Source organism: Melozone crissalis, unplaced genomic scaffold, assembly GCF_028551555.1.
Source record: "Melozone crissalis strain CALT ecotype California unplaced genomic scaffold, PUWL_Pcris_2 ptg000036l_1, whole genome shotgun sequence".
NCBI classification, from domain to species: domain Eukaryota; kingdom Metazoa; phylum Chordata; class Aves; order Passeriformes; family Passerellidae; genus Melozone; species Melozone crissalis.
The window spans coordinates 456,830-528,918 of record NW_026535814.1 but is presented as its reverse complement, the minus strand read 5'-3'; the positions used below and the strand labels follow the sequence as shown (position 1 = coordinate 528,918).

General features: G+C 37.8%; 1 protein-coding gene across 2 annotated transcripts; it reads right to left on the bottom strand.

The window, feature by feature from the left end:
• Positions 1–16,200: 16,200 nt before the first annotated feature.
• Positions 16,201–70,643, bottom strand: CHD1 (chromodomain helicase DNA binding protein 1). Of its 2 annotated transcripts, XM_054283301.1 has the most exons (37): positions 70,604–70,643; positions 68,539–68,748; positions 54,270–54,474; positions 53,154–53,255; positions 51,811–51,878; positions 49,446–49,595; positions 48,870–49,144; positions 45,054–45,279; positions 44,060–44,160; positions 43,630–43,808; positions 42,477–42,604; positions 41,683–41,899; positions 40,954–41,043; positions 39,911–40,101; positions 38,690–38,878; positions 38,212–38,374; positions 37,663–37,815; positions 37,105–37,176; positions 35,304–35,453; positions 34,574–34,722; positions 34,242–34,338; positions 34,052–34,147; positions 32,944–33,120; positions 32,619–32,779; positions 31,244–31,285; positions 30,398–30,528; positions 29,870–30,008; positions 29,004–29,154; positions 27,969–28,091; positions 27,462–27,599; positions 24,991–25,254; positions 24,458–24,598; positions 21,095–21,273; positions 19,135–19,231; positions 18,842–18,899; positions 17,704–17,914; positions 16,201–17,498 (listed from the first exon to the last, which is right to left on the bottom strand). In XM_054283301.1, the coding sequence occupies exons 2-37, from the start codon at positions 68,589–68,591 to the stop codon at positions 17,135–17,137; spliced, it is 5,430 nt and encodes a 1,809-aa protein (XP_054139276.1). In that variant the 5' UTR covers positions 68,592–68,748; positions 70,604–70,643; the 3' UTR covers positions 16,201–17,134. The 2 variants fall into 2 exon arrangements, with proteins under 2 accessions (XP_054139276.1, XP_054139277.1); XM_054283302.1 differs by lacking the exon at positions 24,991–25,254.
• Positions 70,644–72,089: the final 1,446 nt, after the last annotated feature.

The following is a 72,089-nucleotide window of genomic DNA, read 5'->3' as shown; positions in this document are numbered from 1 at the left end:
CCAAAACTGTGACAATCATTCATTTAATATTTTCTTCCTGGGTCTTCTTTGGTTTTGCAATTATTCATGGTGATATAATTTTCTTTCCTTTAGCTATTTCTGGATCAGTAGGCACGGCTACTGTTATGAGTAAAAGTTATGTTAAATTAGCGTATAGTTCAATTATATTGTAATAATTAGATTATATTAATGGCATTATGTTAAGAGTGAGGGTGGTTATTAGAATGTTCTAGGAGAAGGATCCAGGGTTTGGTGGAAGGGTGGTCTGGCAGGACAAGGTGAGTTCAAAGGGGGATTTGATGGAAGATCTGACCAATCATTCGAAGCCCTGCAGAAACGATTGGTACAGAACGAACGGCATTAAAGACCAATGAGAACCCTGGAAATGGAGCAATTATCATGCAGATCCACAATGGACCAATCCTGGACTCGAAGAGGGCTATAAATGGGGAGACTTCAGATGGGTCAGGGTTCTTTTTAGAAACTTGTTTTCTGGGGAGAACCCAGTGCACTTGTGGGTAGCACACTGTTCTGTTTTTGGTTCACTGTGTGGGTGTTTGGGCTTATCCTAGGTACTTGGTTCCTTGCAGCTATTTTAATAAACGAGAGCTTCTTTGTCCAGAGAATGTTCGGCTTAGTTCATATTCATAACATCTTTTTGGGAGAACGTCCGAGATAGGCCACGCCCCAAAACAGTCCAGGGTAGCCCAGGACCTGGGAGATGCGTCCAGCCACCTTTTTGGCTGCCAGAGATTGGACTACATCAGACTGCGGAAGGGCTTGCGCCTAGACCCGAGGCTGCAGGGAACATAGCGACCCAAAAGGTGAGAGTCCTCCAAGAGGGAGCAAGGCTCATGTTGCCTCAGAGCAACGTGAGTGGGGTTAAAGGTAATAGGGAGTGCGAAGTGCGTGTGAGTGAATGAGATGGGGGCTGTGAGTACAGACTCCCGAAGCGAGCGCAGTCCTCCCAGTACCACAATTCTGGACTCCCACGGGGGGTAACGGAGGGAAGCGAGTACCCCTATTGACCCCCAGGAGTAGGGAAGATGGGGAGCGCCAACCTATAGCTGCCCTTACCCGCGCAGGCTCCCCTTCCTCCAGTGATTGGAGGCTCCTAGGAGTGGTTTGAGCTCTTGGCCTGAGTTGTACCCCTTGAACTAGGATCCCGTTGAGGGGTCATAGAGCGGGATACACTCAGTATCCTGAACTAGGATCCCACTGGGGAGTCATAGAGCGGGACACACTTGGTATCCTGAATTAGGATCCCATTGGGAGATCATAGGGGTACCCAAGGGGGGTTAGTGGGGCGGGCTTTCCCAGTGAGGAGTAGAGCTCCGACTGCTAGCTCAAACCACGTGGAGGGCTGTTCCTCAGGGATAGACTGGGGGAGTCTGCTCCCTGAGGAACTAGGACCTTGGGGGTGGGAGAAAATAGTCCTATACGGAGACCACTGAACAATGTGGCCACCGTGTAGGGGAGTGCCCCTTTTCTGAAGCCAGGGAAGGGGAGGGTGCTCAACCCAAGGGGAGTAGGGCCCCCTTGAACTAGGACCCCAGTGGGAAGGGGGTCATAGAGGGGAAGTAGGCTTATCCTGAGCTAGGATCCCAGCTAAAGAGGGTCGTAGGGGTGGCTGAAAATAGACTTCACAGGGATGGTGACGCACGGGGGGAGGTGGGCCACCGGCTGCGGAAGGGCCCTTTCAGTCACAAAGGTTGAAGGGGAGGTTAGAACCAGTTTACATTATGGAGAATTTTTCTCTTTTTTTGTATGTTAAGAGTCAGGGCCCCTAAGGAGTGAGGTTTGAAGGTGAGGGCAGGCCAAAATTCCTTTGACCACTCCTTAGGAATTTTGGAGTTTTCTGTGTGGCTGGCCAAGAAGCAGCCATTTGGGGTTTTCTGTGAGATTGGGCCAATAAGCAGCCATTTGGAGTTTTCTGTGAGGTGAGCTGACAAGCGGTCATTTTGAGTTTTCAGTGAGGCAGACCAAGAAGCAGCCATTTTGAGTTTTTGGTGAGGCGAGCTGAGAAGCGGCCATTTTGAGTTTTCTATGCAGTGGGCCAGGAAGCGGCCGTTTTGATTTTCATGTGCAGTGGGCCAGGAAGTGGCCATTCTGAGTTTCATGTGTGGTGTGCAGTGACCATTTTATGCAAGTGTCTTGCTGCATCTATTTTGTATTTGGTTGAGCAGGTAAGTTGTTTCATTTCTTGAAATAACCATCATTATTGTTTCGTTTTCCAGCTAAAAGGATAGATAATATATTTCTTTTTGAAATTAATTTCGACATTTCACTATTGTTAGGTTATAAATGTTCATTGGAATTGACATTATTATTCCGAAACCCTTGTTAAACCGCCATAGTTATTTTGTTTCCCACACTAAATATTTAAGTCGCCTTTTTTTTTGTTTTGTTTCCCACTAAAGCCATCATATTTATTTCATTTCTCACATTTATTTAAAGTTGCCATCTTTGTCTTGTCTCTTATGATAAGGAACTTTTTAAAGTAATCATTATTATTACATTTTCCACAATAATTAATATTTATTTTCTCTTCCTCATTTATAACTAATACATATACCTTATTAGAAAAAAAAATTGTATTTGGATACCAATTGCTACTTAAAGATGGTACAGTGTGCTGGCAAAAGTGTCAGCAGGAAGAAAAAAGGGAAGGAAGTTTTTAAGAAAATACCTCCTAGTAGTCCTTTAGGTGAACTTTTAAATAATTGGGATACTAATGAGGGAATGAAGAATCTAGATAAGATAAAAATGATAAGGTACTGTACAGAAATATGGCCTAAAGAGAGTACTGCTGAAGGACCTATTTTCTGGCCCTGGTACAGGACAAAAGAAAGATGGCTACGTATAGCATTAAATAGATATGTCAATATCCGAGTAGAACCTTGCGACAAAGATATTAGATATGCTAAATGTTGGTTAGAAAGGGAGAAACAGGAAGAGGAAATAAAATTATATAAAGTATCCAGAGAAGAAGAAAAAGAAGAAACTAAGCTACCAGAAAGGAGGTGGGATCCTTTAGACCATCTTCCTCTGCCTCCCCATCCTGATCCCTTAGATTACCTCCTGTTACCTCCTCCTCCAACTCCTCCTATAGATCACCTTCCTCCTCCCCCTCCAACCTGCACCCCTTGGTACCATCTCACAAGGTGGATGCAATTTCAATATCTACTCCCACAGGAGTTTTAAAATCACCTCAAGATTTTAATTCAAGTTGTTCTGCTCCTGGCATCCTGTCTTCTGTATCACCTCCCTTCCCAAATATACCAGAACCTGCCCATTCTAGTACTCCTTCAGTTTTGCAGATTCCCTCCAGTTCCTCAAGTACCCAGACACTGGTCTCTAGTACCAATCAGAGTGTCCATACCCCAATCTTGGCTCCCAAATCTTTCCAAAATACCCCTCTTTATTTTTCCCCCATACTTCAACCCATAACCCAAAGTACCTCTTCCCCTATTCTTATTCCTGGAACATCACAAAACATTCCTTTTTATTTATACCCCATACCCCAACATACTGAGAGTCAAAAGCAGGAGCAAAGTTTGTGAACAAAAGGTCAGGGAGTGAAAAAGGCCTGTTGTTATAAAGATATAGAGGAAAAGAAGTTAATTGAACTAGATGAGCATGTAGCAAGCTATCAATATAATACAAGGTTCCAAGCAAAGAAAATTCAAGATGAACGTGGGAGAACTGAAAAGTTATATCCTCTAAGGGAAGTGCCTATGGGGGGGCCAGAGGTGGTATTGGTTTTGTGAAAGCCCCATTAACCGCCTCTGAAGTTAGAAATTTTAAGAAAGAAATTAAGACTTTATTAGAAGACCCAATAGGCATCTCTCAACAATTAGACCAATTCTTAGGGCCTAACATCTTTATGTGGGAGGAATTAAATTCTATCCTAGAAATATTAAACAATATTAATTAAACAATGTCCAATTTCTGTAGAAGGGAATGAGGGATTAACACCTGTAAATAAAGACTTAATTAAAGAAGGAATTTTAGAACCATGCATGTCTCCACATAACACCCTAATATTACCCATAAAGAAACCCGATGGTACATACTGATTAGTCCAAGATTTACGAGAAGTAAATAAGCAAACTGTTACTCAATATCCAGTAGTAGCCAACCTGTATAATTCATTGAGTAAAGTACCATTGAGACATGCATGGTTTAGTGTTATAGATTTAAAAGATGCTTTTTTATAGATTTAAAAGATGCTTTTTTCTTTTTTTCAGAAAGAAAGCAGAAAATGGATTGTGTTTGAATGGGAAGATGAGGAAACTGGGACAAAACAACAATTAAAATGGACAAAGTTGCCTCAGGGATTCACGGAGTCACCAAACCCATTTGGCCAAACCCTAGAAGAACTAATGAAACAGTTCATACCTGAAGAAGGATCTCAAACCCTACAGTATGTAGATGATCTATTAATTTCTGGGGAACAGAAAGAAGACGTACAAACAGCAACTGATAATTTACTGAACTTCCTAGGGGAAAAGGGGTTAAAAGTATCTAAAAGAAAGTTACAATTTGTGGAATCAGAAGTAAAGTATCTAGGCCATATAACTGGGAAAGGATATAAGAGATTAGATGCTGACCGAATTCAGGGAATACTGTCATTGCCAGCACCAAAACCAAAAGCAGATGTGAGAAAATTAACAGGATTAATTAGGTATTGAAAATTATGGATAGATGGACACACAAAATTAGTTAAGTTTCTGTATGATAAATTAGTTAAAAATGAGCCCATATGTTGGGATGCAAATGATGAGAAAAAGTTAGAAGACCTAAAAGAAAAGTTGGCAAATGCTCCAGTACTAAGTTTATCAGATTTAAATAGACTGTTTGAACTACTCGTCAATGTAGAAGAAGGAATAGCTTATGGAGTTATTGTACAAGAATGGTGTAGGGTGTGAAAACCCACTGCTTATCTCTCCAAATTGCTGGATCCCGTAGTTAGAGGCTGGCCCACTTGTCTCCAGGCAGTGGCAGGAACTGTAACTCTTGTGGAGGAAGGTTACAAGTTGACATTAGGAAACAAGATCAAGGTCTTTACTCCGCATGATATAAAAGGTATACTAAGTAAGAAAGCCTGTCAATGGATTTCAGATACCAGACTTTTAAAATATGAGTTAATATTTTAATGAATATGAATTATTTAAAAAATATGAATATGAATTATTAAACAAAAGTGAAAATATAGAATTGACAACAACAAGGATCCAAAATCCTGCACAATTTTTATATGGAGAACCAAAAGAAGAATTGGAACATCACTGTCTTGAAACCATAGATTTGCAGATAAAAGTTAGAGAAGATTTATGAGAACTACCTTTACCTGAAGCAGATATACTGCTTATAGATGGTTCATCACGGATAGTAGATGGTAAGCGAGTTTCAGGGTATGCTATTGTAAATGGACATACGATGACAGTCATAGAAAAAGGAAAGCTTCCCAATAGTTGATCTGCACAATGCTGTGAGCTATATGCATTACTGAAAGGGCTAAAATGGCTTGATCAAAGGAGTGGGACCATATTCACTGACTCTAATATGCCTATGGGGTAGTATATACTTTTGGGAAGATCTGGGCAGAGAGATGATTTGTTAACTCAAAGGGAAAAACCCTAATTCATGGAGGCCTTATAAAGGCAGTGTTAGAAGCCTTGAAAAGACCAAAAGAAATTGCAGTGGTACATATAAAGGGACATCAAAAAGGCAATACTAGAGAAATAAAAGGGAGCAACTTGGCAGACGTAACTGCAAAAAAGGCCCCTCTAGAAGATTCTGAAAAGATCTTCAGGTTAAATTAGGTAGGAGATGGGAATGAGGAAGATCAAGAAAAGGAGATCCCTATATTTAATGAAAAAGAACAAGAGGAGTTACTAAAACATAGTGCAGTCCAAAAGAGAAAAGGAGAATGGAGGATGCCAGACGGTAGACAAGTATTAAACAAGGCATTAACCAGAAAGATATTACAGGACCTACATGCCTCAACCAATTGGGGTACTCAAGCTTTACATGATCAGTTTATGAGAACTTACATGTGTATCGGGGTGTGGGAAATTGCCAAGATAATAACTTGAGAATGCATGGTATGTCAGAAGATAAATAGAAAAAGTAATGAAAAAATTAAAGAATTAGCAAAAAGGCCATTTCAATGTGTACAGATAGACTTTACAGAATTACCACAAGTACAGAGATATAAGTATTTACTGGTGATAATAGATCATCTAACTCATTGGGTGGAGGCATACCCAACCACAAAAGCAACGGCCAAGACTGTAAATAAAATCTTATTAGAAGAAATCATACCCCAATATGGAATGATTAATACTATTGACTCTGATAGAGGTCCTCATTTTACCACCAAGATATTACAACAAATAACAGAGGCCTTAAATATCATCTGAAGATTTCATACCCCATGGAGACCTCAAAGTTCCAGAACAGTATAGAGAATGAACGAGACTCTTAAGATAACTCTCACAAAATTAACAGAAGAAACAAAAATGAATTGGTTAAGATGTCTCCCTCTGGCATTATTGAGAATAAGGACTAAACCAAGGGCGGATATTGGGATTTCTCCATATGAGATGATGTTTGGCTTACCTTTCTTAACTACTCCAGGTAATACAGGAACATATGAAGAAGGAGAATTTTGCATGAGAAAATATATAAAGACCATAACCTGCACTTTAGAGGAGTTAAGGAACAAGGGATACCTTCCTCAAACTACTCCTATTGATTTTAAAATCCACAAATTCCAGCCTGGTGACTGGGTGTTAATTAAGACCTGGAAAGAACAACCACTAACTCCAAAATGGGAAGATCCATTTCAAGTTTTACTCATCACGGAAATAGCCATTAGGATGAAAGAACGAGGATGGACACATGTCATCAGAGTAAAAGGGCCAGTTTCTGCTCCTGAGAGACGATCTCCCACTACAGATAAGTTAAAGAAGACATCAGGAACCCCATAAGAACCACACAAGCTATAAATTATAATAAGAACTCTGTTAGATTTGTTATATTTAATTGAAAAGTTTTTAACATTCTTTTAACTTAAGGAAATGGTATTTATATATGGGAGTAGGATTATATGAATTATCAAAAACGTGTGTTAATCTCTGGTATTCCCTGTTACAGATCCTGTGATCCGAGAAGCGATAGAGCATTCTCCCAGGCACCTAGCAATCTGGCCCTAAAAGAAAGGAAGAACAGGTTGATACAAAAGGGGAAGTAGACTCCTGCAACAGTAACCGGTAAGAACAGCACAGTAGCAAGGAAAGGGAAGGGGGGAGGGGGGCACGACCAGATCAGGATATAGTCTTGCTGAAAGGAGTCACTTATCCTCTGCGGAGGGGAGACATCAATGAGAGAGTAGCCTGTTCTATTGATCCTCCTACTTATCAGCATCAATAAGGGGGAGATACAACCATGCGAAAAATGCTATCATCCTCTGTATGCAGGAGAGTCTCGGACTGCTGTCCTCAGAACACACTCGAATCCAAGCCCCAGTTGTATCAACTTTTTATCATTAACCACTTCTATAGAGGATGGCAAAGTGTATTGGCTATTTGAAAATATAGGGAATTTTTAAACAGAAATTGTTGGGGGAATGCCCTATGAAAGAAAAATGGATCTATTCAGAAAGGAAACAGATTAAAAGGAGAAGTAAGACATGCAGCTTATGAACCAGATTTACCGGACATTGAGACAACTATACACAATTGAAGAGGAAACCTGTTAAAGCACTGATTAAAAGACTGGTTAAGAAACTAATTAAATAACTGTCAAGAGACTGTTAAGAGGTTGATGCGGGCTAAAGCCCAATCAGAGTTTTAGGGGGGAAGATGTTATAAGTAAATATTAAGTTATGTTAAATTAGGGTATAGTTCAATTATATTGCATTAATTATGTTATATCAATTGCATTATGTTAAGAGTGGGGGTGGTTATTAGCATGTTCTAGGAGAAGGATCCAGGGTTTGGTGGAAGGGCGGTCTGGTGGGGCAAGGCGAGGTCAAAGAGGGATTGGATGGAAGATCTGACCAATCATTCGAAGCCCTGCAGAAATGATTGGCACGGAATGACCGGCATTGAAGACCAGTGAGAAACCTGGAAATGGACCAATCATCATGCAGATCCACAATGGACCAATCCTGGACTTGAAGGGGGCTATAAATGGGGGGGGGGGGGGGGGGGGGGGGGGGAGGGGGGGAGGGGGGTGGGAGTTCTGATGGGTCAGGGTGTTTCTTTTTAGAAACTTGCTTTCTGGGGAGAACCCAGTGCACTTGGGGGTAGCGCACTGTTCTGTTTTTGGCTTGCTGTGTGGGTGTTTGGGCTTATCCTAGGTACTTGGTTCCTTGCAACTATTTTAATAAATGAGAACCTCTTTGTCCAGAGAAGGTTTGGCCTCGTTCATATTCACAACAGCTACCACCTGCATCCCCTTGATTACATGCTGAATGAGCTACACTAAGCAGGGTAAAAAAAGATTTAAGTTGCTATAGCACATAAAAGGAAAAATAGCATTTGTTTAACCCGTAGTCCACCAGGTAACCATGAAAAATGTCCCATTACCATCCTTTTCATGTTTGGGCTGGTACATGAGTTAATTGTCTTATTTCCTTTGCTATCTGCTTGACCACTTTTCTGTTGTCATCCATTTGAAAACAGTAGTTTGAGTCACTTATCTTTCCACAAATTCTTCCTTTTTCTGCTAATAATCTAACACCATCCGATGTTTAAATATTGCATTCCTCAACTGAGTGGATTTATCAGCAAGAAGATTCAGAGCTGTACTTGTCTGGTTGACTAGTCTTTAAAAGACAGCTTGTAACCTAATTATCTAATTCCAATTATAAATGGGTTCTCTGGTACCTAACTTGTTAGGATTCCAGGTGGCTGGTGTGCCGTGCTGTATAATCTGTTCTGGTGGCCATTCATCTTTTCCCTGCTTTGGGGCAATCCCTCCAGCCAGGGATGTGTCAATTGACTGCTTTTCTCTACTTAAATCATCATATGCTTTGATCCCTGATTTCCCTGAATTTGTGGTAGCAAAAATACTCCAGCAGTTTAATATAGGATATAAAACATATGCTTGACCAGTTTGGAGGTAGCTTGGGATAATGATGTTGGCCACAAATCCAATAATGTCCTTTCAAGTTCCATATTCTGTTGGCAAAGGGGCCTTCCCACTTTTCGTCAACAACTGGTGGGTCAAAATGTAGCTTATTTCCTGGGCCTAACGGTATTCCAACAGTACTTGCCCCACCATAAAAGCCACAATATTTCCATTTCCAAGCTCCTAAATGGAGTTTCCATTTACAATTGCATCCCAAGCTGCTTGTTGGATTTGGACCAGAATTCATTAAAAAGGGTTCAAGTTCTATTCTGATGTTACCACTTCCACTGATTATCATGGACATGTGTCTTACTTATAAAATAGGTAGTCAGAAAACTGTCCCTCCCTAGTGCTTTACAGCCTTCAAAATCCCTGAGATAAATGTGGTAGGATCACTTTACCCAGGTACCATTAGTGAGCTTAATGTGCATGTGATTCCATCTGCCTCAATATTTAGAACAATCATAAGGAAGGCAATTTGGGGTCCAACATTCATCCCAAAGACATCTATTTATCCCAAAGATAAAGTCCAGTCATTTACGATGTATTCATTTAATTAAAACAAAAATGAGGCAAGCCTGCACTGTCAAAGGTAATACATCAGATGGAAGCTGTATTTTAAAAACTTGTCCAGAACATGCTAGAAGATGATTTGTTGTGGTAGTTCACCTTTCTTCAGTCATTAGCAGAGGCATTTAAAAGAAAGAATAGTTTTAAAACATCAAACTAGAGAGTGTTGTGCTTCATGTGCTTTTTCTTTTTCATTAAAGCACATGGTGCATACTCCTGTGCATGTTTCCCTCCAGCATTATGGTTAATGCATAACTCCAACCTAACTCTTCAGATGTGTTTATTTGGAATTTGACATGACTTATTGAACACTTGGAAAGTAGTTCTCCAGCCCTGTTTTCTTACATGACAAGGAAAAAAAGAATGAGTTAGACCTTACCCTTCCAGATTTTATAGCTTTTATAGAGTTCTGTGAGGTAGAATTACAATTTTGTAGTCTAGGTATTTCAAAACCGACCTCCTGCTTATTGTATTCTGGATAGAGGTTTCACCTGCAGATTTCATTACAAAAGGAATATCATCAACCCTCCTATGAGAAATGAGTGCTCACTTTAAAAAAAATTAATGAAACTTTAACGAAAACTACAAGGAAAAGACTAAATAAGGGAAAATTACAGCTCTGGGAGCTGCTGCAACTACCAGCCACGTTCACCTCTTCAAAATGGATGCTCCTCCTTCTGTAACTTTAGCCCCTCCTAGAGTCTTGTCAGTCCAGTGGTGGAGATCACTTTCTTACATCTTGACTGGAGGTCAGGTGTCAGTATAGTAACAAGCCAACGCTCCCCAAGTGCCCCGACTACCAAGGCCATCCTGTGATAACAATGTGGGGAGGAGGACATATTGCAGGTAACATAACTACACATCTACAAAACTTCTCTTAACATACTCTGAACATTAACAATGTTTACCCGTTAATTGTGAGAGCTGAAATAAACACGGCCAGGAGACTTCTTCTCCTTTTTAATGCCTTTATTATAAGTGATCAGCTCAGGATTGGGCAGCTCTGACAGGTCTGCAGCTTCCCGTCGTCTCTCCCAGGGCGACTCAGAGGAGGAGGAGGATATGCGCAGCTTTGTCCACTAGGAACAGAGCTGGGGATCAGGTCCTCGTGGGAGCCTTTAAGGCGTGGTGATCCCTTCCGATGTTACTGCTGCTAGCTCTCTTACACGGCTCTCAGTGCTGGGGACGACTCCCATGGTCAGGGCGAGAGGGACTACGAAAATGTTCCGCATCTCTGCAGGCCCAGCACTCCGCTCCTCTCGTCCAGACATCACTCCAGTCTCTCAACTCTTAGGTGGCTCGTTGTTTTTGGGGTTTTCTCAGTACGTTTGGAGCAGGGGTCCCACACAGCATGCTGGTCCTTAGAGTTACTTGCACATCCCTCCTCTCCAAAGTCTCTTCTCACTGTTCGGGAGGTACCCCACCCTTCACTGTCTCAGAGAGGGGCCATTAACTCGCCCCAGCCAGGGCTTTTACTGATACAAAAACAACTATTAACAACAACGACCTGTAATTACCATAACACAAGCAGCAGCCCAGCAGCAACAGTGGTAACCTTTTTCTCACAGAAAAAATTGGCAGAATTCTTGTTCATAACAACAGCCAACCATCTCATTACTCATCTATAATAATCCCAAGTGAAATTTAGTTAAAATTTAAACTAGAAAGCTACCTCTATTATTAACAGCTTCTTTGCAAGCAATGCTAAAAAGAGATAGAACTGTAAGTTCCAGAAAAAAAGACTAAAGGACATTTAAGGTTGTGGACATGTAACAACTTTATTATGGATACTTGGTGCCACGGTAGTTTTATGCTGTTGGGGGTTGGGTTTCTTTCTTTTTCTTTCTTTTTTCTTTCTTTTTTCTTTTACTTACAGAATTTTTCCAATAAGTTGCTAGGAAACTAATTACTGAGTACTTATGGGTACTTAAAGACAAAAGAAGTAGCTGAAGTCAGGAGAAGATTGTGGCATCTGGCTACTTTTTTCTCAGGGAGTTTCTCTTGGAGAGACTCTTCGAGAATAGAGGCAGGTAAAAGAGAGGAGCTGGGCCAGCTGCTCCCTCTCATTCTTTAGCGTCCAGAGAAGGACGATCAGGCCGTCACTTACTGTGGGGAGAATTCACTGGCACTGCTAGAGTTCAGCCCTGAGGGACCAATTACCATCTGCTTGCATGTCCCAGGAATCCTGATCTTCGCCTCTCCCGGCCGTGCTCATAGCCGGCAGGCCGCTCCTCTGTCCCTGCTGTTTCTTCTGTACTGCTCTCGGTTTCCCTATGCTGTAATTCACACCCTTCTGCCCTGCCAGAACGTCCTGCAGTTCCAGCTACCGCCGCCGAGCTTCTGATGCATCCCATCCACCACTCTGGGATTTTTTTGCTCATTTCTGTTGTTTTCCAGCCTGGTGCACCTCAGAGTCCTGCAGGGGCACTGAGAATTGACTGCTGCAGGGTTTAGTGAAGCAGAGCTGCTCCTCCATCCCTTCCCGTCTTGGCCGAGAAGGCTTTCATGGGGTTCCTGGTTCTGTTTGTTGTTTGTTTGCCTTGTTACACATACTAGTAAAGAACTGTTATTCCTATTGTAATATATGTTATGAAATGCTTATAGAGAGAATGTATTTTATAAGATTGTGAAATCCAAACGAGTCTCTGACCACAAGCAGCCCAAAGACAGACGTCTACTTGAATTATGAGATTCCTGGAGGCAGCAGGAGAACAATACTCAGTTAACTTATGAATAAACGTACCCAGCGCGATGATCACCACTATCCCGAGTGAGATAGCAGGAGTTGCCACAAAGATATATCTGAATACATGACTTTCCCGGACATGATTAACACTGGCTATCAACCAGGAAACAGCGATTGTCCAGTTCTGCACAGTGAAAGAAACGGTCTTGAATATACAGAGTTACAAAAGAACTCCTCTGCCTCAGGCATAAAAACCGTATCAAACAGCCCTGCAAAAAGCAGTGCACATGAACGGGGGTAGATCTGATGCTGTAGAGGTTGGATCTAGGTTCACTCAGCACCAACCTCGGGCTCGACGCTGTCTCTTTGGCTGTGGTGGTTTTGAGGACAGTATTTTTGTCGCGTAAAAAGAAAAATAAAATCTTTCCACATTTTTGATAAATTGGCTTTTCAATTGATCATTTATAACATTATCTTCATATATTTGCCCGAGAGTCCCTTAATTTCAGTATTATAATAATTTGGAGGGAGACTGAAATAAACAGGAGACTTTTTCTCCTTTTAATGCCTTTATTAAAAGTAAACAGCTCAAGATTAGGAAGCCCAACGGGTCTGCAGTCTCCATCATCTCTCCCAGGGTGACTCGGAGGAGGAGGATATGCACAGCTTCGTCCACTAAAGGGCAGAGCTGGGGGTCCCGTCCTCGTGGGAGCCTTGGGCATAACCCCAATCTTGACTCTGCACTGACTCCCGGCTTGGGGTCTTGGTTTCAGATGATGTCGTGCTCAGGGTGAGGGACAAAGGTTTTCAGCATCTCTGCAGGCTCAGCACTCTGTTCTTCACGTCCAGGCATCACTCTAATTTCTTAATTCTGTATTGGCTCGTTGTTTTTGGGGTCTTTTCGGTAAGTTTGACATTTCCCATGGCATGCTGGTCCCAAAGTTATTTTGCATCTTCTGATGCCCCCTCCCACGTCTCGTCCCCTCCCCTCACAGTCTGGGTAGAAGAGCCATTAACTTAGCCCTAGCCAGGGCCTTTACTGATACAAAAGGAGCCATTAACTGCGACGACTTGTGATTATAACAAACAGGTGTAACTCTAGCAGCAACAACTGGCTTGACTGGTTTGCAACTCTTTTTTTTTTTTTTCCCCCAAAAATTTGGCAGATTTTTTATTTATAACAGACACCTGTCTTTCAAACTAAGACATTGCTCAGTCATTGAACACTTTTCACAGTTCCAAGACTGGAAAAGAATGATGAGCTAGTATGCTTATACAAATCAAAACTTTGAAGTTTGCTGTGCTTCTTAGTGATTAAAGAGAATGTCAAAGTGTCATTTGGTCTATACAATACAGGTAGCCACTTATCAATGCTAGATTAGGGAAACCCAAATCTGGTAGCTAATTTTAAGTGATGAATGAGATTACTTTCCAAATGCTTCAGTTACTGCAGCAAATACTAGTTCTGATGCAAATAAAACACAGTGGATGTCTAAGAGTACTGCAGTAATAAAAGCTCTCAGATTATTTTCTCTCATGGGATCAGTGTCACATGATTTTCTTCCATGATATCTGTGTGTTTATTTTCAGAGAAGACAGACTTGTCTGATGAAAAAAATGTGTGAAATAAATAATGTGTAATGTTCAAGTGTGTTATTCAGGCTTCGGTCTTAGTTCTTGAACTAGAATATAGATATAAAGTTTATATGTCAAAATGTCTCAGAAGTCTTGCAGCTGCAATTTCCAAAGTCTTCAAGAAACACTGAGGGTGAAGTAGTGGGGGGGGAATTTGGGGTATAAAAAGAATTTCACTCAGTATCAGGCTGGGTTTGGACACTTTGGACACACTGGAATAGCAGGCATCAGAGGGACTTGCAGCACCCTGGGGCACCATTTCTTTCACAGTCACCTATCTGGCCTACAAGAAACTTGCACTCACTTGACTCCCTCACAGGCATCCTAACACAGCTGAGACTGTCAGCCTTCCAGCAAAGCCCTTCTTTTTGTTACTGCAAAAATGGGATCAACTGTGGTAATGCCTCAATCTCAAGAGTAGTTTTTGAATAGGTTTATGAAGATGCTAAAAATAATTTACAAATCAGAATTATTTTGTTATGCAAGGTTCAGAAATAGTTATTTTCTTTTAATCAGGACAATTACACAGAAATTCTTACATTTTTATGCAAATTAACAATCATCACTAAATTTAATCTTTTATGACAACTTTTTCATTTTTAAAAGCTTAAAAAAAAAAAAAATTACCAATAAATTGGTAGGGCTATGGGCCTGGAAAATACATGCTAGAAATATTGGTTTTGTGTTGGCCATATCCAAATACACCATGGGCGTTTAAGGATAGGTGGACCAGAAGGTACTTACCATTACTCAGGTGTTCTCCACTTATATCTTAAGTAAATGGAATAGAGAGTTAAATAAAAGCTTAAGAAACAACTAATTCCAGTAACCTTCTCTTCATTATGCTCCTAACAGCATCTCACAAAATTGTGTTCCTTAGCTACTGCTTCTAGATTGTTTCACTGAATAAAAGATTCAGTGTAAAATTTTAAGAACAAAACTGAAATTTCAGCTGCAGCCACACTAGTTTGTTAGAAGAATAATGACATAAAGTGCCAGCACACACTTGTCTCAACACAGTTCACTAAAACAAACCTTGTTTGGTACAAATGGATAACTCATACCAGGTATTATTATTTTAACATTATTTACTACTCTCTAACAGAAACAAGAATTTTTCTACATTGATTTCTGTATAATTTCTAAGTAATGGTGAGGTAATTTCCTACCAAAAAGAGCTGTTGTCACTGAACACAACACTAGGTGCAACACTAGAGAGATGGAAACAGCTCCTTAAAACTGCTTTGCTACCAGAGTACTTCCCTGGGATCTTATATTGTTAAGTGGAGCCCTGCAGCTACCCAATTAGGGCTGTGAAACTCACAAGGTATGTCTGTGGATGACAAACTATCTCACAGGGACAAAACAAGAAATCACGCTTCAAAAGGGCATCAAAGGTACTTATCCTAGGGAGTCTCAAAGGGAGGTCAGGGCTCATGTTAACGCCGCAGGAACTGCCAATCCACCGCAGGAACTGCCAATCCTTCAGTGAGAGATGCTGGAGTCTTTTGCAAGTCCTGTTGATTGTGGTGAAAGACTCTCAGAAACCAGCAACTGTCTGAATGCTGATCAGACACCACGACATACGCATGAAGGATCAAAATAGGGGAAAACATAGAGGAGAAGAGAAAAACTGCAGCAGCAGATGCAGCTCCTGCCACCTGATGCCAGGCTAGGTACCTTCTCTATTTATCACCAGGAATAAAATTCAGTAAACCTGGGGAAGAGTAATGCAGTATAGAAAAACACAGCAGAAAACTACAAGACCCACATGTCCTTTTACTTTAAATTTAATCTGTCAGATAGAAGTTATCTATGTACAATCAGTGTGCATTGTAACAATTCTGTCAGTAAAGTCATAATTCAAATCTTCTATAATACTAACTACCTGCATAGCACATTTGACATTATTGCCCATGTTGAAGAGGGAACATATGAATTTACAATTAATTTTGATTGATTTGGATACTGAACTGTTCAGGTATTTGACACACCTCCTTTAAAACCAATGCACCTGAAAAGCTTTCCAGAGCACAGTTTAGCTAGAAATTTCTTACCATTTCATTACAAACAATCACAACATCAACAGCTTAATACAGAAAAAAGACCTCCCCCCCAAAAAAACCTCCAAACAACAAAAAAAAAACCCACAAAAACAAACCCACCCCAACAAAAAACCAAAACCAACAAAAACAAACAAACCACAACAAACAAAAAAAACCCCAAAACCACAAAACAAAACATGTATCTAAAGTATCAAAAAAAGGGAGCACTAAATGCAATAGTTTCCTTTCCCCATTTTTACATTCTGAACAGTGACTCCATCAAAATTTTTTATTGAAACATGTACGTACACTGATTTTGTTTCATAACTGTGACAAGAAGTCCTGAGTTGGTGAGGAAAGGAACAGTCAAAAAAAGCCTGAGGGGGGGAGGAAAGCTCATTTAATAAATTTACAACAATTTACAACCATTAGTTTGTGTTTTGCTTTTATTTTTATTTTTTTTGTTTGTTTTGTAAAAAGGCATTGTAACTGATCACAAACAGGAGAAATCCTGACTATTTTACAGTTATAGGTACAGAATTTAAATATTCAAGCTTGTGATGAAAAGCGGCAAGGTGGTCGCAGTGTACAATGTAAACAAGTAGCTTTGGAAAGTGAACAAAGTCCTTGAGAATTCTTTACTAAGAAAAAAAAATATTCTCCCCATTCCCTCCTGAAATATGAGCACAGGTCAGTGTTTAAAAGTTCATTTACAAACATAACTTAAAACATTATCAGCCTCAAGCCACTTTGACATGAAGAGTGTCATACTAAGATCCAGTCTGAAATGGGCAGTGTTGAGGTCCCTGTAAAAGTAAACATCTTCAATTTCTTAAAAAAAGTGCCACAGCATTTGCAGCACAGTGCAGCATAAACTTTAAATATAAAAATATTTTTCTTCTGTTGGGATAATAGACCTTGCATCCTGGAAAGAAGTGTAACAATACTGCTACTGATAGAATATCCCGTCTGTATCTTTCAAGTCATGTAAGGCAATTACTGTGTTAATTTACTGTATATGGCTAAAAGAAGGTCCAGAAAATATCAGTCTTTGTTATGTTTTCCGACTACTCCATGTATGTTCAGGTGTACTTTTGTGATCTGATGAATGTTCAAACGGAGATCTGTGACCGAGGGGAGATCTTGAACCATAAGGAGATCTCTGATCCAGGGGTGACCTTGGGGCACTACCTGAAGCTCTATGGTCCATTTGCCAGTCTGAGTGGTACCTATAATCTCTGGGAGATTTATGATGGCTGTACTCTGAAGAGGAACGGTGATCTGAATGTATCCTGTGGTCTGAATGGGAACGGTGATCCAAATGAACCCGGCTGTCTTTTAGACTCCCTTCCAGGCTTGATCTGTGGTCTCTGCTCCTGTAGTCATCTAACTTCCTATGTTTACTATCACTGTAGTACCTAAAAAACAGGAACTTATTTGTATTAGTTACTGGTAACACATCAAGAGCCACAATTATGTAAAAATGACAGAACTGCATTAGAGAAAGATCATTGTTGCAATTTTGTGTTACTCAGAAAAGACTGTTTGGCACTTCCTACAAGCATAACTACAAAAACACAAAGGGAATTCTGACCAGCTTTCAAAATTGCTAAAGAAACTCACCTGCTGTCTTGTTTGTAGTGATCCCAGTCTCTGTGATCTTTTCCATTGCTGAAGGCTGAATAAGGCCTTTTCCTGGAATCATTTTTCTTGTAAGCATCTCCCTGATGCCTGTCCTTATGATGATCATGGTATTGTGACAGATGTCTATCAGAGGAATAGCTGTCCCTGCTACTGTCATCATGGTTTGTATGCTCCTTCAATCTTTCCACATCTGTTTAATAAAGCAGAGGTTAAAAGGAAATACCATAACATTTTTACTTCACCTAATTCAAACAGCACTTCTATCTGTCAGCTGTAAACCAGTATGAAATGGACATAATTTAAAAGAAAGAAGACCTAAATAGCTGAAAATCAAATGCAATAATGCCAGTGAACACAAAAAATCTCAGATTTAAGAGGAAATCAAGTTAGAATGTAGATGCATAGGACTTGGAAATGTAGATGCATAGAACTTCTCAACCTCTCCAGTCTATGAAGCTGAGTGTCCAAATGGGCAGTGAGTAGAGAGTACCTTCAGTAGAGCAATTTTAGATAGAATGGCAGCAACTTCCTCTCTAAGAAGGCATAGACTTTAGTATAAGTAATAAAGAAACACCTTGTTAGCAAAAAAATTTCAGTGGTATTCCTAAAATTTGTGATTGTTGATTTTAAGTCCATGACAATATACTTGGAAGTTCAGTAACACAAGATTAAATAAAGCACTACATACAAAAAGGCAGGTGTGGAAACATATGGGGAAAAAAATGAGTGTTAATGACAACAATAAAAGACAGCCCCTGTAACTAACAACTGTGACAACCAGTCAGACTATGAGACTATAGTCTTTCATCACAGTGATACTGTGACAGCTACAGTCTCAGAATTTCTGATAAGTTTACAGGTTTTAAGTAGACCTCTTGCCCTCTCCAAAATTTAACACGAAAACAGTTTTTTTTTAAAGGATGCTCAAATAACCTGGTAAGTATCAGCTTCACTCTGCACTCTGCTGGATTTCAAGAGCAAATTAGTGAAGGTTTTCGAATTAGTCTATTACTGTGGTACTTAACCATGTGGAAAACAGAACCAGAAGACATGTGCAATGAAATAAACATGAATACTTAAGGTATTTAACACAAGAATATACTTGAAAGTTTCTTACCTGGATTTCTAATTACATGTGTATTCACATGACCGCTAATATTCTGATCGCTGTGTTGCTAAAAAAGACAAGTACACTTTTTACACTGGTAAAGTAAATGTACTTATTAGTAAATCCCAAAGTTCATTTGAATACATTAGAAAAATACTCTTATCAAAAGAGACTATTATACTGCAAACACAAATAGCAACTTGAAGTGTATTTCCATGTTCTTCATAATCCTCTAAATCTAATAAAAGTTATAATAATTAAAATATATATTTGTGTATTTCAAAACTATTTAAAAATATTACCTGAGACTCTTGACGTTTTTTGATTGCATGTTTATACAGTTTGTGCAGCTTTCTGGCATCGAATTCTGTAAACTTAGAGACAAAAATCCACAAATTTCTGAGGAAGAAGAAAAAAAGAAAAGTTGTAAGTCTTCTTTAAATTTCTTTGCCCTTTATTATGTAGCAGAACATAGATTTGACTGAAATTATTTGAACAGTACTTCAGTAAACTGGAAATGGTATATAAGCTACACAATATTGCAAATTTCCACAAGAAATGTTATGCGGTTGTAAATTAAATATTTGAAAGACTGATCCCTTTAAAAATTTTTCACTTTTTAATATTTATTGTAAGTACTTCAGAGTGTGAAGTGCAAGGACAATAGTACTAATAAGAATTGTTAAATTTTTGTAAAATTCTTATTTAAAACATAGCTATCAGTTGATATATATATCTTCTAAAAATTTGTTTGAATTGTGAGTATTTACCAGTCTGTAAATTAAAATTTTAAGTACCTAAAGGAAGTAAAAATTGTTTCAAATATGAAATTTCTTACAGGATAACACACTTGACGCAACAAACCTTATTGTATTAAACCATCAGCAAGAGAAATTTTCCACAGACTTTTGAAAGTCTAGTCAAGGCTTTTGGAAACCAAGTAAGAGATGTCAAAGAGGACAAAAGTCATAGGGTAATAAATCTGTGCCAAATCTGCGCTTGAAGGAACTGAAGAAGAGCAAAGACAGTTTGTCACTGTCAAGATGCCAAAATTCTGAAGAAAGCTTTTTCTTCCATGATCACAGGTGAAGTTTTTTTAACAGATACTTATTTTTTTAGTGAAATTTGCAGGTGGAATGCTTAGAAAAGTCTACAGAATACAGTGTTCAGAAATACTTGAAGTGTGGGGGTTCACAAAGCAGCAGGATTCTCCTTCACTGTGATTATTTAAACATGATAATTTCTGTCCACAAGTTTGACTAAGTATGCAGCCAGTCAATGCTGTGCCTAATGAGACCATTCTAACTTAATATAAACTACAATACTTCTTATCAAATGTAGCTAAAATAATTTTATTTATCTACACATAACATCATAACATTATTCTCAATAACAGCTCTATTACAAGTTTCCACTTAAAATAATAATTAAAAAAACCTACTAAAACCTAAGACACGGATCTTGCTTTTGTATTTCAGATCACCTTACTATTTTCAAGTAAAGGAAGTAAAATCAGCAGAAGCAAATTACACTAACAGAATTCTTCAAGAAAATGCAAGACTTAAGAATTTGATATATATATATATTATCAGAGGATGTATTTTCAAGCACAGAGACATTAACTGAACATTCTGACAAAAGTAAGTCAAATTGCATTAAGAATTTATCAATGAAATACAAGACCAGTATTTTTTTCTTAGTTCTTTTTATATTGTCATCTGATATAGATGTAAACTCTTCCCTCGTTTTTCAAGTGCATCTGAGTACATTATAATAAATACTTGTCATCAAGTAATAGTTAATACATAACACACAATTTCATTTTAGAGTACATTAAAAAACAAAAGAAAGAATCCTACAACTTGGAATCATACATTCAACACAATTTTAGAACTGTATTTTCAACATGAATTATTAAAAAACCAAAATGACCTGAAGTTGAAAAACCAGATTGTTAAAGGTAAGAATGGTATTCACTGAACACAGTGGCAGTGACCAGTCCCTAGCATTTGCTGTCAGTGTTAAAGACAGAGATGTCTCCACCTTCTGGACAAAATACAGTGCTATGCATCAATGCTTAAAGTCAATCCATTACAAGTCAGAACAATGTATAATCACCTTTTAATAGACTCCTATTTAAAACAGCAGAAAGATACAAGAAAAGGGGAAAAATAAACAGGAGAAATAACTAAAACCTGCTCTTCTCAAAGGAACCAATTGCAGACTTCCCTTTTTCAAGTAAAACCCAAGAAAATAACTTACTTTCTCCACTGTTTAATTTGTTCGGGACTTGTGTACTCCTTTAGACACTCAGTAATATGATCCCCAATTTTGATAAGACACTGTCTAGTATGCTCCAGCTGTTCTCTTTCAGAAAGGCCCTTCTCTGGTCGATCAAGCTGTTTCAATGCTGCCTTGACAGGTCTCATTCTTTCTTTGCACTGTAAAATGGAAAAAAGGAATGTATCGATCCAAAAGAAAAAAAATTAATTCTCAAGCATGACTCACCTTTTACTGTGATATATAACAGGTGAAGACAGGATTGTTAGAAGTCAAATGAAACACAAGGCTGTCTCAGAGGTCTAAAAAATGTTTTACATGTTCTCTTCGGAAGATTATCAATCCAATTGGAAATTCACTTCTCTATGAAAGCATCAGATTGTGTAAAATACGTGTATCCAGCTGTAGAAGGTGCCAATGTGTATATCTCAAACATCAGCAGTCGGATAGCTGTGAAGCCACATTTTTTTCTGTTCAAAACCCACTGCTGTGGGCTTATATGGCAGGTCAGGGACTAACATACTGATTTTCATTCAAAGTGTGTAATCTACTAATAAAACCTTCTAAGCTTTTGCAGACCTGCTCACTTTTGAAGTTCCTTTCTCTGTGGAGAGCTTGGTTCAAACATGGCTTAAAGAAAGAGGCCATGAAAATATACAGCTGATGGAAAAGTAAAAGGCAGCTGTAAGCAGCAGTTCCCAAGCCTGTTTCTGTAAATAACTAGGTTCTCAGGCACATTTTTATAAACAGCAGGGTTCTCAGGCAGTTTTCTCATAACAGGTAAACATTCTATCTTTGGCTGTTTTGGGAACAGACATGGAGGTTTTGAGAACCACTCGTATCAGGGTGAGAACACAAATCTTGGTTTCAATAAACAAACCACAGGTATTGAAAACAAAAGGAGGGGTTAGTGTTTAATCTGTAACCTATGATGAGCTCGGGTTTTGCAATATGTATGAACTTAATTAACATGGTTATAAAAAGTGACTAATTGAATCAATAAATCGGAGTTCGATGCTCATCAATCGGATGGTTGTCTCCCTTCACTTCGTTATTTCTCTTGCAAGCTTCCAGGAATCTAGGGTGATGTCTTTCCCTTAAGGGTAGGACACCACAAGGATATGAGAAAGCACTAATTTAATATATAGGATTTGTGAGGAAAAGGACTTACTACAACCGTCATTTGCAATTACAACTCTGAGCATAATCATGTAGGGCAAGACTTACCACCTAAAAAGCTATACAAACTCAATGTCAAAATTAAATATGAGTGTTCAGTACATTTCAAACAAATACTTTCTGCCACCATTACACTTGGCATTCATCAAAGGATCAAAATTGTTTCTCTGAGCATTTTTCAAACCTCACTCCTTTGCAGATATTAGCAGAAGTTAAGCTACCTAGAAGAAAGCTAGTTTGGGTATAGGACCATAAAGGGTGGAAACAACCTCCAAGATCATTAAATTCAAACTGTGACTGAACACCACCATCCCAACTGGACTATATCAAGTTCCACATCATTGTTCTTTTGAACACTTCCAGGCATACTGATTCTATCTCCTCCTTGAGCAGACTGTTCACTGTTCAACCACTCTGTCACTGAAGAAATCTTTCCTTACATCCAACATAAACCTTCCCTGAAATAGCTTGTGGCCGTTTCTTCTTGTCTTGTCACTGGTTCCTGGGAAAAGAACTGATCCTCACCTGGCTACAACCTGCTATCAGGCAGCTGTAGGGTGTGGTAAAGTCTCCCCTGATTCTCCTTTGGGCTCAAAAACTCCAGCTCTCTCAGCCACTCCTCATAAGACTTGTGCTCCAGACCCTTCCCCAGCTACATTCCCTTCTCTAGACTGGCTTCAGCATCAAAATGCCCTTTTTGAACTGAACACAGCACTTGAGATGTGGCCGCAGGGAATGCTTAGACTAGCCACAAATAAAGGTCATGCATTCTTGAATTTTCATATTCTGAATCCAGTGTTTTAATAATGAATCCAGACAAATCCAGTTGGCATGGTTTAAATTGCAGACACTTGCTTAATCATACATCAAACTCCAATAGCATGGTACCCATGACCAAAAGAATATCCTCCTTGTCATCAAGGTCACTGTCAGTTAAGCCGGAACATTTCCATTTGAAAGTGCACTTAACTAGTATGTTTAGACTGCACCTGACCATGGCATAATGATAAATACCAATCATCTCCTTCCCCCATTCTTCCCCACTATATGCTACCAAACCTAGAAAAACCAAACAAATACCTGGAATGGAATGAAATGGAATATCACCATTACCAGGTAAGCATCTAGGGACAACTCGGAAAAACTGGGGAAGCTGTTCCATTGCCATCTCATGCCACTAAGGAATCAAGCATTTGGTTTACATATTAAACTTGCCACAGATTAAGGTAGCTTTTTAAAAGACAGCTTATAGAGTGCAATTCTTAAATAGAGAAGTGATCAGAAATATATAACTGCATATGGAAATCAAATTATTTTCTGTCATTACCCACACTGACATATCCACTTGAATCACTCAAGGGCCATGCTGAAAATCACAGGTGAGTTAAGAATAAACCCATGGACAGTAACTGCCATAATCACAAGAATCCTACTGGTGTTCTCACGGCCAGTACCACAATACACCGAACAGACCTAGTTGGCAAAAACACAGCTGCTGAAATCTGAATGACAAAACAACCACAGCTGTGAAAGTAGCTCACTGATACTTTTCCACGGGCCTCAGCCAACCTATAAAACTTCATATAAATTGTGCATATACATTTTTCTCAAATGTTAATTATATTCTTGTAAGCAGTAGTGATTAAACAGAATTCTTTTGGTGTCAGAGACATTACCTCAGCAAGATATTTCTAAGTGCTTTAGCATTGTTTCTTCCTGTGTTTACTAACTAAAGTTTGCAATACTTCAGAAGAGAAGTGCTGAATCCTAGTTTTTCTTGCTATCTTACAAAGAAGAAAAGCATATATTATATGGTGAAGCCAAAGACTCCATGAATTCCATTAACATTCATTCACATCTGCTCTTAAGAAGCAGGATATACAGGTGATTCTCATGGATAAATCTTTAGTTAATATTCTCAACCTATTAATCCTACAAACTGTTGGGTTTTTCTATTATCTTGCATATATACAACAAAAATCCAAAATAAAACTGCTAGAACAGAGTCAAAAATCACTTTAGTACACTGCCAATAACATTCATTGATCCAAGACATTCCAAAAGATCACCTGTGTTACTGTGCCAAGTAACGGTATCAATAATATCAGTAATTGTCCTCATTTAGACTATTAAGTATACACAATAATTTATTAAAAAGTGACTTACCACACTGAAAGTTTTCTGATCTAGCTCTTCAGATTCTTCTGATATTGGAACTGGTTCACTAGATGCAGTAATATGAACTGGAGTATCCAGCAATGGAATTTTTTTAGTTTTTTCCTTATTTTCGGATTTTATTTCATTTACCTAAGAACAAGATACAAAAATATTTAACTACATTTTATTTTGGTTCTGCAATTATAACAGATGACAATACCCATAACCACTGCATTCTCTTCAATATATAAGAATAAAATCTATACTGGCATTCAATTACAGCACATTTTACTTTCTCTGTGAAATGGAAAAATAGAATTTTTTGCATACATTCAGTCCAATTAAGAGTTGTATCACTGAACTTCCCCATTTCAAATGCCTGTCCTAATGATTTCAGGTAGTAAAAGTAAAGCTTCAAATAACATAAAATACTTTACTGAAATGACAACTAATCAGATCCACAACAATTTTTCATCTCAAAATAATTTACAAAAACCTGGTGGCCTTCTCTAGCACTATGTAAGATAAGTAAACCTAGTTACCTTCTCTTCCTTTACTTCTTTTTCTTTCTGTGTGGATTCTTTTACTTTGTTTTCTCTCTTTTCTTTAATATCCTTTTCTTTTAATTCTTTCTTATCCTCTTTTTCTTTTTTGTCCCTTTTCAAATCCCTCTTATTTTCCTTTTCTTTTGTCTCTCTCTTTTCTTCAGCCTCCTTCTTTATACCAGTATCTGGCTCAGGCTTTTCTTCATTTTCTTTTTCTGCTTTAAATTTTTTATGCAGATGTTTCACTGAAACAATCTCATCCTGCAATATGCAAGCATATATGTCACATCAAATTGGGTTCCTATCTATACAAGTTTTGCATAGATTAAAACACTTTTTCTCTGTCAATTTTTTTATTTCTGGACATAGATTTATCATATCACCTCTAAACAGAACTGAATGCAGTTGGTCAAGAAATATGAGTGCTATGCACTCACTCCCTTGATGTGACAAAGCAAGTACTGATTGGTGGAGGCAGTGGGCATGAGAAATTGTATCCAGTTAACTTGGAATAAAATTTGAATTTGATCCCTTTAAAGGCTGTTAGACTGAAGACCTGAAATCTAAAAGGAAGTATGGTTTTGCAAAACTAGTAAAGCTAGTCAAGTGATGGGAGATTTAGAAGACCTCTGATCTAATTAGCTCTGTCCCAATCCCATATTAAACACTCACAGGAGAAGGTAACAGAATCCCAACTTTCTCTTTTCCAGAACTGTTAATTTCACTAGGCTTTAAAAAAATCTTTAATTACAGACTCTCTGTTATGTGCCCATTTAACCTGTTTGGAGGTGAACAAAGTATTACTCACTGCTCTTTATAATATTCACTGAAAAGGTCTAGGATAAAAACTAATATCCTTTCAGACACAGAAAAATACTATAAATAAAGTATTATTATAACACAGATGGAAGAATCATTATCATGTTTGAATTTATTTGAACATACCAGAAAGGCACATACAGAAACTGCTTATCTGTTGCATGAAAACAGATGAACGACTGTCTAGTACTTGAACTGAACCAGTTACTTAGAACATGTATGAAGTTATGAGCTCAATCAGGGCTAAGTTTTAGTGTTTAGGTATCATGGGAACTACTTTCTAGCAAAAATCCAATGATTTGATAACTTTTTTGTTAATTCTAGCAGTAAAATAGGTAAGTTTTAGATACTGCGCACAGTATGGAATCTAGGTAGCTAAAGCCAGTAGTTTAGAAAGGTTGTAGTATACAGTCCAGTATTCAGAAATGGAATTGTTATTCAGTGCCCAAAAGTACTGAAGCGATGAGTACCTGTTATTAACAGAGAGGACAGCATTCTAGGCAGTTTCTCAAAACACAGTTAAGTCCATCAGCTGATAGCAGTATCTTGTCTTTTGAGTGGAGATGAAGACTAACACTCATTTTTAAAGTAGTCTGAACAATTAATTTGCTTAGTTTTAGGGTCCAGTTGTCTCCATTAATGTACTGGCAACTGTGGCAACGTTTGCAGATCTTAGTCTTACATTGCAGGCAGATTATTCTAGCTACAAACACAAGGCAGTCTACATTGATTTTTTTTTTTTTATTGCTGGCTTCACATTTTATTCTTTATAGTACAATTTAAATACATACACTGAAAGAGTGATTAAAAATTACTATTTCTTCATAGATTTATAATGGCTTTTCTAATGCTAATTTTAACTATGTATTCCACAAGTAGTTTTTCTTTTAGAACAAGATGACAATTACAATAGCTTGTAACTGTTTGCTTTAAACAAAGTACAGTATTTTATGGATTATAGAATTGCAGTTACTTAGTTCAACTGCTTTCAAATCAGCTGTGACATGATCCTAAATTTTATCCAAATTTTTATGTCTAGTGATTTTGCTATGTGATGAAGAACAAAAATAAAAAGACACAACAAAAGCATAATACCAAGATTAATAATCATAAGTAAAAAAACCAACAAGGTTAGTTTTTCTGAAAAATGAGAGCCATGATGTACACATGAGCTTTCATATGCAAGCCTTGAAATACAATTTTTTATGCTGTGCATTCCAATGGAGCTTGGTGACATTTTTCTCAGCTTCAATGAAAAAGTCTTTACCTTAAGAATCATTACCAGCAGTAGTAACACATGAGCAACATCCAGTAGTTTTACAACTGTGATTTGCAATTCTTGCAAATACAGGGCTAATGCTTAAAAAAAAAAGTTGAAACTGAGCGATGTCACTATTATTTAGACTATAATATTTTAATAACTATTTGGAAAACTCATAATTCCTTATTTATTTATTTATGATTAAACTGAAATGGATAGTCTTCCATGTGCTTGTACTGATGCAACATCAGTTGTAGTGGCCATGGGAAAAGAATGACATTCAGGTGTTTTAATTTTATTAAACCAAGCAGAAGATGAAATACAAATTGATACTAACAGGAAGAACTGAATGTATGGTAAGTATCTTTACTGTGTGAAAGATACTCACCTTGTTATTCTCATCATCATCTTCATCAGATTTTTCTGACGGTTGTGGTGAAGAATCACTTTTTATTTCTTCTTTTAATTTTGCAGCCTTTAGCACCTTATTCTTCTTAGTTCTTGTTTTCCTCCTCTTTGAATTGCCCTGAATGTAAATTGATCTCTTTAATCATGTCAACTGACAGGCATCCTAGCACTATATTTGCAAAGTCAGATTTGGTTTTACATCAAAGAGAGAGTTCCTTTTATTTTATTTATTGCCACTAATGACCACCACTTTACTCAGGACTGCAGACAGAGCTTAGTGTAACAGTAGAGAATACACACAAATAATAAGAGACTAATACTATATGAAACTTGCAATTAATATCCTGAGTTTGTCTTATGTTCTAAAATTAGGAATAGAGTAATACTACACAAATAAAAAGTGTGGAACTGAAAAATTAAAAGGATCAGGTGACATGCCAATCAGCATATTGTTTTACCTTATTAATGAATGCCACATTTTACTTACTGCTCCAGCAAGCCTTTGTGCTTCCTTCCTCGCAAGGTCTTTATTCAGTAATTTAATGAGGTAGTCTGCACGGGTCTGTAACTGCTTTGCCTGGGGTTTCTTATCTGGATCATCAGGCAAAATCTGAGGAGAAAATGGTAGCATCACAGCTGTGAGTACAGATTATCAACTTCAGATGGTAGCCTGGAGCACATTCCAACTACACTCAGTAAATATATCAGAATGTTTAAAGTGAAGGAGAATTTCATGTAAGTTTTCATTTCTCTCCAATGAAACCAATGCAAGTGACCAATACAGTCTTGGAAATTGCATCAGAGTTTAAAACCAGCTCAAGAAACCAGCCTCATATTTCTATCTCCACTCTGATGTTTCATCTAAGAAATTACAGCCACCTGTACCAGTCAGTCACAGAACTCCAGCATCTGACTCATTCATCTTCTAAATGCAGCTGCCAAGAACACAAATACATGGTTTCAAAAGCCAGACAAATTAATGAAAAGCAGGTGTAGGAATCATGACTAAGCAAATTTGGACACAAACCTGTCTTCTCAAAGCCCAAAGCTATAGGTTGTTGTCTCTGTCACAAAGTTTACTTCACCCCAGGCTTTTCCTCAGTATCTGCTGCTCACTATTGCTAAGAAGTCACTATTGCACTAATTCTAGTATAGCTACTCTCAATTGGGAGTGGAAGACAGCTTCAACTGAAGAACCTGGGGATTAAGCAGGGATGGAGAAACAAAACCAGAACATCTGAAGTAAAGAAAGAAAAGACTGAAAAAAATCAAATTACACAGAACCAACCACGTGAGAATATGAAAACACACACTGACTGCAAGAAGGCATGCTTCAAAATAAATACTCAAGACCCCAAAATTTAGTACTATACTATGAGAAGGATATGAATTACATATGAAGTACAACTGATGTACATTTTTGCAATTTCATTTATCATAAAATAAGTTCTTTCAGTAACACTACTTAGCAGCATCAATACCTAAGCAAACAGTCCTTGATGAACTATTGTAGACGACATACCTTCTGTGTCAAACTGAGATCAGGATCCATTTTTATCATTTCCCAGCTGCCATAACCATATTCATAGATGCCTATCAACAAATTGGAGTCATCTTCCTTACCCCAGTCTATATCAAAATGAGCAGCCTTAGTGTGGCATGGGATGACATATCTAGAAGAAATGTATTAGAAAGAAAAATACATGATTTTTACATCTGAAACTTAGTGAGGGGAAAGAGAACATACTGAAAATAATGTAACTAGATTTATTTTCTCTGCTGAGATGCTGGTAAATTTAAGAAATTAATCCAAATATTTATAATAATATTTTCTTAGTATTTCTATAATACAGTTATTGAAATCAGCACTGGAATGTGTTTCAAAGCTTATTAAGACTAAAATATGAAGAACAGATATCTGTCTGTAGCCATGAGCTTTGTGATAGGATCGGCTAGCCACGAATAAAAGCAAAAATTAACATCCAAGAGTTCTAACGAAGTGGATAGCTTAGGAACTGCAATACACAAGGTGGCAAGTTTAGAGGGTAGGAACAACTACTGCTGCACTTTGATACTCCTCTCAAGCAGAGGTGACACAATTAGCTCCTCCTCAAGCCTGAATTCTAGTCCTAATTATTATTAGTAATTGAACACAGTTCATAGTGAATACAATTGACAAATTAAGGCTCTTACTGGCTTCTGTGGCAAAGTAAGAAAAAACAAAGTACAGCTGTGGAGCAGGTTACTGCCGCCAGTTCTTCAAGGGAACAGAGGAATAGAGGGACAATGCTTTTAACAAAATGTTTAAATCAAAGTTGCAAAAAAAAAAAACAAACTTGAGAAGTTTTCTGCATTACTACTCCCTTAAAAATATGCAAAAATCAGTACCTTTTTCTTTCTTCTGGATCTGAAGGAATGGATTTGTGCAATGGTGCCAACTCTTCTTCATGAGAGATGACTAACTTTGCATTTACTTGCACTCCTGAGATTCGGAATGTTGGGCCTTTAACCTTCCCAAGTCTACCTCCTTAAAATAAATGACAATGCTATTAAAATATTTACCTTTAAAATAACATGAGAAAAATGTACATACAGAAAACAATTATATCACATCACCTTTTCTTGACAAATGCTTGAATTAAATGCTTCAGAATTGAAAAGTCCCTGCTTAACAGGAGTACATCTAAATTTCATAGCAAATCAAAAATCTATTTCCTTTTTCAGTGGTAAGTCACACAGAAAGGGGAAAAAGTCACCTTACTATAACTCTGGGTTTATTTAAATTATCCAGTATGCACCCTAACAGTTTTGTTTGTATTTCCCAACAAAACTGTTTTCTGTTATAATCAGAGTGCAAGAGTGACTAATTTTTCTTGTCAATTTTCACTGTCCTCTCAAGCCCACTGAATATTGTACCTGCTCTTTCTTGTCCAGATGAATTGTCCTTTAAGGCTTTAATGCATCCATTATGTACAAGCTCTCCCAAACGTCTGAGGTCTGTCTCTGATTTATCAACTAGCTCAGCATCTCTAGCTATAGCATCTAACCTGTAATAAAAAAAAACAAACTAATTTTTGTAAGTCTGAAAATTTGGCACTTGTGAATGATTCCTTCAGACTTGAAAACAAAATATATGATCACGTAAGTTGGTAGTCAGCTGTGGTTCTGTTTGGTGTACAATTTTGATCCAAGAAAAAAACCTCTACATTACTGAGGTATGAGGACAATAAAACAAGAACTGTAAAGAACCATAACCCTAGTGTTAAATTATTTCACATTTCTTTAGAAAATGAATCATTAAATCATACACACATATATGTATCATATGATCATATGCACTATAAATATTTGTAAGGATTAACATTTTTGAGGATGGGAAGTTTTTCTTAAAATAGGAATAATGAAAGAAGCTCAAAAATGACAATTAGCAATATGTAAAATGCAAAACTAACTTTGACAGAGTGGATAAACTGATAGGCTTTCAACAGCCTTATCAAACATGAAAAGTGAATGATTATCACCAATGAAGAGTAAACAAGTCAGCAGATACATATAAAGGAAGTGCTCCTCCAAATGGCAAAGTCTGTTGTGTGGCTGTCTGCACACTTACCATATATGAAGAAAAGGAAGACACTACAGTAAAGTCACTCTATATTCAAGATTATGTATTTCCCCTACTGCCAAAAGTTTCATGGTACATTCTAATATCTATAAAAAAATAGATTCCAAGCTGCCACACAAATAATAATCAAACAACTTTACCTCTCAAGAGGGCCACCAAATTTCTTGTAACTCTTGATAAACCTAGTAACAGAAAATAATGTTACCATTTAAATACACGCTTAACAAATAACATTTGTTTTAAAGTTGCATTGATACAATTGTTAATCTTAGTATAATGCTATGTGGACAATAGAGGGGAAAAAAAGTAGAGCAGCCTCATATATTCAGATAAAAATCAGTTTTATGGGTTTAAGAACTGATACAAATAAAACAATAGAAGATATAATTTATTTCAGAAATCACTTTATTAATTTCACAAGACTGAGGATTCTGCAGCTGTACGTATCTAAAAATGAAAACTGAATGTGGATTTACAGTAAATGAAGATTTCAGACATCATGTTATGTATGGTTATTAAAAAGAGCAATAATTCCAACAGGTAACTGGAAGATTTAGGAAAATGACATGAAAGATACTCTCTGTTCAAATATATAAGCAATGGAAAAAAACTGGAGATATTTGGAGGAGAAAGGAAATTGAACAGAAATAATTTTTTAAAAAGTAAAAAAAAAAGAAGAAGAAGAAGAAGAAGAAAGAAAACTTCCTCAACAACTGTTTGTTCATGCACAAGAATAGCCTTAAAAAAAGTACCAATCTGCCTCACTGTTAGATGAGATAGAAAGCCAAAAATGATCTTTGAAGTTATTCCTTTAAAACAAATACTCTGAAGACTTTACAGCAATTTAGGGAAAAATTTCAGAAGCAAAGTAGCATTTCACAAACCCAAAAATGTTAACAAAAAGAATTCCTCCTCCTCCTACCAAAACAATACTTCAGCAAATATTTAGCATATACAGAAGGGATCAATGATAATACAAGTTTCAAATAGGATTTTATATTTTCTTAGTTTTAAAAAAGCAGGATGTAACAATTCAATTATAGTGCCAAGAAGTTTAAAATGAAAACAAAATCCAATCAAATTGTTTCACTTGTCACCAAAGAGATGTAACACAGTCTTTGAACACTGCAAGTTTTAAATAAATTGGTGGAAACCAGATTATTTTGCTTGTTAATTTTTAAAGGAAAGGACCCCTTGTAAAATCACTGTCAGTAACTATTCAGTGAAATGACTGTCTTCATAGGCTGCAGGAACTAAAAAATTTAAACCAATCATACATATTTTTAAAACCTAATTTTACACCTCATTAAAATGGGTTCAGATTCTTGCTATAACAGTTCACTATGTCAGCACCACAAGGTAAAAACAATAAATGTCTAGAATAAAAAGATGTCAAACAACTTCAGGAAAAACAGATTACCAGCTGTAGTTTCCAGACTGATAATAATATTATTATTAATAAAAATAATCGTAATTTCTTGTTCCTTTAAATATGCATGTCCTCCCATATCTTACCGCCTTATCTCTGCATCACTAAATCCTTTAATATTTTCTCGAGGAATAGTTCGTGGTCTTCCACGTTTTTTTGGCCTTTTTCTTTCTGAGATGGAGTCACTATCAGATCCAGAGTATCTTCTACTCCTATTGCGTCTCCCTTCGCTGCCATTGAAGCTAATCTGGAATTCCAGAGCAAGCTATGTAAGTAACAAATATAAGCAAGTTTTACCTGCTCTGTCAAAAAAAAGTGTTCAGAAAAAGAAAAAAAAACCCCAAACCCCAAAAGCAACAAACTACACCAAAAGCAACACAGAACTATAATTCAGTCAAAACCAAGAGATACCTGTTTTGCACAGTTTCTCATTCTTGGAAGCATGTATATTTCTTCAAGTTCTTTTTGTCTTTCCTCCTCTTCTATTCTTCGCCTCTGGACCTCCGGAATGATTTCTTCCCAATTTCTTGAATTTCTTTCTGGCTCCAACTCAATATCATCTTCATCCATATTGGAGAAGTTGGCCACCTTGTAACACCAAAATATATACATTCTCATCAAGTCAATACATGACACAATTTAAAAAAGCTGATCAACTACTATTTAAGGAAAACAAGGTTACAGATCCCATATTTTATGCATTTATACACATAACATATATTTTATCTATATATATGCTATTGTTTTAAAAGATATATATTAAATTTATAAATTCAGAATGTTTCATGAAACAGAGTCTAATGAAAGTAGTTTTAATCATTTAGGGAAGATAGATTCCTTTCAGCATGGTCTAAGAAGAGACACAAGGAGAATCACACCACTCATACCTGTATGATTGTGGTTTAACTTCCTTCAAAATAGGGTTAACAACATTTAAATGCCTGATCTAATGTGAAATTCTAATAATATAAAATTAATCAAACATTAATACAATGCTGATATAAAAATATGGTTTATTTCTATTTTTATATTTTATATGAGTGATTAGCAGGAGAGCTATTTAATAATCTCCTGAACTAAACAAACATATCATGCTCTGCATTTTTTTTTCTTGCACACATAATATGTTTAACTCATAACACTTAAAAACACGTGATATTCCAAGTTTACTTTGGGGCTAAAAGCAACTTGGAGAAATTATCAGCTAAGAAACACAAAGAACACATTGCATTTATTGGTACTATAGCTGCTTAATAACAAAGACAGTAAATAAAACACTAACTTAGATTCTAAGCATTAACACATTCATAAATACAAAATACATAATATATTTCTATTGTTTATAATGACGGTAAGATATCATGTAGAGGGAAAAAACCATTTTACTAGGAAGTGATACAGAGTTGACTTATTGAGGCATCTATTTCTGAAGAATCAAGAGTTAGATACATAGAAGAGAAATAATACTGTTTAAAAAGAAAAGTATAATTATGGCAGGAAGGAGGGAACAGAGCCGTACCTTGAACTGCGAAAGCAACTCATCTCCTACAGTTAATGGACCTGGCTCATTTTCCCGAGTTTCAGCCCTCTTCAATATTTCATCTATATCCATTTCCTGAGGGTAAAAAAAAAGAAGTTTCTCTTTACAGTTACATAATTTATACATATTTTGGGCTGATTTATCTACCCAGTCCAGAAGCACTACTTACTTGAGGCTCCTGTTCTTCCCCTTCAGGTTCTTTAAAAAGTTCCTCAGCACCAAACTTTAAAATTGCCGACAACTCCTCCTTATTAAAAGGTGTTGAGCTGAAATAAATGATGTTTTAGGAAAAACATTTTAACTTATAAACTTGCAGTTTTCTATAATCATGAGTCAATTAAGCATTCTTCTTATTGTTAAATATAAACTCTTCATATATTTGCAATATGTATTTATTATGCAAATAAAAATCTACAAAGACCTTGCATCTTCTGTTTTGCCTTTCATTTACAACTGAAATATTCTTAAGGTAAGTTGGTAGAGAAACAAACATAAAGGTACCTTGAAGGATTAGAGCCTGTATGTAACACAGTTTTCCCTGTAGTGTCCATTCTCTGAATTACTAAATGATCTAACACCATCTTTTTCTTGGCTCGTTCAAGAATATCTTCTTCTACTGATCCTTTTGTGACTAGTCGATAAATATTAACCTATGTGTATTTAAAAAATAAAAAAATTTAAAAGCAGAAATCTCAGTCTTCATTACATGATTTCTGAATTTTTTAATGGGTTTCAAATATGAAATACTAATTTAATCACATTACCACAGTCTTTACAGAAATGTTTTATATTAAGTCATTGTAGACCTTTCTTTATAAACTTCAGTGACTTGTCACAAGCTTTGCCAGAGGCAATAATGTCATATTTCTAACTGTTACTGTATGTCTTCAGTAAGAAGGAAAGAATAATCTTGAGAACTAGAATATTTAAGCATTGGGGATGTGCCTGATGTAGCAGTTATTTTGTAAAATGACATCACACCAACGAACATAAGACAGACAAGTTGACAACTCTTCTCCCTCTCCCACCCAAATACCGCAGCTGCCGTATTATTTCTTCCTGTATGGAGACTTAGGAAAAAAGAAATTAGCATTACTAACATTTCTGGAGATATGCAGAAAGTATTAGTTATTCTCAAAAATACATGAGAACTGAATGGTGCAGACAGAGGGTGGACAGCTAATGTACAGAATTGCCTTTCAGGTCTGGAGCTTAAACTGAGTGTGCTTACCTGTTTCTTCTGTCCAATTCTATGTGCTCTAGCCTGTGCTTGCAGATCGTTCTGTGGATTCCAGTCAGAATCAAATATAACCACTGTATCAGCAGATGCCAAGTTGATACCTAATCCTCCAGCTCTGGTAGACAGTAAAAAGCAGAAGTCCTGAAATGATAAGGTAGGAAATAGTTTCATATACAATACTAGTAATATTCCTAAAGGAGTATATATGTTATGCAGTATGTGGTGCTACCAAATCCATAATTGTTCTATGCTTAAAGCATCTTTAAATATAAAGCAAACGTTGATTGCCAATTTCTTTCATAAAGTTACTGACTTCTCAAGTCAGTTTAAAGGAAGCAGTGTCCTAGATGACGATCATTGAGCAAGACATCCCAACAAAACCAGACTGGCCAAAAAATTACCAAATCTTACTGTCAAAGCCTTTAGCGCTACAAAAACCCTCTCCCACCCTCCCTGCCCCAAGCCCTAGAAGACTAAACAGTCATGTCAGAGCAGGGAAAGCACTTGAGCCTACACATAACTGATTAAGAGACAGAAGCAAAAACCTTCTTTCAAGTTCAATGCTGTTCAGCATATTCACGAACAATATGAAAATGGTAAGCAGCAAGGAGAAAAAACCCTGTAGGCAATATAAACTTATTGAGAAGGATGATCCTGTAGAAGGATATTGAGACAGGCAAAACACAAGATATGAAATCCAAGCTAAAGTAAATCAGGTTAAAAAACTCCAACCAAACCAAATTTTCAGTACAGTTACAGGAAACAGCAACCATTACAATAAGGAAAGAGTCCTGAGAATTGTGTTAAAGATTTTCAGGTAGCCTGTAGCTCAGTAACACAAAAACTCTACAAAATCCACCCAAAAATATTATGAAATTTTAGAAAATAAAAAATAAAACTGAGAGCATTCTTCTTCTTGCTGCACAAATGCAGAATTTGCATCAATTTTAGAAATGCATAAATTCTTCTTCATCTCAAAAAATATACAGTGTTACTGCTAAGATTTCAGAAAATGTCAACAATGTCTATGAAAGAAATTTGAAAGAGAGTTAGCTTTTGTATTTAACATGGAATTTGGTCCTTCTCCCTATACAAAGCAGAAACAAGCTCAGCAGCAACTAAGAAATGCTGTCTTCATATACAAATTAAACTAAACCAAAATCAATGACCAACCAACCTCCTCTCCCTCAAATCTGAGAGTGTAGGACAAAAGATTTAAACCAATCCAACAGTATGGAATGACATGCCTAATAGAAGTGCTAAGTAAGGTACAAATATTCTAGTTCAGAATCTAAAGAATCGTGACAGATGCCTACGTACTCACAGGTTGCTCACCAAGAATTGCTAGAAATCAGTACTTTACTATTTCTTCCATGGCATGTAACAGGTGTCAACAAATGAAGACAATGGGAATCGTATTTGAAACAAGTAAAATATGATTGTTTGTGCAAGGATATATGAAGTTAGTTCTACCCATTGCCAAAGGACTTTTGAATACTAACTGCTTAAGTTCAGTACTTTTGCAAATATTACTAATTTCTACAGAGGAACAAAGCTGGAGTTAAAATTTTGCAGCATTTATAGAGCAATCAGCTACCACTTTCCTAATTTATGTGTTATCTACTTAACATCTTAAAAAAATATTACATAAACCTTACACTCTAGGCAGTAGCAATGAATTTCCAACCTTATTGATATATTCCTGACTTTTTTCTTCTCTTCTTTTTTGTGCAATGTCTTTTGGTACTTGGGAAAAAATAAGACAGACTCCCCAGGGAAAAAAAACCTTTACCTCTGATCCTTCTGCATTAAAATGATCCAGTGCTTGTTTCCTCAATTCCCCTTTTATTGATCCATCAAGTCTCTAGAGAGATTGAGAACTACAGTTAAAAAGTAGTTTTATATTGTACTCAACATCAGCACAATTTCAATTGCCAGCTGCCAAACTATTACGCGAAGGGGAAAAAAGTAAATAAACAGCTCACATAATTTTTAATTCATCTGTTTCACTTCAAAATAACATTCATCATAGAACCAGTCCCCTCCTGGAAAAAGAAGACATTTTCATCCCTTTTTTTTTTAATCAAAGGGGTAAAGGCTACATAATCACAAACAAAGCTCAAGGGGACTGCTGAGAGTCATCTTGTCTAAATACCCTACTGGGGCAGGGATAGCTAAAGCATGCAGCCCAAGGTCATGTCCAAGCAGCTTTTGTACCACAACAAGAAAAAGAAATTTCATAACCTCTGGAAAACCTGTTCCAGTGCTTTGACACACTCACAGTAAAGAAAAAAAAATTTAATATTCAAGATCAAAGCTTCTTAGCTGCTACTATTAGCAAGTTTCTTACCTGAAATGGAAATTGACGATATTTCAGATATTCTGCCAGGATGTCCAGCATCCTTACCATCTGTGAAAAAATCAGGACTCTGTTGCCACGTTCTCGCAGACGAATCAGTAGCTTGTCAAGAAGGATTAGCTTCCCACTGCTACGTATTAAATGCTACAAAAACCAAGAAACACACATTGCAAAATAAATTAATCTCAACACTAATACACACTGGGGTATGTTGGACATCCCTCTGAGGTTTGCCTTTCTTTCTATTACTGTGGGCAGATACATTCCTGAAGAATTTTACAATTTAAAATATCCATTCAATAGTATGTAATTAAATCTGGGCATATTTATTTACTCAATTCTCTTTCAATTATTCAATTTCAATTAAGAATAAAAAAATACTCCAATGTAAAAGCACAGGATGCACATTTAAAGGAAAACCTGTTTTTCCTTAATATACTTCAATAAGAAGTAATGAGCTGCCAAGAAACTACAAAATTCTGTGAAAGCTACAGATGTAAAATCTCTCTTTTTCTTTTTTTAATTAAAAAGTGACACTACCTGTAAGGCCTCCTGTTTATTATAGAATTCATTATCATCTGGTGGTTTAATGAGGTAGCAATGGTTGCAACACTTCTTGAGTTCCATCATGATGTTCAAAAAGCCTGAGGTACTGCCTTTTGAACCTTTGCTAAGGGCTTTATAATTCCTGGTTAAAATCCACCTATGAAATAAAATGTACAATATTAGTAACTTCTAACCGTATGTGGAAGTAAAACAGATGTAGCTGTTAAAATATGAACAAGCTAAAGATTAAAAGCATCTCCCAAAAGAGTATATTAATATGCTGAATAAAAGAAACTACATAAATAGACATTAGACCAATGCAATTCCTGAGCCGTTGCTTCACAGGATTTTATTGCTGTGAAACTCTACCAAAGCCCCAACTTCCATACAGTATACAAATCACTGTAATTCAGAAAATTGTACATAGACATAATCACTGAAACAGCAGAATACGCAAAGAGGGGGTACATACTTGTAGTATTGCTTCTGCAATGCACTCATTTCCATCCTCAGAATTTGCTCAACTTTAGCAGGTAAGGACTTTTCTACATCTTTTTTAACTCTTCTCAGCAGAAATGGTTCAAGTTCTTTGTGAAGACTTGCATAACCACATTCTCTCCCTTTGCCATGCTCCTCTTCAAAATCTTCCCATGAAGAAAACCTTCAACATAAAAAACACTCTGATGAAGCAAAATTCAGGAATAAAGGTAACACAGACACAGATCATATACCACAAAAACATTTATACATTCAGATTTCTTCCCCACTCCCTTCTGTTTCATCCCATTTCTGAATTTTCATCTCCCAAGAAATCCCAGATACTGTGCCTGTAAATAGAAGAATGGAATTTTCAAAAAATGTCTACAGAATGAAAACCTCTGATTCCACAATGGAAATGCAATGTTTCTCTGCAAGGACACTTGTCTAGATGGTTGCAGAAAAGTCCATTATTATATTTTATCAAGACAGCATAAAAAACCAGCTCCCTGTCCAGAGGGTGTGCAAGAGAGTAAGAATAGACTTAAAATATGTCTTGCAGCTTGTATGGTCTAGCTAATGTGTAGCTATTGTCAGTACTAATAGACTTGGAGAATGGAGTTTATGATCAAACAAATGAATAATGGCTACCCAACCTCAGTGGCTTTGCTTGTACTGTTCCGTATAATCCATAGCTCAACTTAAACAGAGCTACGGTGCTTGGGATTTACAAGACGTCTAACAGGAACATGCACTTTCACACACGACCTCTAGTTTACCTTAGGTTTAAACAAGTCAGTACACAGTCAGGTCAATGCAATAAGTTTAGTGTATTCAAAACAATGGGAAAACCAGCTATCTGATTGAATTACAGTATATGTGGCATCTTGACATAGATTTGTTTTCCTCAATAGTATTAACATATGAAAAATTTCATTCTTCTTCCCCCAGAGCAAATCTATATGGTTTTTCTTTTAGGTGAAGATGAAGCCTTTTCCCCAGGTTCTGATCCATACATCAATCCATCACTTTTGCACACTGCTAAAACGGGAAAAGGTGACATCTGCTACCAGCATTACTTACCTAAAGCAGCATCAAAAGATACTTTGTGTAGAATATTTAAGCTATCTTTCAGTACAATTCTCTATTGCTACCGATTCTCACATCACTACACTACTTCACAATAAAAAACTTAACAAAAAAAAATCTTTCTTACTTTTCTGGCATGATGAAGTGGAGTAAAGACCAGAGCTCTTTGAGAGAGTTTTGCAGAGGTGTTCCAGTAATAAGAAGACGATGGTTAGACTTAAAGTCTATTAAAGTTTTGTACAGAAGAGAGTCATCATTTTTTAAACGATGTGCTTCATCAACTCCTATGAATGCCCAATTCAGACCACCAAGGAATGACTTGAAAAGGAAATGGAGATGGGGGAAAACATTATTGAAATCAACAAATTACATTATTTTCCACATAATATAAACAAGCTCTCAACCTGATCACTTCTTGGTTTATTTCAATAAAATAACAGCTATATGCTTTTAGTAATAATTATGGCTTTTACATTTTCAGGTTCAATGAAAAGCTGTGTAGTCATCCTAAGAGAACATAAATTCAATTTCTTATTTAAAAAAATGCCCAGAACTCTGACCCACATTTTTTTACATGGCAGGAAAAAAAAAAATCATTATTGATTTCTTCCCATACAAACAATGAGGTAAACAAAGTCAAGTGCTTCTTGAATAACTGTATCAATTTCCACATACTGTTAGAGGTATTAACAATAACTCTGCGCGCTATCACTTCAGAGACAGTATTAATACATGTGCACATACATATGCAAGAATATCACAGAAAAATAATTTGGGATTTCCTAGTTTTGCATCAAATTTGGGATTAAGGTTCTGTTAGGTTCTGCTTCAGTTCCTTGATGGTGGTCTGCAAAGAAGCAGAGCAAGAAGCTGAGAGGAGATCATTACAGCAATGAGACTGTCAAGCAAACTGAAGAAAATTAAGTGTTACCCACCTCATAAAATGGGAAAAGGCTGAAAGCCTGACCACATGTATGTAAAATCCAGAAGTGCTTAAAATAAGAAAAGACTCCCAAGAAACAAAAACCAAAACCCCAAACTACAGCGTTGTAGCACAACTATCAGACTCTCCATGAATTTAATGGGACATAAATCAAATATGTGCAAGTCTAAACAGAATTATTCTATACTGGGGAAATTATTTTTGCCTCCCCAAAGAAGGGCAATTACCTTATCCTTTAGCAAAATTTCATATGTTGTTAAGAGTATGTTAAATTTCAATCGTTTGGTCTGTGGATGCATCCATTCATGAGTTCTTATCTACAAAAAGAAACAAGTAAACTATAAGCTGCAGAAAAAAGGTCTTGCTGACTGGCATCAACTGAAATACTGCAACAATGTAGAAATTTACTAGCATAGAACAATATGATAATGGAACAGAAGGATGACACACATATATATAATATTAATATGTATATAACATATAAATATATATGAACATATATATATTTTATACATAAATATGTACACACGCATATGCACACTATATACACACACACACACATACATACACATTTTATAACAGACAAGGACTCTTTACTTTAATGGGTAAGATTAATAACATTACCAAACCAACAACCTTTCAGGAAAGTAAGATCATGACCAGCTTTCTTATATACTTATTTTCACTATATCCACCTAAACAATCACATGAGAGAAGATAACTGGTTCTCAAATGCAAAATTCTTAATTCTGTCCACTATTAAGTAGAAAGGAAACTTCTCACACACATTTACATGAGATCAAAATCCAAGTCTTCAATTCATATTTTAAAGACACAGGGCTTCAGCAAATATTTCCTCAGTCCCAACCAAAAAATCTGAGATATGCAGATGATAAAAATATTAAGTATGTCTTGTTTATGAACAAGACTTTCCAATGACAAGAAGAAATACTCACCATATTTCTACTAGTTATATCTCCTAAGTAAACTACAGCATTCATCTGAGGAGCCCAGGTTTGAATCTCTCTTTGCCAAGACGTCAAGGTAGAAAGTGGCACAACCAACAAGAAAGGCCCATACAATTGATGTTCGTGAAACAGATAGTTCAGAAAAGAAATTGTTTGTATTGTTTTACCTAGACCCATTTCATCTGCGAGAATACAGCTATTCCCTCTAAAAAAATAAAGAAGAAAAAAAAGGAAACAAAACTATTTAGGGGGTGTGTGGAGATTGGGAAGGTTTGGATTAAAAGAAATCATTATCTTTTGAATATAAAATCCAATCATAACAGTTTTCAAGATTTTACTACTACACATTTTGAAGACATTTATTTACTTTGTTTTTCCATCGCAAGATTTCCAACTGCTCCTACTCCCCTGAATTAACAAAAAGGTTTTAAGTAGTTCTCCTGAGTCTAATTTTAAAATTTTAACAGTAATATTGACATTCTATAAATGTTTGTTTGGCTTTTCTAATATTATTGGTTTAGGTCTGTTGGTTGTTTTAAAAATATTACTTATTCCATTGAAACTAAAAGCAAAGTAATGACACATCTTAGCTGCTTTTTGTTGAGAACAGCCATAAAATTATAATTTTGGTACTACTTAGAGCAAAACCAGTTCCTTCAGATCTCTGTTTTGAGCTTACAGTATGAAAGTTTCCAACTTTAAAAAAAACCCACCCAACAGAAAAAAACATTTCAATATGTTACAAATGCCTGCAATTTACAAACAAAATTGAGAGTCCTTACTTGCACCATGAGTGAGCAAGCCAATTCAACCCATTTAACTGATAATCTCTTAACTCTAAACTTTCGTGTCCTCCAATGTAAGATGGTTGTTTTTTTAGTGCAACAAATCGTGGCCTTTGTTTTAGAACCTGTGAAAAGCAAATTGATCATCGGTCAGATTGAACTGCAACTGAAATTACCAAAAGATCTTCCTATAGAAAAAGTAACAGGAGGTATTTACTAACTCATCAACTCTAGTTTTTATCTATCAGTGTAAGCCAGGCCATAAAAAAACACCAAGTAATTGGCAAATTGAAACTAGTTTGATTGCCAACCTAAATGTCACAACATGAATGACATTAACTCACTCAAAGTTTCCTTTTAAAATAAACTGCAATACTAAACAAATCCATTTCTGAATGCTAGTAAAAATGCAGAGGACTGGCATCTACAAAACCTATTCTCAGTAGTGCTACTGTCCAGACATCCTACTATACATCATTATTGGTATTCTGAAAAAACTTTCAAAAAAACTCACAATGTGTATTTGATATGTAGATTTAAAAAAAAAGTAAATCTCATTTTTACTATTGCAACTGATGTGGTAGCTTGAACTTGGCCAGGAGCCAAGCTTCTACCCCACTGCTTACTCACTTACCACCCTAGAGGGACGAGAGAGAGAAATGAAATGTAAAAAGTGGGAAAAAAATTGTGGGTCAAAATAAGAAGTCTACTGGGTGAAGGAAAAACACCCAACCAATCAACAAAAAACATATAGAAAAAAAAATCCCACAAGGGACAGAATGAGTCACACATCAATTCACCAGCAGACTGATGACCATCAAATTTCCAGGCAACAGGCAGCCCCTGCTCAGCCCACTAATTTATTGTTGAGTAAGAAATTAAACGGCAACAAGCACCTCTTTGGTCAGCAGCTGGTTCAGCTGCTACTGGTGTGCTCCCTCCTAATCTACTCATAGTGGGGAACGAGTACACAGGATACAGAGAAGGCACTGCGCAAGCACTGTTCAGTAACAGTCAATATGTGTTTCCAAAACCATTTAGGTCACAAAAATAAACCACAGACTCCAGAGCCTGCTATGAAGAAAATTAGCCCTATCCTAGTCAGACCTGGTACAGCTGATTATAAATCTATTGCAAGTTACCTACTCACCTTGCAATCTTTAAAGGGAGTGGTCTTGGATTGATTTCTGCTGAAGTACTCATCAATGCGTGCCTGAAACTTTTTGGCAATGAGAGCTCCATCTTCCCAGCTACATTCAGAATAAGGTAGACCCTGCCACTTACAATAGTAGTCTGGATAACCAGCAGCTGATTTCTGATTTGAATGAGCTGCAAAAATGCATCAGAATTCTGATCAGCATTTTACTTCTGTACTGTAGGAAAACATTCATTTTACATAATAATACAACAGAAGCTAGACCCATACAGACAGCCTGACAGCTTTTCTCTTCGCCTGAAGTTTTGTTTTGGATTAAAATTTTGTGGTATCAATATTTGACATTTCTTAACTATAAAAACAAGAGCATTGAGAACATACAGAATCCCTGACATTGATTTCTGTCCACAAGTTTGTAACATACCAATTATTCTTTCCACTATCTGGTATTGTTTATGTAGATCATCTGTAAGCTCCTGCTGGCAGTTGTAATATTCCACATCTTCTGGAGAAGCATTTTTCAGCCTGGAGCAGGAATTAATTCACAACACTTATTACACCATATACTTCTAAAACTAAGAAAATTCAGCAACTCTACAGCTCTGAATGTAAGCATCCCATGAATCTTGCCTGGAAAGTTTTTTTGAAGGAACAACCCAAAAATCCCTACTACAAAATGGCTGTGTCTGGCCTAAGTGCCTCACCATTAATGACTGAAAATACTTATCGCTGAAAATTAGTATTCTCCATTAGTTGCTTGACTAGTACAACTGATAGCTGTAGTAGCTATCTCTCCAGATAAGCAGTACACTTCACAGGTTATTTTCATGGAATAGTACTCAGGGTGGCTCACTCTGTAAGAATCCATCTAACGATTAGTGGCTAAAAATCCCACCAGCATTCACTGATTATATTAAACATTCTAATAAAACTGGACACCAAAGAGATGACTTTAAAATGTATGTATTTCTTCATGGTTTTTACTCCCAAGCTTCAACCTCAGGTTTCAGCAAAGAAAGCTGAATTCTGCAAAGTCACTTGAAATGGCTAATGCACCAAGAAAACATTGATCCTTGAATCAATTCTTGAAGAACTCCAATCAAAGTATAATGGAAAAATTACCAAAAGCTACAATTTATTATTCATTTTTAAATACTACCCATCTTGTTAAAACTCCATTTATACCATACAGACACATACACACACACACACGCGCACACACACACACACACACACACACACCAGATTCAGAGAATTATGTTACTGGAACATGTTAAAGGGACTTTGGCTTTCAAAGTTTTTGTCTTCCCAAAAAGACAAAAAACAGTTACCTTCTCAAAACCAGGTAACAGGTCTCAGAAACAAAATAGAATACCTACAGTGTTTCAAAATAAGTATAATTAAAAAAATATATTCACCATCGTTTTGTTTCCTGATCCTTTTTCTTGTAATTGTCCAGTTTCTTCATTCCTTTAACATTTTGTTGCTTCAGTGTTTCCTCAGTTTCCCAAGTGTTGTGGATGTGTGACCAACCTTTCCATTTAATAAGATACTGTACTTCTGCCGGCTCCTTTGATTTTTCAAACCCAGCATTTGGATCACCATCGGCCTCAACTGCATATATTGTGGTTGCAGCACCTGTGGCTGAGAAAGAAACCACACCATATGCCTTGAGTAAGTGTGTGTTGTTGTAAGTTAACCAGTTAAAAATGTAGCAAAGTAGTTGGTGGTAATTTTAGATGAGCATATACTTGACCAGTGCCTACTGCGCTCATGTCATTACTATTATTTGAAAGATTATGATGTAGATATATTAAGACGTGCACAAGTAGTCAAGAGAATAAAAGAGCAACCAAAATTTCTACACCTACCCTGCAATATCTTACCCTTCCTCATGAAAATTTTATTTGCATTCCTGGTTTTTAAAGTAGTCACTAGGGAATGCTCCACACTTACAATGCTTGTCATCTTCTGTTACACTAGTCTTATCTCTGAGCATAAAAAAGACATCTGATGTTATATCTGATCAGCCTCAAGACATGAAAAACCTACTAACAGGGACACTATAAATCTCCTTCTTCCTAAACAAGTTTGTTGCTTGTCCTGACTGTTATTTTATGAGGTAAAAATTATAGAGTACAGATTAAGCACAGACTGTATTGTAGCTGCAGCACACTAGCAGCAGGTAACAGCTCATTTTGGTGAGCACAGGGTACAGAATCACAGAATATTCTGAGCTGGGAGGGACCCACAGGGATCATGGAGTCCAACTCTTCAGCTTGTACAGGCATTATTACCATCCAGCTCTAACCAAGTGAGCTAATCTCAGTGGTATTGATAAGGAAATGAGACCAGCAAGCTGCTGGGGCAGATAAACTCTGCCCAGAGAGGCAATGCCAAAAAACAACAACATCATCTGTGCAGGAAGAATGAAAGAAGCTTTGCTCCTAAGGCTTTGACTACAGTAGTAACACCATACACTGGAGCAGGATATGGGAGAGGGAATTTGAGAGAAGAGTACTAGTTGTGACAAGGGTCAATCATTTAAGACAGAACGTATAACTAATGGAGAAAGGTAGCCCTGCAGTGCAAGAGGCTTAGCATTTGGGTGGGGTTTTTTCATGCGTTTGTTTAGATATCTAAGAGTAGTATGGGAGAATTGGTTACTTGGGACAAGGAGCAGGCTGAGATACATGACAACTGCTTTGCCTCAGTCTTCACTACACAAGTGACTAAGCCACACCAGAGAAAGCAAAGGCAGGGAGGGAATGGGAGAAGGAGGAATCACCCACTCCAGGAAAAGATCAGGTTTGAAACCAATTAAGGAAACTGAAAGTTTCAAGTCCATGGGACCAGATAAGATACATCTACAGGTCCTGAGGGAACTGGCAGATGAAATAGCTAAGCCACAACCATAATCTTTGAGGTCATGGTGGTCCAGGGAAGTTCATACTAACTACAAAAGGAGAAATATAAACTTCATTTTCGAAAAAGAGGAAAAAGGAAGACCCAGGCTCTGGGGTCCCCACCATAACAAGGATGTGGGCTTTCTGGAGTAGATCCAGAGAAGGCCACCAACACGGTAAAGTGGGCTGGAACAGCTTTGGTATGAAAACAGGCTGACAGTTGAGGCTGCTATGCCAGGAGAAGCCTCTGGGGAGACCTTACAGCATCTTCTAGTACCTAAAGGAGGCTATAAGAAGGCTGGAGAGGGACTTCAGACAAGGGCACATAGTAGTAAGACAAGAGGTAATGACTTTAAACTGAAGGAGACTTACATTAGGTATCAGGAAGAATTCTTTGCTAAGAGGGGGGTGAGGCACCATAACCGGTTGCCTGGCTACACCCAGAGAAGCTGTAACCCAGGAAGTAAGTGTTCAAGACCAGTTGCATGCGTCTTTGACCTAACTGGTGTAGTGAAATGTATACCTGCCAACGGCAGAGGAGTTGGAATTAGCTGATCTTTAAGGTCCCTTCCAACCAAAACCAGCCTGTGAGTCTATGATTTTAACTTGCAGACTCAAATACAAAGCAGAATTCTAGATACCATTGCAATTTTAGATGCATTTTCTGTAGCCATTCCACACATTGTTCTGTATTTGTACTGCAGTACCTGAAATCATTATTTCAGTGGTTCAGCCTTACCAACACAGTCTTTCAATGTTCAGACTACTAGTCAGCTCTCCCATGTAGTCTACTTTCTGCACATACATAATTTGCACTGATCAAGACCACTGAACTGTACAAACAGCATCACAACAACATGCTGTGCATTCATGCAATAGAGAGTTATCTTCCACCTGATTTTTACACTCTACTCAGGTATGCAACTTTTCTGTATTCTACAATACTTAAAAAGGAATAGAAACATTCTTACGAATATAAAAGGAGCAACAGTATGACTTTTTTGTAACTGTGGTGGTTGGACCGGAAATCGGATTTCTGGGATGCTGTGGTCACTACCATCAGGCCAATGGATGCTCAGACTGTAGGACCGCCTCTGAGAAAAACACAGGGGTTAAAACCCAGAGCTGCCCACTCCAGGAGTCTCTTGGGACTTCTGTCGGGAGAGGCTTTGGATCTCTCCCCCTGTCCCAGATGCTGGCTGGGCGGGGGGAGGGGAAAAGCCATGAAGCCATGAGGTAGGCCCAGCCCAAGGACGGAAGGGTGGAAGAGACCAAGAGACATCAGGCAGCCCCCCAGGGAAGAGAGAGAGCCAGCATCTGAATTCGATAGTGACGCTGGCCCAGGAGGAGAAGGGGGGAAAGTTCGAGGGCAGTGTCTGGAGCTCTGGGACAGGCAGAGACTGAAATTTTTAACCCTTTCCTTGCATGATTGAGACCTTGCAAAATGCTGGTGCTGAATGAGAAGAGAGATAAGAGATAAGATAAGAGGGAATGGGCCACGAGGGAAGTGCAGAAGACTTTTGAGTGGGGGAGTGATGACGGAGTGGCCTTTTGGCTAGACTTTTCTTGTGTGGCCATAGACAGAACCATTTCTTTTTTCCTGTGACACAGAGATTGCATTTAGGGAGAGGCAGTGCCTCAGAACCGGGAGGGTTCAGTGTGGGTACCCCTCGGCCCCAGGGGGTGAAAAATTGAGGGGGACAGATGTCCCGAAAGAGAGACTGTGCCTTTTTGGAGTGAGACAAGTCATCCTTGAAAGACAACCCAAGAAGCAGCTCTGGTCCATGCACAGTGGTGAGAGCACTGGGCATGGAAGGAAGATGTCATGATGGCAAAAGGACTTTCCGGGCGGTGCTGAGTGACATGGAAGCACACGAGGTTTCAGTGTGTTTCCAGGGGAAGCCTATGGTGCAAGAAGGACTCCTCTCCTCTTCATGAACTGAAGATTGAGTATTCTAAAGGGTGGTGCCAGACTGAGAGTTGGTGATTTGGGGGAATGTATTGGACTGGGGAATTTAGTGGGGGGGAGGAGGAAAGTGCTTTTTGAAAGGTTTTCAATTTTTCCCTTATAGTTTTTTTCCTTCTTTTCTTGTAGTTTAGTTAATAAACTTTTCTTTATTTCTAAGCTGGGGCCTGCTTTGCTTATTCCTGGTCACATCTCACAGATGACACCAGGGAGAGGGTATTCTCATGGGGGCACTGGCTTTGCGCCAGGCCTAAACCATGACAGTAACTTTAAAATGATTGCTTTTTAACCTATAGAAGAGAATATGCATTGAAGTTGCACCATGATCTTAACAAGGATTTTAAAACACTTAAAAAATATACCTCCTTTACGGCCAACTCGACTATCCATAAATTTCTCTATAGTTTCAAATTCATCTTCTTCAGGTTGTGGAACGTCTTCTCCACAAACTTCTAGCAAATCATCAGAATCTGTCTTGGTTTCTTCAGCTTCCTTGTAACTAATGTTGACTGTCGCCTGACGACGAGATCCCCTCTTATCATAATCATCATCATCCTCCTCCTCATCATCATCCTCTGAAGAATCAAGTTGCCTCTTTTTTGGTACTGCATTCTTCTTCCCACTTTTTGACTTAATTCTTCAAGACAATAATGTATGACACAAAAATGATGTTTCAATGGAGGCAACAATTAATTTTCTGCATTGTTTTCTGAATACAAGTATTTAATGAATGTTCAATTACTCTCCTTTCATTTAAAGCAGACAGGAAAAAGTAGTCACTAGAAAGCATTAATATATTATCATATTATGTATATTAAAAAAAAACCCCTTTTTTTTGTCAGTAAGTACTACCATTTTCAGTCGAATGCATAGTAGTAGTAAATACTCGGTTTTTAGAAATAGTTTAGAATAGAGCATTCAAATGCCCAACTTCTTACCTGGTTGGAGGTTTACGGCTTTTGACCTTGTTTTTCGGCTCATAGTCAGATTCACTCTCCTCACAGCTGCTTTTCTCTCTGTCTTCCTCTGATTCAGAATCTGAACCTGTTCCCGACATTGACCCTGATCCTGACATTTGCCAGTCTTCACTGTACATGATGAGAGACAAAACAGTAATTTCATATTGTTACATTTTTTAGAACAGTTATTCACCCATGAGGGATCTGCTGTTATTTCAAGACTCTTCACAGAAATAAAAATCTTGTAACAGTTATTTCAATTGATGAGACAGAAATTTGTCCTCAGTGAATACTAGGTAAGTTAAAAAATGTCCAATGGCATCAAAAGGATTTGGACTAAGAGGTAGATTTAAAATCTAAAATAACAACAAAAATCTGGATTTCTATATAAATTTCAGCATGAAGAAATGAGTGAACAAGACATTAAGAAAACAAGTCTACCTGGTAAGATACATATTCATCAGAAGTTAGACATGTTCAAAACATAAAGTTCTATCATACTGTATTCTGCAGAGTCTCATATTTCTCATATTGTCTAATGCCTGCGGTCTCTGTGGCCCATGTGAAGAATCAGCAACTTTGGCACGAGAAATGAAAAATAACAGAGGCAGATTTGAGAAATGCAGTAAAACCTGAAAACCTGAACTGCAACAACTAGTGAGTGGCACTGGCTCCCAAAAGCTTCCACTAAACTCTCAAATCAGTGCTTCACAGCCAGGCAAGGTACTATGAGTAAGACACTTGTGACTGAGTGTCCTAGGTTACAATATAAAGATGCATTCTATTCCCATCTTCAAGAGCTGCTGAAACCAGGAGGGGTATTGTTTTTTCCTCATCTCCCATTAATGGGCCCAACAATGCCTTGCCACATGATTCAGAGATTAACTCCCTCCAGAAGCCACTTCTATTTAATGGGTAATCAAGAACCCACTGCATGACTCAGAATGATATCAGCCCATTGTGAGATGCTCCACCCAAGGGGGAGGAGCTAAGCATCACCACCTGGATATAATCTGGGCTTTGGGACAGAACTGGCAGCCCTTATCTGTTTCCAGAGGACAAGAGCTTCCAGATCTTTTTCACAGGATCACCACTTCAACAAGACTATTTTATCTAGACTGCTACCACCACCCTAACTAGCAGGGTGTCAGGTTGTATTCTGACTCTGTCAATGGTTTTCTTCTTTTGTACTATTGCATGTATTTGGTTTTTGTTGTGTTGTGTCTGTTTAAGTTGGAGTGTACCGTTTCCCCCTTTCATGTAATGGCTCTGCCCTGGTTCTCTCCTCCCTCCCTTGTGCTGCCAGTTATCCCAACTCCTCCCCAGTTGCCATGGCAACCAATGTATCCTATCTCAAATCCCTCCCCAGTGTCCTGTCCATCAGTCAGCGCTCCCACCTTTCTCTCCAGAAACTTCCAGCTAGAGCGTCAAGTGATTGGCTCAGGGACTGGGGCCCCACCCTCAAGTTATCCCCATTGGTGCTTTCCCTAAGTCAATCTTTTGTATCTCACTCCTCCCTGAAATTCTATTTGCCCGAGGACTGACCCTTCCCCTGTCTCCTTTCCCCCTTATAAGCTTTTGTAATCTCTCTGAAACTGTCTTTGGGTGTTGGTTCCCCTGGGACTCAATAAACCTGGATTCACCACAGCTGGAATCTGCTCTCTTCCTCTGCTGATTATAGCTGCAAGCCATGTCATTCAACAAGGCTATCATTGCTGTCATAGCACAGGGCGATTGCCTTAGGTGCTGTCCTGGATCACTGAAATCAGGATAGTGCCCCCATACTACTAGCTGTGCTGGATTGCTAGCAGGGACGTCCAAGAAGGACAATCCTTCTCCAGTTGGCCGCTTCATGTTTTATTACCTTTTCCTAATAAACGGTATTTCTGACTTGGAGTCTCTCACTGGTTTTGCTTTCAACCCAGAACTCTGAGTAGCAGGATTCCCTGGTTTTTGCTTAACTGAAATTTTTTAGTTTGTGACAGGAAAGATGATGTACAGTATCTTGATTCAAACTCTGACTTCATGCAGGAAAATTCAATCTTAATACCTTAAATAACAACTTAATAGAGTTCACTTGTTATTAAACTGCAACAAAGTTAAACTCAACAAAGCACTTTAGAAATAAAAGCACTGATAAATGTTTTAAAACATATTGCAGACTCATACTGAGAAAGTAGTGCAATAGAGATACTCATTTGACAGTTCATTTTAAAATTACAAAATTAGAAATGAAAGATCAAGATAGATTAAGAAGAGAAGCATTTTAAGAGTGAGGAAATGAAACATAAGCATCTGTCTCTATGATAAAAAATGTGTGCTATTACTTAGGAAAATAGCTTACTCTTTATGTGTTTTTTTCTTGGTTTCACTGGATGAGTCATCTGCTGAATCTTCACTACTTGAGGAGTCCTGCAGAGGAAGAAAATAAACCAAAGCCAAAGGACATAAACCAAAGACAACGCATTTTTACAAAAACAATTATGTAAAAAATCTTTTAACAAGTAGATTTTGAAACGATATATCAGTTTCCACTGTCAAATTTTACCCTCTTCATGCCTTTCAATTTAGCTGTTTGAATCCTGGTATTGTTTTTGTACTTATCCATCTATGAATACACTATGCCAATACTGCTCTGGAGAACACCACATAAAACTCCCAGCATAAAAAATCAACATTGTGCCCACTTAAAAACAGTCATGGTGTAAGCTGCTTCACATTACTCAAGATGGCGTCTCTATAAAAAGCCTAATGAAATCTCCTACACTCAAGAGCTTTTTCACTTTTCATATCCGTTCACATTAAAACACCAGTTTAAGAAAATTTTGAGAATAGCATATTCCTTCTTTCTTTACAATAAAAGTAAAAACAAGAACCCTCTTAAAGCTAGGTTTTCTTAAGACCAGTCTCATTGTCTAAAACTTAGTTTAGAATAACTTCTATCCTGAAAAGCATCTTTCTTCAAGACAGTGCTTAACAGGTGTAAATTAAAATTTTAATGATACATGATTAAGTTTTCTGTTTAAAAGATGAGCTCCTAAATCAGACAAAACCAGAAATTCAACCAAATGAGTGTGACTACAGTACAAAGTCTTTGTAATACAGGACAAAAAGACAGCTTTACAAATAAATTACATTTCATGGTTCCGATTACTGTTCTTAAAAAATATTCCTGCTGCAAAAAGTCAGTATTTCTTTAGCCTATGATTTAGGTTTTGAAATACCTGGAATACAGGTCTCATACTTAAAATATAAGAATTCTTCTGCGGTAACTACTACTAGACTTGTAAAAATTAGTTTTCTACTTCATATGGAATTTCTTAAAACTCTAGCAGACATCTTTTCCAAAAACACATTGAAAAAATAATTTAGCATTTTTATTTGTCTTTACAATAAACTCAAGAAGCCAGAAATACAGTGTAAGTCAGCACTGTGTGGCTTGAAAATTTTGTCTAGACAACACAGAATACTACGTAAAAAAAGCACAGAATAGCACTGCTATAATTTTGGGACAACTCACTTGGAAACAAGTAACCAGAGATATCTTTACTTTTCTGCATAAAAATGTCAGTTATTTGAATGTTAATTTTATAGACTAACCCCAGGCTTCTATGCTCACTCAGAGAATATATATTTGCTCAATGTAATTTTATTGCAATGTGTACATTTTAAAACTACATTAATCACCTCTTCTGAAACACTGTCTGATGAGGCTGCCTTTTGTTGTTGCTGCTTCTTGAGTACTCCTGATCTTTGCACGGCAAGTATACTTGGACTAGACTTCCAAAACTAAACAGGAATAGACATGCAAGAGTCAGTTAAACATACTGAAAATCTCCAGTTTACCGCATATTTACTTTTCCTAAGTAGCCTCTTAATTTTATCAATTTAAACATTTCACTACAAAACAATTCACTACAAAACACTAACATTAACTAACAATATCAGACAGCTTTTTAAAGTTGTAAGATTTCTACAAAACAGAATGTTATATGCTAATCACTAGGATGATTACTGAAACATGTTTAACCATAGTTGTGTAGGTAATTAAAAGATAAAAAGCAAAACTTCATAAAGTACATTTTTAAATTCACACAGATAAATTCTTTCAGATTGCTCAACTGCTATGATTTTGTTTCATACAGTAATAGTTAAACATATGGGAAAAAATTTAACAGAGAATCCTTAACTGTCTTCAGTTCTTGGTGTGATTCATCCATAACTACCTTCATAAATACGGTACACCACTCCATAAACATGGGAGAGTGCATGTAATTCTGGCCCACTGGATTGAAGAGATTTCTCAACATTACTTTTTTCCTGCTCTTAGCAGACTTATTGATAAAGAAAGCTAACCATATGTAAGCCTGAAATTTTTACACAATTATTTATACATACAATGAAACCAATCATTTGAGAAACAATGTAAAAACAGAATTCAGGAACAACAGTATATGTTATCTTTCTCTTACATAAGTTCCAGTAAATTAGCACATGCTTCTGTATGATGAAATTTAGGTAGCCTTTTAACTGAAAATACTTACAAATGTGAGAATTTTAAAAGTACAAATTTAAACACTTATATGAGAAACCTGCCCAATGTTTAAGGCAGCAAAGTACATGCTTTCACTAACCCAATCAAGTTAAAATCTAATTAAGAACATTTCATTACCTCTTTTTTTTTTTAATGAGCACTGCTCTTTAAAATAATTTTAAAATATTTTTTTACTATTCCCTTTCCACTTTTTTAGTATTTCCTTTGCCATTTCCTTGACAAAGAATTCATTTATATATCTTGTTTACCTCAGATCCGTCAACTTTTGTTGGTTTAGACTGAATTTGTTTCTTCTCTCTAGATGTGTCAGACTCTGATTCTGACTGAGTCCCTGACTCTGAACCAGAGTCAGAGTCACTGCTGCCTGACTGGCTGCTGCTTCCGTCACTACTGCTTCCAGAACTTGAACCAGATCCAGAAGCTGATGCTGACCCAGAATCATCATCTGATCGGCTGCAATGACAAGTTAGTAGGATATTACACAAGTGCCAACGTAACAGGATTAAAAGAAAAAATAAGACACCTTAGCTTTACCTATAACTCAACTGCTAAGTCAGACCAGACTACATAAGCAGAGTTGAAAAATGCTAAAAATAAACAGGGAATAAGAATTTAAAGTGTAATTAGATACTTTATGTGAAGCCAAAATAAAGATAAAGCAAAACCATTCAAATTATTATAGCAGTGTCATACAGGGAAATTGAAAGTGGTAGAAATGCTTTGTAGCCATACAAACAAGCTTCACTCCCTTCAAAATCCCTGCCTTTAGGGCCATCAAATGCCATACTAGCTAATGGTTTAGACTACTTCACAAAAGACTATCCAATATTGTTTTCAATAAAGCCGTGGTAGTCCTTAAAACAAAACAGAAAGCTACACAGACCATGGTCTTCTGTTAAAAGAGCAGCACAAACTTTCCCCACACAGGCAACTCTGAATTATTCAGAGGTGGTATGACTTGTGCCAAAGCACTTCCTTTGGCATACATTTGAGCTGTCTAAATTACTTCATCTGTATATTCATCTCACACCACATTTAACATAATTACAACACGCATTAATTAAAGATACTTCTTTTATAATTTTAGCATTTGTTTTTCACTGAATAGATGAGTTTGAAACTTTAGTAAAATTCCTTCCTAGATTAATACTACATTTCAAAGATATCACGAGAAAGAAACACCGCATGGCAAAATTATTTCAAATTATGTACACACTGACACAAATGCTTAAAAACCAGAGTACACATGAAGCTGGAATTGAAAATGTTAAAGCCAAAACTGTATCAAAGCCCAGCTGGTCTCTGCCAGCACAATTCATCTGTCTGACAATCAGCTGGAGGTGAGGTGGGGGAGAGGGAAGATTGATCATTTGCCCCAGAATATACTTAACTGACTATTTTACAACTGCAGAACAAAGCAAAATCACTCCTCTGCTTTTGCTGCAACCAACAAAACTGTACCAGAAAAGAAGAAATGAAGCTATTCATTAACAGATCCCTGCAGAATGCACCTCCATCAGCCATCTGCAACCAGCAACCAGGAAAATAAAGAGGGGCAAAGTAAACACAGTGAAGCTTCCTTGCTCTGAAGGGCAAGATGTGGAGAAACATGTTGCTACATGTCAGAGAGACTACAGAAGGCATTTACTAACTGTAAATGAAGATATATAGAAGAAAACTCAGCATGGAGAGACACAAATAAATACCGGACAAAGTTCTAGTCATAAAAAGCTAACAAAAGTATGTAAATACTACAGAACCTTGAAGGAGGGGAAAGGAATCAAGTACCTTCATGCAGGACAAGGCTCGCTTGAAGAGGACATTAATAACATGGATTCCCAAATCAAAAACTTATGCAAAACACTAAGCCATATGGATGGTAATTAAGTTAGCTTTCCATATAGCAGTAAAATTGTTCACACATACTAATACAGTGCTAACCATAGGTTTAACTGCATACACAGACAGAGGCAACCAAGACAAAGTGCCTGCTTTCTAAGATAGCATGGGGAAACTAACACTGGAATAAAACATCTTCGTCAACTTCCTAACACTGTAAGAAACACCTAAACCAGATACAGAAGAGAATGGTGGAGAGATAAAAGAAAATACAAAAAAAATTCCAGTTTACTCAGATAAGTAAACAAGAATTACACTGATTAGATAGAATCACAGAATCATCAAGATTGGAAGAGACTTTTCAAGACCATCCAGTGAACCCAGCACTATCACTCTAACTCCTAAACCACATCACCCAGCACCAGACCAAATGCCTCTTAGACATCTCCAGGGATAAACAATTGATGAGAAATTTTAAGTTTTTTTATGTTCTTCCCAGAAATTGAGTGTAAGTTTAAAACCAAAAGGGACTGAAATAGGGAAAATAAAACTGTAGTGGGTAATGCTATTTGCTGTAGAGTTCAATGCAAAAAAACCAGCTAATACCAGATTTTATTATTTACTAAGAGATCAGCTACCTATCATCTAAGGTCTCTGTTAAACAATAGCAACATGTCAACATGTGGATTTTGATGTAGATCATACAGTATTCGAAGACAAGAACATGGGCTCCTTATCTTGCCAGCTAGCTCTCATCGAAGCTCTGAGTCTGGTAATGAATTTCCATTAGGCTTACAAGAAGGACCAGCAATGTAAGAGCTACTCCATAATCCTTGTTTCTCAAAGTAAATTGGCCTGATTTGGACAAAAGCAGCCTAACAGAACTCACATCACAACACATAGCAACATCTAACAAAGAGTAAAAATCTTAATTCAACCACATTACTAATAAATGCAAGACCAGAAAACAAACCTACACGCAGAAGTAAAAGAAATGGGGAGAGAAATTACAAGAAAATTATAAGAAATTACAAGAAGAAAAAAACAAATAATAAAGTTCACCACAACTGATTTAGAGCTTCCCTAACGATGCCATGCATGAAGGACAATGTAGGATCCCTACCAGAGATTAACATTTGGTACACAGAACAGCAAAAAATAGTCAAATGAAATTCAAACACTATAGCACCAATAATAACTTACTAGGCTTTCTTATGCCACAGCATCAAATCAGAACAAGGAAAGGGGAAAAGACAAACTGAGTAGCCTGGAATAATTTTACAACCAGGGTAACAGCAACAACTTGCTGAAATATTTACCAAAGCTTAGTAATCCATGACAGTTTACAGACATGCATAAAACATTTGAAATTAACTCACAAAAAGCACTACAGATATTCAAACACACAAGGCTACTCTATGTTGGGAAGAGCCCACTTCAATTATAATCATCCAAATTAATGCAGTTGCGTGACACTTGTGTGAATTACAAGTTCTGCCTGTGCACCACATAGTCCCAGATATCTTCACAGAACTACAGCATGTATTAAGAAAATTAGGTAAGAATAACAAATAGGTTTTCACTTCTACGGTTGACTTGCCTGTTGACTTGTTCCTGATCGACCTACCACAGAACAAGTAACTGACAGGCTCTCTTGAGGGCTACCAAAGCAATGTTTCTTTTATCATGTACTGAAATACACTCTTTCAGCCTGAAACCTATAGGCACAAACTTACAAAGATAGCACTATAAGTAAGAAACCTAAAGCTCTTGTTTGCAAAGGAGATATAAAGTCGAATAATATATAAGCTCTGCATAACAACAAATTGCAGATCTTTAAGACAGTATAGACAAGCAGCATGGCATGAGATAGAACATTAAAAATCCCCGACAGCTGCAACAGTCCATACTTCAAAGAACTTTCCTCCACAGAAATATGAAGGATTTGAAGCAACAGTAACACAGATGCGGCACATAAGGCAAAAAACACATCTACAGGAAGAACTACAGGCTTAGGGCTCAGTTTTCAGCGTGCAAAATATTTTCAATATTAGAGAGAAAATTTTTCTTTCTATAAGTCAAAGACCCAAAAGAGAGCATGTTTATGCCAAGATCAAAATTTTATACTCTTCTGGATGCATACTGTCCTTTTGCTTTTCCTGTACTTAAAAAAAATAAAATATTTGTCTAGCACTTTTAATAATAATATTTTGTGTAACACAGCAGTTTAAAGAAAACATTTTTGTAGAAACACAACAACAACAAAACCTCTACTGTCTAACAGGACTAGGTATCTATTCAAACAGAAATTGTATATAATTTTTCAGTCCAAGAGTTAGTTATTTATTAGCTATAAAGTTCTGTATCTGCAAGACAGACAGAAAGAATAGTTGATTATCAACTGTTTTTTTTTAATTTCTTCACATATCTCATGCAAAGCAGTTTTAGACCGATATCAGATTCAACTAACAATCCACTTTCGATATAACGAAGCACCTTATTTGTTTTTTACAAAACACCTGTAAAAAAGCAGCAGCAATGAAGTAAAAGCACAGACCTATGTAACTTTTTCTAACAATGAACAAATCCACCAAAATGTGCACAGACTTATTTGGGACAAAGGGAAAAGAGTTATGTAAAGAGGAGAATAAAGAAATACATTTCCCCTTACAACAAATGGCAAAGTTAAATATATCCATGGCATTTTCTAGCCATATCTCTTAAACAGTGTCCATAATGAAAAAATGGGGCAGTAAAAATTAAGTCTTACTGAAAACCCAATGCAGCAGCAGTTTTCCATTTCAACTTCTATTAGGCATAGATACTAGCAGTTACTATATCATATCAATTTAACACACAGAGACCAATGATTTCTAGCACTTTGCCTCTGCAGATGTAACATCACTGGGACATTATCTGTACTTCTACTTTTGTTTCACACGTAGAACAAAACAATGAGTCGTTGCTTCACATTATCCATGAGCCAGACTGACCCTGCCTCAGGACTTAGCTGAGAAACTATCTCTTAAAGACAGTCTTCCTAGTGATAAAGGCAATCCATACTTCAAACTGATGTGAGGAATGCCAGGATTTACCTAAAGGCTTTATCATGCTTCAAGGAGCCAGCCTTGGAGCTGCAGTATTTGCCCTAAGGTGTTTTATGAATGACAAACAGCTTCCCCTTCTCCCAGCCTCACCAACACTTCACTGATGAGTGAAAACTGGCACATGAAGACAATGGTTATCAAAGAGGAGTGCACATAAGCAGACAAGACAATCAGTGGGGGTATGTAAAGAATACATTGGAACTGATATTAAGATTTAATTTTTATCTAAAACAAACAAACAAAGCAAAAAACCCCACCCAAACCAAAGTAACAACCTATGAAATGCAAGAAGGAAAGGATGGGAAGGACAGCAAGGGACAAAAAGGAAGGAAGGGGAGGCAAGGAGACCCCAAACCACAAACTAAACTCTACAAATATTCAACTATTTAATAAATGATCTGATGTTGGAATGTTGGGGGACACAAGACAGATAATGGACTTTGGACCTGCTTAACATAAGAGATTTGATTACAGGATGACTCGGCAAAAGCGAATGGAACTTTGAAAATTAGACCTAGATTGCAAGAAGACTAAATCAGACACCTTTATCAGAAAAAAAATCCCATTAAACTCTGCAAGCAAGAGATGTTATATGCTTAAGTTTGTGTATGTGATTTTAACTTAATCATTGTAGTACACATTGCTAGTCTCTCTGAAATAGTATATAAGCGTTTGTATCCAACAATAAAATTGGATATTGATCAACGAATCAGTATTCCCAGTCTCTCTCCATCGCCAACAGTTTGACACCTGTAAGCTCACTCAGCCCGTATGTCTGTCTGATGGCCCGGTGTCACATAAGGAAGTTGAGGGGCCCTGGAGTAAGTATCTGCTCCACAACCCAGAGGGGTGACAGTGGTGCAATCACTCCATTCCTTCTGTGTGCAAGTGAGAGAGACCTGTGTGCAGCTTATCTCTGCCCGATGAGGTGGATTCCTGGATAGTATTACTTAGTTTTAACCAAATTAACCCTTACAGAATGGAGTAGTTTAAAAAGAGTCCTGCAAGGAAACAATGGACTCAAAGTACTGTGAGTGCATGTGAAAAGAAAATGGCAGCACTACACTTCTATTACAGTACAAGCTCTTCATAAGCCACACTCCCAAGGTAACAAACAATGACAATTAATGACATCTGACAAGAATTTGGATTAAAGAAAATTTCCGTTATCAAGACTATTCAAAATACTGCTTACCATTGTTAACAATTACTCGTACCCTAAATGTGTATCATATCTTGAGATATTAGCCAATGGTAGCATGAAACCATCACAATTAACAAGACATCTGAAAACTAACCATCCAAAACACAAAGATAAACCTTCATTTTTTCCAGCAATGTTTCAAGTAATGCAGTAATAGCAAATCTTGTACTTTAAAAAATGTCCCTTTTTTTAATGATAAATTAAAGTAGCAGCCTACTCTGAGGTTTTCTTACCTAAGAGCAAGGGGGAAAAAACCATCATGCCATCTGAGAATTGATTTTTTGTGACTTAAAAATAAGTAAAATAATGCATAGAAAACTACAGTGACAAACTGAAGCTCATTTCTTTGACAGCAAATGCTGTTCAAAGACACATAGAAAACATTGCTGAAGATTTGAAAAAACAAGTACTAGAACAAATCATCCATTTCAGAAGGTTTGCTCTACAATTCGATGAAAGTACAGATGTTTCTAACAGGTCTCAAATTCAGGAATTTCAATAATGAGGTACATTAAAAATTACTTTTCCTAAGCCACTAAAGGAAAAGCATTAGAGAAGTTACTTTATTAACAGTAAACTACTTCTTTAATTAAAAAAAATAAAAAAAAGTTTTATGAAAAAACGATGCAAATATAACTGGGAATGTGTGGTTGCTTTGACTGGAATAAAAAAGAGAGTCTAGTAAGGGTGGTAAGGATTGCTGTACAAAATAAATTCATCCACTCCATCAACAACCGGCATGCTATTGTAGCAAAGAATCTGGAGCCAGAAGAATGTAGGAAGTCACTGATGTTCTTAATTTTAAGAAAATAAGTCTATTAAGTAGTAAAATATTTACCATATTTTGTAACAAGATAGGAAATTAACTTAAGAAACTATTTATGCCATAAGAGGCTTAACTGCTAAGAAGCACTGTCGACAAGGAATATTTGTTTGTTTTAAAAAGAAGAGTGCTTCAAATATACTGACCATTTCTGTGGAAATAATTTGTTACCAGTAGTATGCTACCTAGCAGATATTTTTGAAAATAATAAACAGACTTTATATATCCCTTCCAAGTGAAGGTGACATTTTAACAGTTAAAGAGTAGGTGCTTTTCAAAAGAAACTCATGCCATAGAGATAGCGCTTTGAAAACAGATGTTTGGAAAGGTTTCCATCATTATATGATCATATTACTAAAACCAATGCATGTTCCCTAAAAAAGCTATTGCATTTATACATATTAAAAGCTGGGGGATAAAAATTTCCAGCCTTTATGAAAATCTTCCAAGAAGTTTCAGTGGGTTTTGAACCCATTTGTTAAAAACATAAAAACTGCAACCCTTTCAGATTAACACGCATGACAGGGTACTTGGAAATTTACTAGACAAAATATAATAAAAACCATCACATAATTAGCTGATGGGATTGAAAAAAATAGTACTACAACTTAGTAAGTGCAGTAGACAATGCATTTCTTCCATATGAAGCCATGTATCTCTGCTGGGTATCTTCTTAGATGTACTAGTCACTAAAATAAGGTAACAAAATAAACTTAACGAGGAACCATACCTTCAAGACACTGTGTCACAAAATGTTAAACCAAGATATTACTAAACAAGAATATTCTTACTATTTTTATTAAGTGCTAAAATAGTTATTTTACCAATAAAAATCTACTATTTTCAAATATTAAATCTTTATCTCATAATTTTAAATTTTCTAATTATTGTATATGTTTTATAAAGGTAGATTTTAGTACAAGTATTACTACATTAATATACTTCATAAATAAAATATATATACATTGAGATGCATGCTGAAATATTGACAGGAGTGCACAAACAACAATTTTGGAGACCACTGCACCCAGGCATGAAACAAAAAAGGTAAAGGAGAGATGTCCTCCTTCACCCAGAGAAGGGGTAAGCCTTGTTTATTAAAAACAAACATCAGTCTGTAGTCCATTTTGCAAAATTAACTATGACACTCTTCCACATGAGCAGTAATTCAGATTAAATCCTAGTATGCTAGATGCTAAACTTAAGAGTAGAAATGGAATTACTTAAGAAGAGGGATATACATTGACACACATGGATTCAAAGCGAGCATTTACATCTGTCATCTCATAGTAAAAGGGGAACACAGAAACGAGAAACAGAACTGTAAAGCTTCTCTTTAACTGCTCCTACCTTTGCTCTGAGTTACAGAAATATTTACACAATTCATACTGGGAACAGTATGCCCTGCCACACTTTGAAAACACATTCAGTCCTCACCAATAGATTCATCTATTGGTGAGGATATATAAAAACAACTTTTTCTGACACTGATATTTTTGCCCTCTCCAATGTCCCCTATGGTGTCAAAGAGAAGACAGAGCTTTTCAAAGCTACTTCTGTTCTCATAAACATCCTTAAGCATCTATGAAAATGTGGAAGAAACAAGCAGGAACAATCAAGCAGTATTTCTTGAGACTGCTGTCCTGAAACCAAGGCATAAACCAGTGGAAATCAACATAGAATCTAGGAAAAAACACGAAACCAATTTCAAATGAAAAAGGCATCTTTGGTATTACTCAATTTTAGCACATCTACTACATGGTGTAACACCTCTCCTTTCTATGTAACACCTCTCCATTCCTGCACATGGAACTGCAGATGTGACTGATAAAACAGGCAACAGCATAGAGAACTCAAACCACACTGCAGTGTCTAGCAGCATCACTGCAAATTCAGAGCCCATTTACCAGTTTTTGAAATGCAATTGTTTCAGTTTCTGAAAATCATAGGAAAACACATACAGAAGTTGCAGACAGATTTTTAGTAGCTTAGCTGCCATTTTCTTCATCTGCTGAAATGCTCAAAACAAGTATCCTGCCACACAGCCATTAGTTTAGCTGCCACAGTCTTAAGTTCAGCTTCACTAGTTGATTCTTTAGAACAAGATGCCCCTGAGAGGATCATACAATGAGAAACTAGGCACTAGAATACAAATCCTAAAATGGAAAGCTAAACAAGCCACATTCTGGAAGAACTGACAGAAAATTTAGACTCCTGTCTAGGACAGTAACTGTAACATCACTGATTTCAAGTGCATTCATTAGACAACGTTACCTTAGTTACCTTCTGTTTCAAGGCTAGAAAATCAGAGTGTAACAATTTAAGCAAACTAAAGCTCAACACACTAAGAAGTAGAGATTACTATCTGCAAAGTCTTTGAAACTTATCTGAGATGACAATGGACTGTCTCCTTTGATGCTTGGTTGCTGGGTTTTTTAAAAAAAGCCGAAGGAAGAAAAGCATAGGAATTTGAAGAACCCATTCAAAATATGCAGAAGTAATAGATACTAAATGCCAAACTCATAAAATTACAAGTAAGTTTCTATATGCAAATGTCATGTAAATAGTTTTATTTCTTCCAGAAATCTTAACTATTTAACTTAATTACAATGCATAAGGCAGATTTATCTTATTCATCACTGCGAGTAAAGAAAAGAGGGCACAAGAATATAATGTTTAATCTGCCAAATGTTATTTCCTGTTCTCAGCTATTACAGAGTATGAACTGCATTGAATTTTCCTGGTATGGGCTAACATTCACCAATATTGTGTTTCCTGTCCTGCAGACTAATTATTTGCTGCTACTACTGTAAGCAAAGCAATGTTATCAAAATTAAACTGATACCTACCAACTTTCATGAACATATGAACTACAGCCTTTATTTGAAAGATGCAAGTCACGCATCTTAAGAGCATAAAGTTGTTCCCGGAACCCTTCACAGGCAGGAGGTATCAGTGATTACCAGGGGTCTACTACTTTGTTGTGTAATCTGAGAAACCTTCAACACATAGCTGGATCCAGCAGCAACACGATGTCTTTACTGGAAGCTCCTTTGGGACTACCAGCAAAAAGTATTACATGGAATTTAACAAACAAACAAAACAAACCTTTAAAAACCCAAACAAACAAACAGACAAAAAAAACCCCCAACCAAACAAAGAAAACAGTTGAAGACAGCTGAGAGACCACATCTGGACAGGTCTGATGTATACACTGCCGGTATCGTAACACTTCGTTTGGAGGAACATGAAAAGCTTGCATTAGCTAAAATCCTTACACTTCTAGAGTAAAGGAATTAAATTTAAAATATGTGGTACAGGTATGTGACATCCAGTTGGGTTACACAAAACACAGGGATAAATTCAGCAAGAGTTAAAAAACCAAAGTTAAGATCACATGCAGATCAAGAGCCAGACCATGAATTTTTAATTTTTTCTTTTAGTTAGAAAGGTTTCTAGGAAAAAAATACTTGGGCTTGGATACATGTTCTCTCTGAACTCTTCCAAAAAGAAGGGGAAAGATGCTTTTAACTTGGACTTGGACACCTTATCATACTTTAGTATGCTTAATTTTTTAAGAGATTGTTCCTGATAAAATAACTATTGGTTAATTAAGGAGAAAAATATTGCAAAGAGTTTGCTTTATCCACTAGCTCTTTACAGTTCATGCTACCAACAATTTTCTTTACCATTCAGGTACTTTCGTTGATCTGAGAATTCCTGTGAAGTAAATATGTATCTAAATATATACAGTTTTATTTATAGGCTCTCTCTTGCTGTATACACTTTTACTAATACCATCTATTAAACTCCTACTAAAAAGAAGTCAGTGCATACAAGTAATTCTGCAAATATGCTTGGTCAATTTCTATTTTAACTCCCACTTAGATTTCAGGAAAGCGAGAACCTAAAGTCACGGCTTTAAACAAATCTTCTTTACTTTCTATGGAAGATATGCATTTATATAGTAAATTGAAGCCTGTTGACCACGTCTTTAGTGTTTACTTAATTATGTGGTTCACAGATTGTGCAGTCCACAAAACAGATTAAACCCACTGAAATTCCTCTTATTTTAACATCAACTTTCAAGTGTAAAAACTTGTAGAAGTCTTTGGTGTAAACAGCTGCTTCCTGCTTACTGCAAAAATGGCCAGCTACCTTCCACTCAAGCAACACTGAGCACATGCCTTTTTACCTAGGAAAGAAAGGTATGCTCAAGTCCTCTATACCTTGTTCTGCAGAAACACATAACAGCAAAGAGATAGGAAATCAGATTGTTATTCAAATAGTGCCAACATTTCATTGCTGCAGTCCTTGTTCTACCTGGCACTTGTCTTGCAGTTCAGGTACAACTGCCCTTCCTTGCTGATTAAGCTTTCTTATTGTTATGTAATTTGAATGTATGTATTCATATTGAAGTTTATATGATGAATTGTACTGAATGACGTCAAGAACACTATACAAAGATACTCTGCTTGAGTAAGCTTCTCAGCATATTACTAATAAGTCTGCGTCTACACCCACTTGCTATCCAGATGAATAGTATCTGTGATATTTTACCCTGAGCTACAGAAAAACATTATAGAATAGTTATTTCTAGTAAACAAGAAACTGGAAACTAGACTCCATTGTGATTACTGGACAGAAACTGGAACACCAAGAAACAAGACTAATTAACAATGTTTACAACAATTTCCATCATGCTCAGTTCTAGTAGTGATTTAGAGCTTCAGAGGCTGAAATAGCCAAAGAAAGTCCAAATGGTGTGGCCATGCACTTTTCCACCTGTAGCAAAAGAGAACTTCAGGATGAATACCTGCAACCAGGGAAAGTTTTCTAGTGATCTAGCAGACAGATGAATAGATGCAATGCTGGAAAGGTATGAAGCAGTGTGGCAAACTGTTCATTCTTCTCACTTAAGAAAAAACAATCACCTTCATAGCTAGACACGGTGAATAAAGGCAAGCTACAATCCCGTACCACAGTGCACCAAGTCAAAGGTCTATGATCAGTTCCTTCTCCAGCCCTCCGACTGCTGCGAATACTACAAGCTTTCAACAACTTTTTCAAGTCATGGTGTTTCCATAAAATGAATGAAAATTTGAAATGAATGAAAATAAATGAAAGTAATGAAAATAAAACAACACAAGAATGGAACTTGACACCATACACCAAAGGCAAGTGAACTGCTTTACTGCACTTTTGAAGTATCAAATTTGCAAACTGACAGAAATTTTCAAAGACTTCTCCTACTTAACAGCAATGCTGCGGCTTAGATGATCACTGTACTCATCTTCACCTCTTCTTTTTTCCTGCTAATTCTTGAATTTGATCTTCTTCGCAATTCACTCCCAGCAGCAGTTCTCAATTGCTTTCTTCACTTATTTTATTTCCACCCCTAGCATTCTGAACAGAATGGGATCACTATAAGCTTAGGAAACACATTCTGTTGCCAATTTTTACCTCCATTCTCTAAAATCACACATCCAGATCAGAAGGATAATTACAGCAACAAATCCCAAGTTACAGTAAAGTATCTGTCTACAGCTGCAGCTTGCTAAGGTACCTCAGGGTGAAAATCATCTCAAGTACTCGAAATCTACACATTAAAGTAAAAAATGCTCAGGTATAAACCAAGGTCAAGTCATATAAAAATATTTTGCATTATTTTAATAATGGAACTAGGTTAGACAGAAGAGAGTTCCATCATTTTAAATGCCAAGTTTTCTTGCTTATACAAACGGCTTTCTGATAATGAACATGAAAATAAACTTTCCAAGGCCTGCCTGTGAATTAGACTACAAGGTTATCAAGTGACACAAGTCTAGGAAAAAGAGTTGTTGTGATTTTAAAATTTTAAAGTTTTAAGATGTGCTCAGCAGGACATTTAAGAGGAAGAATAAAGTCTCACTATCCAGGCAAAAATGAAGTTTTGAGCACTGTGCATCCTCCTGATACTTATTTTTCATTAAATTCATGGGAACTTCATTACATTTAATTACTTTAGTCTTATGAACTGCTATGGCTTTTAAGTAACTTTGATATACAGATAGTTATGAGCAATCACAGTTCAATACAAAATAGCTTCTCCGTAGACCTTTAGCAAGGTGGTTTCTTTCAAGCAGTAAGAAAATCCACATGCTAACTTGTCCCAGGTAGGTTCATGTTCCTTGGAAGGTTTTGTTTTGCCTTTTTTTTTTAAGCAACAAGCAATATTATTTCCCATAAGAGACTTCATACTTGTTTTTTAACTGTAACATTATCAACTTTATAAGAAGCAGAAATCTTCAAAAATTACTATGTGTTAAGAGCTTACAAATTATTCACAAATTTGAAAACTTCTGCATATAACCAGAATCTTGACATAAAAATACACAACAATAAAAGTCTCTTTAGTTTCACTGTTCATAAATTTCCTTGTGATTTGTACCCAGGGTCTCCTAAACAATTCTCTCTTCCCTGTCTTCCCAGTCCATCATACACTGTAGAAGTTTGATGGCCAGCACAGGCTGTCTGATTAGCTGGCAGTTATATGTTGTTCTTGCATTTCTTCTCTTGAGGCAATAATTCAGATCTCTCTCTACCCAGCTGGAAGTTTCATAGTCTGCAGAACGTAGTTTTCTTTATGGCCCTCTGACTGAAAGAATTAGCTAACCAGTAGAACAGGCTGTAATCTGACAGGAAGAGGGGCAGAAAAACAGCACAGTCACAAACCACCTCTTAGAGGAGAAGCCTAATGCTCACCTTTTATTGGTAAATTGATTTTTAAACATCTAGGTTTATCGTACTTCCAGTTTTAGAAATCTGAACTTTGTAGCAAAGGAGGGGCTTTTTGAACTTAGAACTGTTCTAGTAAGTGAACTTAATTCCACACCCTACAAACTGGCTGTCACCCTGCATAAACACAAGGACATTCTAATCCTTCTCCAAACATCTTAACATTCTGCACTTCATAGAAGACTGTAATTTGACATTAGAGAACTGATTTTAGGTTTCGTTTTAGTTAAGAACACAGCTGGACAACAGTTCTTTCACTTCCAAAAACAAAGTTAACACTTTCAGCTACACAAGTCTGACAGCTTTGAAGAATGACAGAATCATGAAGTATTTCATATCAAAAACTGACGTGAACCACTGCTTCTTTAATGACACCCTAATTAGGGTTTTATACAACATATATTATGCATGTGTGCCTTGTACTTTATAGAGGATAGCTTTAACACTTTAATCCAATGGTTTTGAATTTGTTTTTTCAGGCACTTTTTTTCCTCAAGAGAGATACTAAGCTGCTGGATGCTGACATGGCTTTAATGCTACTTCAGCTTTATTATGTAAGACGTATACATGATCACTCCCATTCTTAGCTGAAATGATGTGAATGTAATAAGCAGATTAAGCACCTGTAGGAAAGCAAAGCCAGTCTTCCTAACGATGATCTGCCTTCTAACCACACTTCAGCATTCAGTTCAAATATAAATTAGTTTTAGTAAATAAAATGTAAGAAAATACATAGCCAAGGATAACTAAAATAAACAAGTGCTTACCTTGACTCTCCACTACTGTTTCCTACACTTTCTTCATCACTGTGCCCATTCATTGTAAATATTAAAAAGTTTAAAAAAATAAATAGAAGTCCACTCAAGGTACAAGGTGGATATCAGGAATCCACTTCTTGCTACTCTGTATGTTTTCCAGACACTGTACAGGTTTGCTTTAGTGTTGTCAGCAGGTATTCAAAATTTCTCCCAAAACACCTAAAACAGGAAAGGAAAACATTAATACAATTTTAAAGTATGTTTGCAATTAAAGATATACCAAAAATAAACTGGTTTTTTCTCACTAACAGTGAAAGGGGCATGTTTGACATCATGTCTGTAACTCAAAAAAAGCTTTTTTTTTGTGCGTGTGTTACCTGTTCATGGCTGATCATTTTATCACTATTTCCTTTTCTGAGGAAAAAAAAAATTCCTGCTATCTGTGAAAACAAGAAAAAATAATGCCAGATAACAACAGGTCTTCATATTAATTATTTTTTAAAAACTGGAACATGAAAATAAAATACACAAAATGCAAGGGAAAAATTGTTTTGCTTTTTGTTTGTCTAGTGCACTTCTTTTTGCCATTATGCTTCTTTATGCAACTTTTCATGGATGGTGCTATAAAAATGGAAATTTCTGCTGAACTACTAGCTCCAGAATAAGAAAAATTACAGAAATTACATTTTCATTAGTACTGTGGGCTGAGAACAATTTACTGCCTAACTGCACTATACGTTGTGTCTTGACTTTGGGCATAGTATTGAATGCAGGACAAAACAGATCTAAATATTAAAGAAAAAATGCCTACTAAATGAGGTAGGTAAATATTAATGTTCTGCTAAGATCTTCTTAGTAAAATGTATTCCATACACAAAACATAGTGCAAGTATTTCCAGGAACACACGTAATGCGACCCACTTACAGCTGTGGGCAGGAGCAGGAAGATAAAAGACTGTACATGAGCTTCCACAAAATCAAATTAGCAAGATCCCACAGATGGAATGACCATTATTCCGTATACATTAGTCTCCTAGGCCTGATTACTACGCAGTCAGTATTCGATGCAGCCAGAGAAAGTTTAGGCTCACGGTAAATAGGCCGCAAGTACAAGCTCAGTGATAATCAGATCAACTCGCGCCCTCATAGACTTAGTGGTGTGAAGGCGATTAGGGTCTTGCCTGCCCCGGGGTGCTCCCCAAGAACAAGCTACAGCCCAAACCCGAGCCCATCGAGGCGGTGGTGAGGGAATTCTCGCCCTGGGGCGGACACTGCCCTCCGCTGACACCACCGGGCCGCTCCGGACCGCGAACAATGGCGATGAGGAACGGCAGCGAGATCGGAAGGAAACCCGCAGCCACAGTGGGGCCGCGAAGAACAACTGGGGACCCCGCGGGGAAGTCGGGGGGCGCCGGGAGATCCCGCGACGGCACGAACCGCCGCGCCTTGGGCACCCAGGAAACATCGCGGGCGGCGGCAAAACTTTCTCCCCGCCGCCTGCTCTCTGCCCCAGGCCGATCCGATCTCAACCCTCATCCTCCACCGCCCGCGCCTCTCTCTCGCTGCCCGCCCACAGGGAGCGCGGACAGCGCCGCCCGCTCGCACCGCAATCGGCGCGGCCTGCACGGGCGCCGCTCTCTGGCAGCGCTTCCAAGGCCATCGCTGCCGCCCTCCACGATCGCTTCCCCCGGCGCCCCCCACAGCCCGGAGCGGAGCCGCTCTCGGGCCGCCCGGGTGGCTCCGCAGTGGCTCCCCCCGCAGGAGCGCGCGGGAGCACCTCGGCCACACTGCCCACCTCGGTCCCGGAGAATCCCTCCCTCTTCTCCACAGAGAACAGGCAGAGGGCCCGACGAGCCAGCCCGGCGCCGGCCATCGACCCCCCTCGAGACCGGCAGCGGGCCCGCATTTCCTCCACACCGCCCGCCCCCCTGTGGCTTTCATCTCCCGGCCGGCGAAGGGAGCCATGGCGGCCTTTGCCTACCTGCAGTGCGTGGGGCCCGACCGGCCCAACCCACCCCGGGACCCCAAGGCCCGAGGCCTCGATGCGCCCCGCGGGGCGTACTGCCGCTCGTACCGCAGCCCCGGGTCGCGGGCGGCTCCCGCGGCCGCGGCCGGGCCTGGGCGGCCGCCGCTGCTCTTGCTGGCTCCGCGCTGCCCGCGTCGCGGGCTCGCTCGCTCTATCGCTCGAACAATGGGGTCAGGACCACGCTGGGAGGTGCGCAGGGAGAACCGGGGTGGGCGCAGCTCTGCTCCGCCGCTGACTCCTAAGTGCTGGCGACCGCCGCCATCACGCCGTCGCTCCGTTCAGCCTCCCCCTCCCGCGGTCGGATGGAAACCCCGGGCGTGATGTCAGCCCTGCGCCCTGGGACCGACCGGCAGCGGGAGGAGGAGCTTCGGGCGGGGACGATGAGCAGCAGACCCACAGCCCGGCCTCGCACTGCATCAGGGAAGCCGTGCCGTCCCTCTGGGAGCCGGCGGGCTCGCTGCAGCTCCCACCCGTCATCTGCCTTTACCTCGCTTCTGCCTAGCGCTGGGAATACTCCCATCCCGGTGTGCGGGCACCGGACGCTGCCCGAGGAGCGCCATGAGCTGAGAGCCGCGGCCGCAGCCTGGAGCGGGTCGCCTGATACTGCGCTGCGCGGCGCAGGGGTTTTGTTTGCGGTTTTCGGTGTAAAATCACGGCCCGACGACAAATGTAACCGCGTTTCTCACTTCACGTGGTCACAAGCGGTGATGAAGCATGCTTAAAGAGGTTTGGACTGTTCCCAGGCAAGGAGCTGGCCTTACTCCTTGAATCCAAGTATCCGCTCCTTGCCAGTGATCAGTATGGTTTAACGAGACGCATGTTCGTTATTGGAAAAAACCGAACAACTCAACCCCGAAAAAAACAACAAACAAGCAAAAAAGCATTTTGTGTGTCCAAATGTTCCCAGAGTGAGTGGCAAAGGAAAGTAGCAGCTGTGTGAGAGAGCGCTGTAAACAACATAGCACGGCGCTGGAAAGTGGAAGCAGCTTAACTGCCTTCTTCCCCATGAAAGCACACCTGCGCTGTAAGGCTCTGTCACTTTGCAAGAGGATTGTGGGGGCATTACTGACTGACATCCAGCACCAGACCTTTGAACACCCTGCAAGGGTGAAAGAGGTCAGATCAGCAGGAAAACAGTTCCGTCATCAGTGAAGGAGATCTTGAAGGAAGCTACTCACCCTGTGGGTGTATGAGAGGAAGATAGTCACAGCAGCTGTCAAATTAATTCAGGCTTGAAGAGTTGTGTTGGCTGGAACCCACATGTGAGCCACAGTCACTCAGCTGGAGGCCTTAACTCATGGTTACTCTTCCAGGGTGAGCAATGCTGACTGCCTTGGTGCTCACTGATGTGTGGGACAGCTGTTGCACACACCACCCTGCAGCTGAGTTGGTTAGGTTTCCTGGAGCCTACCAAGGAACCTTCAGTGCGCCAAGCATGATGTGGTGTTGGCTGTCACACTTAGTTCCCTGTCTGAGGAGCTGCAGAGGCCAGATGAGGCGCATACATTGTCTCAGTTCTCAAGCACCGTATAGG

Excerpts from the sequence above, each read along its gene's own strand:
- CHD1 (XM_054283301.1), bottom strand. The coding sequence starts at position 68,591 with ATGAATGGGCACAGTGATGAAGAAAGTGTAGGAAACAGTAGTGGAGAG. Across the intron at positions 53,256-54,269 it reads CAAAAGTTGACGGATCTGAG|TTTTGGAAGTCTAGTCCAAG; the intron begins GTAAACAAGATA and ends ATTCCTGTTTAG. Across the intron at positions 30,009-30,397 it reads ATCTGGACAAGAAAGAGCAG|GAGGTAGACTTGGGAAGGTT; the intron begins GTACAATATTCA and ends ATTTATTTTAAG.